At 34.0% G+C, this 72,089-nt stretch overlaps 1 non-coding gene across 1 annotated transcript; it reads left to right on the forward strand.

The window, feature by feature from the left end:
- Positions 1 to 26,159: 26,159 nt before the first annotated feature.
- LOC126961963 (U2 spliceosomal RNA) lies at positions 26,160 to 26,350 on the forward strand. The gene has a single exon (XR_007728537.1). It is a non-coding gene; the product is annotated as a U2 spliceosomal RNA (small nuclear RNA).
- Positions 26,351 to 72,089: the final 45,739 nt, after the last annotated feature.

Here is a 72,089-nt window from a genome sequence, read left to right on the forward strand (position 1 = left end):
TCAAATTAATACGTTGGGCCAGGTGTGGTGGCGCATGCCTGTAATCCCAGCATTTTTGGGGGCCAAGGCAGGCAGATCACTTGGGGTCAGGAGTTTGAGAGCAGCCTGGCAAACATAGTGAAACTTGGTCTCTACTAAAAATACAAAAAAAATTAGGCAGGCATGGTGGCACACGCCCGTAATCCCAGATACTTGGGAGGCTTAAGCACGAGAATCATTTGAAACCAGGAGGTGGAGGTTGCAGTGAGCAGAGATGGTACCATGACACTCCAGCCTGGATGACAGAGTGAGAGTATGCTTCAAAATAATAATAATAACGACAACAATAATAATAATAATAAATACATGATAGGTGTGCACTGAGATTTAATCAAAGGTGTTTATTGATCTGCTTAAGGCACAATCACTTTTGGAAGCAAAGTGTTGTAATGGGTGAACCATAGAAAATATGGAGCAAGCTTTATTGTAGCTCTGCCATATACTGCTAGGTATTATCATGAACAGTACTTACACTCTCTGAGTATCAGTTTCCTGATGATCCAATTAAATGATACCAGCCATGCAATCAGAGAAAATTGGACAGTAACTACACTTCATATTATTTATTGAGTACTGTGTTATATTATTGACATGAAGTACCCTATTATTTTTTCAAAAAAAATCTTTGAGGGAAAGATATAATTCCATTTTTCCAAATAAGAAAAATGAGATTTGGTGGCAAAGCGAATTGGGGATGGTGGTTTAACCTGTAAGTTTGTCAGACTCCAAAACTTTTAAATTTGTATGTGTACTTCCAAGTGTTGCCAGCAAACCCCAAAGTTGGGACTCAGCTTGGGAGGGTACTTGGCTTTGCCAAGAAAGACTTCATGAGTGAGCTAGCAAAGCAAAGTGAAAGTGAGTTTATTAGAGCAACAGAATACAGGAAAATGGATGCTCCAGAAACAGAGTAATAGCAGCAGCAGCCTTCATGGATTGCTGGCTAGCTACATATATATATATATATGAATGACTATTCCTTGCTTATATGCTAAATAAGGGATGGGTTATACATGAATTTTCTGGAAGAGGGACAGGGAGTTTCTGGAACCTAAGGTTCCTCCCCCTTGAAACCATATAAGGTAACTTCTGGGGGTTGTCATGGCATTTGTAAACTGTCATGGCCCTGTAGGAGTTTCTCTTAGCACGCAAATACACTAAAATTAGCATATAATGAGTAGGGAGGGCAACCTGAGGTTGCTTTTGTCACCATCTTGGTTTTAATGAGTTTTGGCCAGTTTCTTTGCTGCATCCTGTTTTAGTCAGCCCCTCTTGTTCAGCAGTGTCTTGTGACCAGAGCTTGGAAAACAAGTCCTCCTGATCTACCTCACAAGGTCTGTGTTCTTAAATACTATGGTAGTCTAACTACTCAATGATGTTAACTAGAATGCACATACTTTTACTATACACCCAAATGCACCATTTTGACAGTGATATTAGATTCATATTTGACTTCTTAACATCTGGGTCCTCTCTTACACCTACCCATCTTAGCGAATTATACTCCATTCATTTGGAGTTTTTTAGTCCCAAACCATAAAGCCAGTCTTTACTCTTCTTCCCTAGCAATCTAACTCCAACTCCAGAGTAAATTCTGCCAATGTACCTATAAAATAACTGGTTAATCTTTTCTCTTATATATTAATGATTTCTCTTATATTAAAAGTATATTAAGTACTTTCCATTATTGTTTTTAGTTTGCATTTAGACTCTGATATAATGCTTTATATTTTGTGATATGAGTCAAATGAGTTAGGTTACTTATAAAAATTCCTTTATTGGCTGGGCGTGGTGGCTCACACCTGTAATCCCAGAACTTTGGGAAGCCAAGGGAGGTGGATCACCTGAGGTCAGGAATTTCAGATCAGCCTCACCAACATGGTGAAACCTCGTCTCTACTAAAAATACAAAAATTAGCAGGGCGTGGTGGTGTGCGTCTGTAGTCCCATCTACTCAGGAGGCTGAGATAAGAGAATTGCTTGAATCCAATAGGTGGGTTGCAGTGAGCCAAGATCACACCACTGCACTCCAGCCTGGGCAACAGAGTGAGACTCTGTCTCAAGAAAAAACAAACAAACAAAAAAACATTCCTTTATCAAGAGTCATTTGTAAAATGATATATTAGGCATGTATGGAAATCAAACTCCTAAATCATAAATAAAATGGTGTATGCACATGGTTTTTATATTGTGAGTGTTTCTATTGCAAAAGCGGCCTTTCTCAAATAGTTTTGTTCTTTTTTTTTGAGACGGAGTCGCACTCAGTTGCCCAGGCTGGAGTGCAGTGGCGCGATCTCGGCTCACTGCAAGCTCCGCCTCCCGGGTTCACGTCATTCTTCTGCCTCAGCCTCTCCAGTGGCTGGGACTACAGGTGCCCGCCACTAAGCCCGGCTAATTTTTTTGTAACTCAGATAGGTTTTTTTTTTTCGTACCACAAAAGTAATTACATTTCTTATAATGCATTCTACCAAGCTCCTAATATAGTAGGAAAATAGTGTTGTTATAGAAAAGTAATGAAATATTTTTGCAAGCTATTTCTCACCTTGTACTCCATGCATATTGATGCTTTTACTTAAAAGTGTGGAAATACATATTTTGAGATTCTATAAGTGTGACAGAGCTAGGAGAGTATACATTTATAATTGTGTGTCAACTGTAACCAAGTAGTAACAGCTGCTTGAAGTATTGTGTTGAAAATTCCTGCCTATATTCAAAGTCAGAATGAAGATTACTCTGACTGCTTAGTGCATCTGCCAGAGGTATAGGAGGGGAAACTGGCAGCAAGGCACAGATTCATTATCTGTGAACACGGAAGAACAAAGTTCTGACTTTTCTTTAAAACTCCTGAGTAGCAACTTCCATGAAAGAAGGGGTATATCTTACTCACCTTTGCTTCTAAGGAATTTAGCATACGGCATTGTACATAATATACTCATAATACTACTGAATAACCAAATAAAAGCATATAATAGTAAAAATAATTTACCCATTTAAAAATATGAATTTTAAACAATGTCACAAATGTTTAAAAAATTCATTATAAGATAAAGCAAAATGTGTCAACTAACTTGATTAAGAAATGACAAGCTACTTGTTTCTCCCAATTTGTCCCCATCCCCAAGGGTAACATTATTGTTTATTATCCTTTTATATTTGTTTATATTTGTACCTCTTTTGTTTTTGTTCATAATTGTGTTGCATTTATATGCAAGTTTTGTGTCCTATTTTATAAGTATTTGAAATGCATGTGACTGTTATAATGTGTATCTCTGTATGTTATACTGTTATTCTGGGCCATATGTGGTGGCTCACCACTATAATCTCAACACTTTGGGAGGCCAAAGCAAGACTGCTTGAGGCTAGGAGTTCAAGACCAGCCTGGCAAACATAAAGAGACCCCGCCTCTCTTAAAAAAAAAAAAAAAAAGAAAGAAAAACAAGCAAACAAAAAAATAAACTAACTTTGATGTCTTAAATACATATTCTCTTCCAGAATGTTCCAAATTTTGTTTCCTTTTTAACACTTAAATCTTTAATTTTCTCTGTCCAGCTTTTTATGTGTGAAGTGAATTTAGAATCTGCAATAGCCCAAGTAAACTCACTGCTGCAATTAAAACACACACATACACACACAACTTCAGTGGCTTTGCAAAATAAATGTTTATTTATTCTTCATGGAACAATTTAATGTAGATCAGCAGGGGCTCTACTCCATACACTGATTCAGATATTCAGGGTCCTTTTATTTTGTGGCTATATTATCCTCTGAAGTCCTCAGTATTTTATCCATTCAACTGACAAACAGATGAAGAGAATGAAAAATCACACATGGGAGGGTTTTATGGACCAGGCCTGAAAATGATGTAGGTCACATCTACTCATATTACAGCGGCCAGAATTCAGGCACATGGCTATGCCTAGCTTCAAGAATACTAAGAAATGTAGTCTTCATGTGTGCCTAGTAGGAAACAAACAAACAAACCAAACTTGATAAAAAGTTAGGCATTTTCTGTTATAGAATCAAATTTAAATTTTTTTCTATTAGATATAAGCACAAATTAAAACAGGAAAAACCTCACTCAGTTTAAGAATGCAATCATGTAATTCATTCTAAGGGATGTGTTTCAATAAACAGTGGAATTCCTCATTCTCTTACAATGATATAGGGAAACCTTACAACTGAATTAAAAAATTATGAAGCTATTACACATTGAAGATAGTACTAGAGTAAGAATTCATCCCTATATAATTATTATACAATTAATGTGGTGTTTTAAAACATTGAAAAAGCTAAATATAGCAGGCCTTTTTAACATAAAATTTAAAGATAAAACATTTCTGATATTGAATGAAACACTAGTGTTTCAATTTCATTCCTAATACCTCTACAAAAGTAAAAATCATATTGTATCTATTCCATGCATAGCATAATGTTTTAAATACAAAACGTTATTCTATATAAGATATTTTCCAATATAGCTACATTATTACTATTTAATTATTACAAAATGTTTAAGTTATCAAGAAGTATAACTGTGCTTTACAAATGTCCTTCAAAGTGAAATCATCTAGACTTTATTCTGAAATAAAAAATAAATTCAGAACCAATATAACATTAATATTTTATACATATTTTGCTTTAATATTGCATTAGAAGCAAATTGGAATCCAAGCCCAGATTACATGTTTTGAATATTAACTGTTGAAGCTTCATGGAAATTTTCAAGAGTTTGTTAAATCTTAAGTAATCATTATTATATTATAAAAGATAAAAAAGTCTGTTAAAAACTAGTATTCTATTAGGTCAATATAAGAAGTTACAAAAGCCTCAGAATTAAGATAAATAAAAAATTATTGATAAGCTTACAGGAAAAAAGGACTTTTCGGTTTTAGCATGAACCTTAGAATCATACTTTTCTGTTGAATATTTTTGCTTTAATATAAATACTTTTGTTAGTAGGCAAGGGAGCTACATATTTATATAATCAATAAGCTCCATTGTTTTAAAAGAATGTTTAAGACATGCATTAGGGTGGCTGGCAAGATGGCCAAATACGATGAGCTCTGGTCTGCAGTTCCCAGTGAGATCAACGCAGAAGGTGGGTGATTTCTCCATTTCCAACTGAGGTACCTGGCTCATCTCATTGGGACTGGTTAGAGAGTGGGTGCAGCTGAAAGAGGGTGAGCAAAAGCAGGGTGGGGCATCACCTCACCTGGGAAGCCCAAGGGGTTGGGGAACTCCCTCCCCTAGCCAAGGGAAGCCATGTGGGAATGTGCCATGAGGAAAGGTGCACTCTGGCCCAATTACTATGCTTTTCCCATCCCATGGTCCTCACAACCCACAGACCAAGAGATTTCCTCTGGTGCCTACACCACCAAGGCCCTGGGTTTCAAGCACAAAACTGGGCAGCCCTATGGGCAGACACCGAGCTAGCTGCAGGAGTTTTTTTTTTTTTTTTCATACTTTAGTATGAACACCAGTGAGACAGAACTGTCCACTCCTCTGGAAAGGGGGTTGAAGCCAGGGAGACAAGTAGTCTAGCTCAGTGGATCCCACTGCCATGGAGCCCAGCAAGCTAAGATCCACTGGCTTGAAATTCTCTCTGCCAGCACAGCAATCCGAAGTTGACCCGGGATACTCAAGCTTGGTGGGGGAATATCCACCATTACTGTGGCTTGAGTAGGTGGTTTTCCCCTCACAGTATACAAAGAAGGGCATTATATAATGATAAAGGAATTGATGCAACAAGAAGAGCTAACTATCCTAAATATATATGCACCCAATACAGGAGCACCCAGATTCATCAAGCAAGTTCCTAGAGACCTACAGAGGGACTTAGGCTCCTACACAATAGTAGTGGGAGACTTTAACACCTCACTGTCAATATTATACAGATCAATGAGACAGAAACTTAAAAAGGATATTAAGGACTTGAACTCAGCTCTGGACCAAGCAGACCTAATAGACATCAACAGAACTCTCCACCCAAAATCAATATAATATACATTACTTTTAGCACCACATCACACTTATTCAAAAATTAATCACACAATTGGAAGTAAAAAACTTTTCAGCAAATGTAGAACAACGGAAATCATAACAAACAGTCTCTCAGACCACAGTGCAATGAAATTGAATGCAGGATTAAGAAACTCACTCAAAACTGCAAAACTACATGGAAACTGAACAGCCTGCTCCGGAATGACTACTGGGTAGTCATACTGGGTACATAACGAAATTAAGGCAGAAATAAATAAATTCTTTGAAACCAATATGAACAATGATACAACATATCAGAATCTCTGGGACACAGCTAAAGCAGTGTTTAGCGGGAAATTTATAGCACTAAATGCCCACAAGAGAAAACAGGAAAGAACTAAAATCGGCAACCTAACGTGACAATTAAAGAACTAGAGAAGCAAGAGCAAACAAATTCAAAAGTTAGCAGAAGACAAGAAATAATGAAGATCAGAGCAGAAGTGAATGAGATAGAGACACAAAAAACCCTTCAAAAAATCAATTAATTCAGGAGATGGTTTTTTGAAAAGATCAACAAAATAGATAGACTGCTAGCCTGAATAATACAGAAGAAAAGTGAGAAGAATCAAATAGACACAATAAAAAAATAATAAAGGGGATATCACCACTGATCCCACAGAAATACAAACTACCATCAGAGAATACTATAAAGAGCTCTATGGAAATAATCTAGAAAATATAGAATAAATGTATACATTCCTAGACACATATCACCCTCCCAAGACTAAACCAGAAGAAATCGAATCCCTGAATAGACCAGTAACAAGTTCTGAAATTGAGGCAGTGATGAATAGCCTACCAACCAAAAAAAGTCCAGGACCAGAAAGATTCACAGTCAAATTCTACCAGAGGTACAAAGAGGAGCTGGTACCATTCCTTCTGAAACTATTTCAAACAATAGAAGAAAAAGGACTCCTCCTTAACTCATTTTAAGAGGGCAACACCATCCTGATGCCAAAACCTGGCAAGACACAACAAAAAAAGGAAAATTTTAGGCCAATATCCCTGATGAACATCAATACGAAAATCTTCAAAAAAAAAAAAAAAATACTGGCAAACCGAATCCAGCAGCACATCAAAAAGATTATCCACCATGATTAAGTCGGTTTCATCTCTGGGATTGAAGGCTGGTTCAACATACACAAATCAATCAACTTAATCCATCACATAAACAGAACCAATGACAATAACCACATGATTATCTCAATAGATGCAGAATAGGCCTTTGAAAAAATTCAATACCTCTTTATGATAAAAACTCTCAATAAAATCGGTGTTGATGGAATGTATCTCAAAATAATAGGAGTTATTTATGACAAACACACAGTCAGTATCATACTGAATGGGCAAAAGCTAAAAGCATTCCCTTTGAAAACCAGCACAAGACAAGGATGCCCTCTCTCACCACTCCTATTTAACATAGTATTGGAAGTTCTGGCCAGGGCAATCAGGCAAGAGAAAGCAATAAATGTATTCCAACAGGAAGAGAGGAAGTCCAATTGTTTGCAGATGACATGATTGTATATTTAGAAAACCCTATCATCTCTGCCCAAAATCTCCTTAAGCTGATAAGCAACTTCAGCAAAGTCTCAAGATACAAAATCAATGTGCAAAAATCACAAACATTCCTATACACCAATCATAGACAGAGAACCAAATCATGAGTGAACTCCCATTCACAATTGCTACTAAGAGAATAAAATATCTAGGAATACAACTTACAAGGTATGTGAAGGACTTCCTCAAGGAGAGCTACAAACCACTGCTTAAGAAAATTACAGAGGACACAAACAAATGGAAAAACATTCCATGCTCATGGATAGGAAGAATCAATATCATGAAAATGGCCATACTGCCCAAAATGTATTGATTGAATGCTATCTCCATCAAGCTACCATTGACTTTCTTCACAGAATTAGAAAAAACTACTTTGGATTTCATATGGAACCAAAAAAGAGCCCATATAGCCAAGACAATCCTAAGCAAAAAGATCAAAGGTGGAGGCATCACGCTACCTGACTTCAAACTATACTACAAGGGCTACAGTAACCAAAACAACATAGTACTGATACCAAAACAGATATATAGACCAACGGAACAGAACAGAGGCCTCAGAAATAATACCACACATCTACAACCATCTCATCTTTGACAAAACTGACACAAACAAGCAATGGGGAAAGGATTCCCTATTTAATAAATGGTGTTGGGAAAACCGGCTAGCCATATGCAGAAAACTGGAACTGGACCCCTTTCCTACACCTTGTACAAAAATTACCTCAAGGTGGATTAAAGACTTAAATGTAAGAGCTAAAACCATAAAAACCCTAGAAGAAAACCTAGGCAATAACACAGGACATAGGCATGGTCAAAGACTTCATGACTAAAACACCAAAAGCATTGTCAACAGAAGCCAAAATTGATAAATGGGATCTAATTAAACTAAAGAGCTTTTGCACAGCAAAAAAAACTATCATCAGCATGAACAGGCAACCTACAGAATAGGAGAAAATTTTTGCAATCAATCCATCTGACAAAGGGCTAATATCCAGAATCTACAAGGAACTTAAATACATTTACAAGAAAAAAACAAACCCATCAAAAAGTGGGCTAAGGATATGAACAAACACTTCTCAAAAGAAGACTTCTATGCAGACAACAAGTATATGAAAAAAAGCTCATCATCACTGGTCATTAGAGAAATGCCAATCAAAACCACAATGAGATACCGTCTCACACCAATGAGAATGGCAATCAATAAAAAGTCAGGAAATAGCAGATGCTACAGAGGATGTGGAAAAATAGGAATGCTTTCACATTGTTAATGGGAGTGTACATTAGTTCAAACATTGTGGAAGACAGTGTGGTGATTCCTCAAGGATCTAGAACCAGAAATACAATTTGACCCAGCAAACCAATTACTGAGAATATACCCAAAAGATTATAAGTCATTCTACTATAAAGACACATGCTCATGTATGTTTATTACAGGACTGTTCACAATAGCAGAGACTTAGAAGCAATCCAAATGCCCATCGATGATAGACTGGATAAAGAAAATGTGGCATATATACCCCATAGAATACTATACAGCCATAAAAAAGGATGAGTTCATGTCTTTTGCAGGAACATAGATGAAGCTGAAAACCATCATTCTGAGCCAACTAACACGGGAAGAGAAAACCAACCACTGCATGTTCTCACTCATAAGTGGGAGTTGAACAATGAGAACACATAGATACAGGGAGGGAATTAATATCATTACTTTAGCAGATATAACGGCATGAATAAGTATCTTGATTTAGTCTGTGAGATTGTCAGAAATACAATTCTAATAATCAAACAGAGAGACTTAAATGACTATTCTTTAAAATGAAGGTCCCTAGTGTAAAGTTAGCACCAATTTTGATAAGGATATGCTTAATGTAATTAGAGTATCATGTAATGGTAGAATACTTTGTTTTTCAACTAATAAAATATTACTGTATGTGCAACTAATTACTGATACATAATTTTTATCTTCAAATATTGATATATTTTATAATAGAAATTAAAATTATAAAACAATACTAAAAATATGATGCTTTATTAGAACAGATACAGCTAAATTTATAGCAAATGTTCAGTTCCTGATTTGATGACCAAGATACATTTCACAGGTGATACACTGTATAGTAAATACAATACAAGGGTAAATATTTTGAATAGAGATAGACCTGGATTAAATCTAGAGTTCATCTTGTATTTACTGTATGACTGTGGCCTAGTTGCAAATTTTTGTCAAAGCAAAAATTCTTCACCTGTAAAATGAAGATAGATTATAACACCTATCCAGCATAGGGTCACTGTAAAGAATAAATAAATTATGTAATATGCTTGGTTCAGGCTTGGACATCACAAGTACCAAGTCTGTGTACATTTACATAATACTTGAACATTATTTCAACAAACGTTGCTACATCTAGTAACAAGTATGTGGTATATTGATATGAAGGTATATATAGATTATATATGCTATATATATCATGACGGCAGGGAATTCATTAAAATAATAAATTTGTTAGAATTTATCTGTAGTAATAATTATTTTCTTAACAGTGATTACCTGAAGAGTCCATCACTGCTAAAAAATATGACTGTAGTGATTCTATGATACTTCTGCACACATGGAAATCCTCAAAGCTAACAAATCTGCATTATTTTAAAAGATTTTCTAAAACTGATAAAATTATTGTTCCATATCAATAAAAAAATGGAAATTTTGTTTATGTGTTTCTAATAATGGCTTCTAGTTTTGAAGGTAAATCTAGGCAGGAAGACGTGAGAAAGGAAAGTTGTCACTGAATTGTGGTATTATTTCCTGACATTGGTGTACTGTGGAATAGGTATCTATCTATATGGGTTTCTTTCTCTTGTAAATGGTGTTGTTTCTTAACACCACAACTAACATGTCTATTTTACATATCCATATTCATGCTTAATCACACAAATACCTGAAAATTCTATAGATTTGCTATTTACTTCCCTCAGGACAAATTAAATGTCATTTAAAGTTTTCTTCTACATTTCAATGTACAATTTGAACTAAAATTCCAATAGGAACCATTATTTCATATTCCACAGGTTCCATATGCTTTTTTTTTTTTTCACATATTTGATGTTGGTCATCACTTTGCTACTCAATCTTATCTTCTCTATGTTCAATGTATGCACAGTCTTTAATTTTGGTTAGTTTTGTGTCAAGTCACTTCACAATTACAGTACCTTTACCATTTTTTACTTCCCATGTGAGATATGAATATAGCATAATAGAGTGGATAAAAGCATTCTCAGGCTATTTTCCTTCTGACGTTTACTGACTGGGCAACCCCAGACCAGCTAAATTCTTTGTCTCAGTTTTTCCATCTCTGCCATAAGTATACAAAAATCTCACAAGATTATTGTGAAGTTCACGTGAGATATAAATCAAATTAAATATTTTTTGTTGTGAGATGCTCAGTTCTATATTTATTCAATATTAATTATGGTATTATAAAAAATAACTTAAAGGGGTAAAAAAGGTGGAAGGCATCAAGGTTAGGGTTACGAAATGAGTACATGAGAAAGCACACAGGAAAAAGCGGGAGAGAAGACAGAAACAAATAAGAGACTATCTCCCGTAAACATTACATCTTAGCTTTATGGGGAAGAAAAGAGAGAAAAAAATTACTGTTTTTTACGTAAAGGGAATCCTTGGGAAATTTGTGACTGACCTCAGGATGAGAATTGCTGGAAGTTTGATCCCTTAGTACAGTTTAGAGGTCCATTCTTCAGTGCTTAGCTATCTTGCCTTTTCTCACCATAGAACTTATTATTCTATGTAGTAACTTCTTGTTCATTTGTTGGAATTCCCAAAGATCATATGCACTATGTAGATAGGAGATAGAAAATGCTGGATAAAATTTTCTGAATGAATTTTAAGTATAAACACACTCATATATAGGGTTGAAGTTATATTGTTTCTCTGGGCTATGGGCTATCTATGCAATGATGAAAACTCCTCACTCAATCTCAACTTTGCCAAATATTACAAAATTTTACTGTTTATCAGAGTAAAAATAATACAGTTTGAAAGATTTAAGAAAACACTTCAAAAATAAGAAATTTGAGCAGAAAACAAAATTTAGGTGCAGAAATCAACACTTTGCAAGAGAAAGGTAAATATGTAAAGGAAATACCTACTAGTAAATGGGATTAATTCATTTTCTTACATCTGGATGGCTCAAGACAAATTATTGTCTACTTAATGCTGGTCTATGCTTTATGTATATAACAATGGTTACACAAGGAGACTTATTAGAGAAAGAAAAGAGAGTTATGCTAATTAGTAATTTTTTCATCTCTGAGATTTTTCCTATTCACATTTATGAATACTGATGTGAGCCTTTTAACAAAATAGTTAGAAATTGTAATTGCTTGAGTATTTCACTCTTTTTCTGGCCCCTTTCATCTTCCAAATTAATGGACTGTGTTTATCCTTTCCCAACTATCTAACTGCCTATCAAACAAAACAACAACAAAACAGATGGGCGAATAATATAATTCTCAGGAGATTTGTTAATACAGTGAGTTCTCCATATCCGCAGGTTCCACATATGGAGGATCAATCAACCGTGAATCAAAAATTTTCAAGGAAAAAAAAATAACAAAGAACTATAAAAAATAATTTAAATTTTGAAAACCAATATAGTATAACAATTATTTGCATAGCATTTGCATTGTATTAGATATTATAAGTAATCTAGAGATTATAGTATATGAAAGAATGTGTGTAGGTTATATGCAAATATTATGCCATTATATATCATTGACTTGAGCATTTAAGGATTTTGATATTTGAGAAGTGTCCTGAAACCAATCCCCTATGGATACTGAGAGACAGCTGATAGGAATGGGATGGTAATATCAAATCATGTGAAATTCCAAAATTTAATAGTGACAGCCTGGAAGAGAATATACGGATGCAAATAATTTAGGTAGAATAAAAGTTACATTTTTATATGAGTACGATCTAAATGAATATTTCCCAAACATGGTTTATTTTCACACTCATCTGGGCAGTTATTTAAAATGTCATTCATAGCCTTGGCTTCAATCTCCTGCATTTAAATGTTTGAAATTAGGTTCTAGAATTGATAGATTTAACCAGCTTTAGGTCTTAGACAATTATAAAACTGCCAGCAGATGGACATGTGGGAGCTTTTACTATAAATACTTGGCCAGATATAGATCATAAAACTGAGCTGCAAAGAGTCAACGATACCATGGGGACATTCAAATATCAGTAAAGTACTGTGGTAAAACAAGAAATATATTTGGTCTTTTTTCAGGCTTCCTGGCACAGAGCACCAAAAATCCTTGGAATTTCCTGAGTGATAGAAGTATCTTTTGTTATTTATAATGAGCCTGTTTTGATCATACCTGAGTTTATGCTAATGAGGTGACTTGTGGTGGAATTCTAGGTAGCCTCAGGCTAGGTTCAGTCCCCCAGAAAGATCAAGTGATTAGAAGATTGGAACTTTAAGCCCCACCCAACAACCTCCAGGAAAGCAGGGTGGGGCTGAAGATTAAGCTCTATAAAATCTCCTGAGCAATGAGATTTGATGAGCTTCCAGGTTGGTAAATACATCAGGGTGCTGGGAGGGTGTCTTGCCCTGAGAGAGCATAGAAATTCTATATCCCACTTCCTTCATACCTTGCCCTATGCATCTCTTTTATTCAACTGTTCCTGAGTTGTACACTTCATTATAAACCAGTAAACATAAGAAATGTTTCCCTGAATTCCATGAACTATTCTAGCAAAGTATGGAAAATAAGGAGAGGATCATGGGAACTGTGAATTCATAGCCAGTCAAAATTGTGATAAGTATCTTCAGCAGGGGAAGACTTATGAGACTAAGCCCTTAACTTCTGAGATCTGACAGTAACTCCAGGTAGGTAGTGTCAGGATCGAATTGAATTGTAGGACACCCATCTAGTGTCAGAGAACTGGTCAGTATCAAAAAAGCCCAAACTTCTGGTGCCTGAAGTGTTCTGTGTTAGAGTGCAGAGAAACAGTGACTATATGTTCTAACCTTTCTGTAAACTTGGGACACTTTCAGGTACTGAGAGAAAATAGTGATTTTTTTTCCCCCTTTGCAAGCCACTTTATATCTCAGAATATTAAAAAAAAGAAACAATGAGAACTGCTAATATAGATTTAAATTAACCAATATAGAGAATCTATTTTGTGAAATGGCAAAGATGTCACTTATGGATAAATTAATTATATCATATGTGGTTATGTGTGCTGTTTGAAGTGCTATTCTCAACACTTATTTTAAGTGAATAAATGAAGTAGTAAAATGTTAATATTCATGTCATTAATATCAGACTTTGGCAAGAATAATTCAATATATTCATAGAAACCATGCTTTAACTCTACATGGGGAAATGTTTTATAGGAAACTTTCAAAAGGTGTTTTGACCATGGAATTCTGAATGACCTTGGTAAAAAAGAACAGAGAGAGTTATCTAGGAAGATCAAAGTGCTTTCTATAAGGTTCTCTGGTAAGCACAGATTAAAAATAAAAATATACGAGAAAAAAGCAAAGAAAGAGAATTAAAGAATACGGCAAGACATTAGCAGGTCTATTTCAGAACAGCAATAGGAACGCTAAATCTCAAAGTGCACTAATATTTTCAAAACCTCTAAAAAAACAAAGTTTGTACTTATGTTGTGAACCAGATTGTGAAAGTTCTCTCCTCAGGTCAAATACTATGATAATAAATAGGTAAAGAGGAAAAGATGATCTTTTTAACCTCAATTTTGTTTTCATTTTTTCTTTCAAATGTAATAATCTTCATATTGGATGGATGAAATCAAAATGATGAAGAGAAACTAAAATTCCAAATAGTTGAAGAAATATGAACAGAGAAAAGTATAACAAATTCTCCAAATGACTTACTTTTCTGGCTTAGGAAGTATCTAATTTAGGGTGCTGAGTAATTTTGAAGATAAGATCGATGTCAGTAATCTTTGAGGAGCTATTGATAATTGGGGAGCTGCCAGGAGAGTAAAGAAAGGAAAATGTCCCAAGTTTACGAAAAGGTTAGGCAGAGTCTTAAAACTATAGACCGGGGATCTTGACATTTATACTCAGTAAAATATTTGAAGGAAATGGATGGATGATTTTTGAGTACTGGGAAAGGTCATAATTAGCAGCAGTGAGCACGTGTTCACTAAGAATAAGATATGGTAGGCTGTCTTTATTCCTTATTTTTGACATAATGACTAAGTTGGTATTCCAGAGGACTGATACAGACATAGCAAATTTGAATTAGACATAGCATTTTTAATCTTTTGTACAAGATAGAAACGTGTGAACTGTATGATAATAGCAATAAGCAGGCTCGCCACTTGTTTAGTATATTACCTAATGAATATTAATTACTAAAGTAACATCATCTTAGAAAGAAATAGATCTATCCTCTTTTTAAAAAAATTTTTTTTAGCTTTTTTTTAATAACATGAAGAAATGTCAGGTGTTGCAGTATTGTTTTTAACTGCATGTCACTAGTCCAAGCAGCAAAGATTTTATATATTTACAAATATAGAAGTGAATTAGCAGTAGACCAAGAACATGTGACATTTATAAGTTTGAAAGACAACTACTTATGAAGTAGACAGCTGCAACTGAGAAAAACAAAGGATCTCTTTATGGTCTAGGAAAGAACTTTAAATCTGGAAACCTTCAGATGTCACAGCTGGTACATCAATGAAAAAGATGCAAAGTGGTCACTACAGTTCAAGTCCAGAGATTAAGCAGAGAATTAGCATCATAGGCGACAACACTTTAGCTTGAAACACTCTTGAGACAGTCGGAAATAAGAACCAGGGCAGCACTGTAACCAAAAACATCCAAATGGAATTAGAAGATCTTTGTACTTCTCTGTAACTTTGTACAGAGCCAAAATAAAATTGCAAAAATCTCAAAGCCCAAATTCAGAATATGCTTAGAAAAAACTTTACCATATCTGAGCTTCTTTTGAAATATGGAATTTCAGGCTTTGGTGAGCTAGAAATTTACATATATTTTATCTATCTACTATCTACCTATCTATCATCTCTATATCTATCTATCTATCTATCTATCTATCTATCTATCTAATTTTTGTATCTATCATGGTAAAAAAAAAACACATAAAATTTGCCATCTGAACCATTTTATACATACAATTAAATAGTGTTAAGTATATTCACATTGTTGTAAAACAGACCTCTAGAACTTTTTCATCTTGCAAATTTGAAACTTTATACCCGTTGAACAACAACTTCCCTTTTTCCTTTCTTTCCAGCCTCTGGTAACAACTATTCTACTTTCTGTTTCTATGCTATATTAAATATATCTCACTTGTAGTATCATACAGTATTTGTCTTCTTGCAACTGGCCTATTTCATTTAGCATAATGTCCCCAATTTTCATCAATGTTGTAGCATATGACAGGATTTCTTATGTTTTAAAACTTAGTAATATTCCATTGTATGTGTATACTGTTTGTACATTCCTCTATTGATGGGCATTTGGGTCACTTCTACCTCTTTGCTATTGTGAATATTGTGACTATGAACATGGGAGTGCAAATATCTCTTTGAGATCCTGCTATCAATTTTCCTGGTTATAACCCAGAAGTGGAACTGTTGGATAATATGGTACTTCATTTTTAATTTTTTGAGGAAGCTCCATACTGTTTTTCGTAACAGTTGTGTTACCAGAAAGGGATCCTGATCCAGACCCCAAGAAAGGGTTCTCAGACCTCACACAAGAAAAAAATGGGGGCAAGATCATAGAGTAAAGTGAAAGCAAGTTTATTAGAGAAGTAAAGAAAAGAAAGAATGATTGGCTACTCCATAGTGGGAGCAGCAGCATTGGCTGCTCTCCTGAGTATACTTACATTTATTTCTTGATTATATGTTGAACAAGGGGTGGATTGCTAATGAGTTTTGGGGGAAAGGGGTGGGAAATTCCTGGAGTGGAGAGTTTGTCCCCTTTTTAGACCATATAGGGTAACTTCCTGATATTGCTATGACATTTGTAAGCTGTCTTAGCTCTCATGGGAGTGTCTATTATTAACATGCTAATGCATTATAATTAGCATGTAAAGAGCAGTGAGGACAACCAGAGGTCACTTTTGTCACCATCTTGGATTTGGTGGGTTTTGGCCAGTTTCCTTGCTGCAACCTGTTTTATGATCTTTATGGTCCTACGGTCAGCAAGGTCTCCTATCTCATCTCATCCTCTAAGAATGCCTGACCTCCTGGGAACGCAGCTCTGTATGTCTAAGCCTTATTTTACCCAGCCCCTATTCAAGATAAAGTCACTCAGGTTCCAACACCTCTGACAGCTGTACCATTTTACAATCCCACAAGCAGTGCACAAGGATTCTAATTTCTTCATATCCTTGTCAACACTTTTTATTTTCTGTTTTTTTGATAGTAGATATTCTAAAGGGTGTCAGTATTTTACTGTGGTTTTGCCTTGCATTTCTCTGATGATTAGTGATGTTGAGCATCATTTCAAATGCTTGTTGACAATTTGTATATAATCTTTGGAGAATTGTCTGTTCAAGCCATTTGATCATTTTTAAATTGGTTTATTTTAATTTTGTTAACTTGTAGGAGTTCTTTATCAGATATATGATTTGCAGATATTTCTATCATCCATAGGTTGCATTTTCCCTTTATTAATTGTATCATTTGACTGTTTTAACGTTTGAGGTAATCTCATGTATTTTTGCTTTCATTCCCTATGCTTTTGGGTGTCATATTTAAGAAATCATTGCCATATTGAATGTCATTAAGTTTTTCCCCTATGTTTTCTTCTAGAAGTTTTATAGTTTCAGATCTTTAATAAAGTTTGAATTAATTTCCATATATGTATGATATAAGATTCCAACTTTATATTTTTGCATATGGGTGTCCAGTTTTTGCTACACAAGTTTTGAAGAGACAGTTTTTTTTCCCGTACAGTAGTCGTGGCACTCCTGTTAATGATCATTTGATTATACATGCTTGAGTTCATTTTTGGACTCTCTATTCTATTCCATCGGTCTATATGTCTGTCTTGACATAAGTACAACACTATTTTGTTTACTAAATCCATATTAGTCAGAGTTCTCAAGAGAAACAGAACCAATAAGCAATGTAAGTGTATATAATTATTGTAAGAAATCGTCTCAAGTGATTATGAAGGCTGAGAAGTCTTGCATAGTTCCAGCCTGTGGCTAAAAGTCTGAGAATCAGGAAGGCCAATGGTATAAGTTCCATTCTTAAACCTGGCAGGTTGGAGACCCAAGAAGCGCCAATATTTCAATCTGAATTCCAAGATCACAAAAGATCAATGTCTCAGCTCCAAAGTCGAGCAGGAGGAATTTCCTCTTATCATTTTTGTTCTATTCAAGTCTGCAATTGATTGGAAGAGGCCCATCCACATTAGGGAGGGCAATCTGCTTTCATCAGTGTACGGATTCAAATGTTAATCTTATCCAGAAACACCCTCACAGACATAACAAGAATAATGTTTGACCAAATAACCTGAGCACACAATGACACAGTCAAATTGACATATAGAATGAACTATCATAGTACCTTTGTAATATGTCTGAACTCAGGAAATATGAGCCTTCTTTGTTATTTTTCAAAAATGTTTTTGGCTATTCTGTGTCTCTTGAGATTAGATATAAATTTTAGGGTAATATTTTTTCTATTCCTGAAAGGAAAAGGCCATTGACAAAATAGTAGAAATTGTATTGAATCTGTAGATTACTTTGGGTGCTATTGCCACCTAAACAAAATTAAGTCTTCCACTCCATGAAAATGGGAGAGTTTCCATTTGTTTGTGTCTTACTAAAGTTTTTATAGCAATTTGTGTGGTTTTCGTTGTATAAATATTTCACTTTAGTTAATTCGTGTTTTATTATTTTTAATGCTATTATGGATAGAATTATTTTTAAAATTTTATTTCGGTATTTTTTATTGTTTGATATGGAAATACAACTAATTTTTGACTGTCAATTTGTTTTCTGCAGTATTGCTAAATTCATGTATTAGTTCTAGCAACTTTGTGTATATGAGTGTATGTGTGTAACCTTTACAATTTTCTATATATAAGATCACACCATCTATAAACGGAGAGAATTTTACTTCTTCCTTTGCAATTTGAATGACTATATATTTTTCCTTTCTAATTGCTCTGGCTAGGACTTCCAATACTATTGAACAGAAGTGCTGAGAATAGGCATCTTTGTCTCATTTCTGATCTTAGAGAAAAAGCTCTCATTGAGCATGATGGTAGCTGTGTGCTTTTTATAAATGGCCTTCATTGGGTTAAAGTAATTTTCTTCTATGTCTATAAAGTAAGTGTTTTTATAATGAAAGGGTTCTTAATTCTGTTATATGCTCTTTCTGCATTAATTGAAATGATCATGTAGGTTTTCACCTTCATTTTATTAATGTGGTATATTACCTTGATTTATTTTTTTGTATTTTGGACAACATCCTTGAATTCAAGGCATAAATCCCCTTTGGCTGTGGTGTATATTCTTTTTTTTTGTTTTTTGTTTGTTTGTTTGTTCATTTTTTGAGACAGAGTCTTGCTCTGTTGCCAGGCTGGAGTGCAGTGGTGGCATCTTGGCTCACTGCAAGCTCTGCCTCCAGGGTTCAAGTAATTCCCCTGTGTCAGCCTTCTGAGTAGCTGGGACTACAGGCACATACAACTACACCAGGCGAATTTTTTGTATTTTAGTAGAGACAGGGTTTCACCATGTTGGCCAGGATGGTCTCAATCTCCTGACCTCGTGATCCACCCGCCTTGGCCTTCCAAAGTGCTGGGATTACAGACATGAACCACCGTGCCCAGCCGGTGTATAATCTTTTTAATGTACTGTTGAATTTGATTTGCTAGTGTCTTGTTGAGAATTTTTGCATCAATATTTATCCAAGATATTGATCTTTTTAGTTTTCTTTTTTTTTGTTGTGTCTTTCTATGGCTTTGGTATTAAGGTAATGCTGATCTCATAGAATGAGCTTGCAAGTATTCTTTATTGTTCAATTTATTGGAAGAGTTTTCAGAGGATTGGTGTTAATTCTTCTTTAATAGTTTAGTAGAATTTTTTCAGTGAAAATATCTCATTCTGATTTTTTTTTTATTCGGAGGTTTCTGATTACTGTTCCAATCTCCCTTATGTATTACTGGTCTATTCAGACTTCCTATTTCTTCATAATTTAGTTTTGACAAGTGTGTGTTTCTAGGAATTTGTCCATTTCTTCTAGGTTATCCAGTTTGTTGGCATATAATTTTTCACTGCATTCTGTTATAATTCTTTTTAATTTTTGTGATATCTGTAGTAATACCCACTCTTTAATTTCTGATTGTGAGTATTTGAGTCTTCACTCTTTTTCCTTAATCTGAGAATTTTTCAGTTTTGTCCATCTTTAAAAAAATTATTAGTTTTTTTATTATTTTTATAGTCTATTCTGTTTATCTTTGCTGTAATCTGTTTTTTATTTCTTCCACTGGATTTTAGGTTTAGTTTGTTGTTCTTTTCCTAGTTTCTTGATTCCTAAAACTAGTTCTTTGATTTGAGGTTTTTCTTATTTTTCATGTATGTAATTATGAGGCAGAAATTTAAAAATAAATATGCATTCATTCACTCCAAGAAAAGTAACAGGCAAGGCAAGGGTTAAAATTAAAAGAACAAGTTTTCCTCTGCCTAGCAAGCTCACTTCAAGGACAGTTACAAGATAATACTCTCCGCTGTCTGGAAAGCCAAGGCCAAAGGAATGGGCTCCAAACACCACCCCATTCCAGAGCAAGGTTGAAGGGAAAAAAGAAGAGAAAGACAAATTATTTTACTGTTACTCCTTTCCCTGGCTTCTTAAACATAACTATGTTTTACAAATATCTGTATTAAGGCAGTTCTTGTTTTTCTTTTGAGGCAGCTACAAGGTCCCTAGCTATGCAAGGCCACAAGTTATGCCAAGTCCACAGTTATGCTGTTGATTACATGACCTGTCACTATATGATTAACTGCTTTTTTGCTTCTGTAAGTTTGCTTATAAAAACCCCGCTCATTCTTTGTTCAATGCTCAGCTTTTTGGATGTGAATCCACTGAGCTGGTGAGTACCTAAAATAAACAATCCTCCTATTCTCCATATTGGTCTCTCCAGTCCTCAGTTTCCCACAATAATTATAGCTATAAGCTTCCTATATCTCATAAGTTTTAGTATGTTGTGCTTTTATTTTAATTTTCAATTTTCTCAAGGTATTTTCTAGTTTCTGTTGTAATTTCTTTGACTCATTGATGTTTAAGAGGGTGTTAATTTTTACATACTTGTGAATTTTTCTGTTTTCTTCTTGCTGTTTTCCTTGTACTCCTGTTTTCTTGTGCTTTGATGTTTAGTTTCATGTCACTGTGATCAGATAAGATACTTCACATAATTTCAATCTTCTAGAATTGGTAAGGGTTGTTTTTTGTCCTACCGTGTGGTTTATCCTATAGAATGCTTCATGTGCATTTGAGAAGAAAGTATATTCTGTTGTTCTTGGGGAGTGGTCTTTATATATCTGTTAGGTTCAATTGTCTATAATATTATTCAAGTCCTTTATTTCATTATTGATCTTTTGTTTAGTTTTTATTTGATTATTTAATGTAAGGTTTTGAAGTCTCCTACCATTATTGTGCTGTTTTCTATTTCTCTGTTGAATTCTATCAAAGTATGCTTTATATATTTAGGAGTTCTAAGGTTTTGTGCATAAATGTTTACAAATGCTGTGTCTTTTTAGAGAATTGACCCCTTTAACATTATATAATATAATTGTTTCTTGTGACAGCTTTTACTTAAAGTCTATTTTTAAATATTAAGATAGCATCCCCCACTCTGTTTTAATTGTCATTTGCATGGGATATATTTTTTTATACTTTTATTTTCACCCTCCATTGTCCTTAGAGTGTCTTGCAGACAATATATAGTTGGATCCTTCTTTTTAATCCTTTCAGCAAATCTCTGTCTTTTGATCAAGAAATGTAATCTAGTTACATTTAAAGTCATTACAAATAGGGAAGAACTTACTATTGCCTGTTAGTTCGTTGTTTATGTCTTACAGTTTTTCTGTCTCTTCTTTCCTCCCTTGCTGCCTTCCTTTACTTTTAAATGATATTTTGTAGTGACATGCTTTGATTCCTTTCTCATTTCCTTTCTAGTATATTTTATAAATATATTATTTGTGACTATCATGACAATTATATAAAATATCTTAAAATTATTGTATCCTATTTTAAACTGATAACAACTTAGTTTCAGTTGCATACAAAAACTCTATTCCCGTATAGCCTCACCCCCAACTTTGTTATGAATTTTACAAATTGCATCTTTATGTATTATATGCCCATTAACATAGATTTATAATTTTAAAAAATATTTTTGATCATTTTAATTATATGTTTCAAAATTGTAATAATACATCTCATAAGTGCCTATGTATTTACCTTTATCAAATAATCTTATACTTTTGTAGGGCTTTGTGTTGCTGTCTACTGTACTTTCATTTTATTTGGAAAAAAATCCCTTTAGTATTCCTGCAGAACAGGTCTAGGGATAACAAGCTGCCTTTGCTTTTATTTATTCGGAATTCTTAATTTCTCCATTTTTGAAGAATGGTTTTGCCAGATACAATATTCTTGGTTGATAGTATATTTTTTCTTTTAGCACTTTGTATATGTCATTCTATTTCATTCTAGCATTCAAAGTTTCCGCTGCAAAATACACTGATAATTTCATGAAAACTTCCTATGTGATGGAAGTTTTTTTTTATCATTATTTCTTCATATAACCTCTTCTTTCCTCTTTCTCTTCTCCTTCTGGGATTCTCACAATGCATATGTTACTCTATGTGATAATGTCTCTTAAGTCTCTTGTCTTTTCTTCATTTTTTTTTCTTTTGTTCCTCTGACATAATGATTTCAAAAGAACAGTTTGCAGTTTTGCTATGTTTTTCTTCTGCCTGAACAAGTCTGCTGTTAACCCTCTCTATGAATTTTTTTAGTTCACTTACTGTATTTTCTTCAGCTCCAGAGTTTGTTTGGTTCTATCTCACAATTTCTCTCTTTGTTGATATTCTTATTTTGTTCATGCATCATTTTTCTAATTTTATACAGTTGCCTGTCTGTGTTCTCTTTTAGCTCGTTGAACATCTCTTTGAACAATTATTTTAAATTGTTTGTCAAGCAGCTCATAGATCTACCTTTCTTTATGATTCATTTATGGCATTTTGTTTTTTTCCTCTGATTGGGTCACATTTTTCTATTTCTTTTATGCTTTGTAATCTTTTGCTAGGATTTTGGAATTTAGAAAAAGAAATATGTTCCATTATTTGCATATCAGTTTCTTGTATTAGTCAGGGTTCTCTAGAGAGACAGAACTAATGGAATATATATATTATATATATAAATATATACACACACACACATCACATCACATACATATAGGAATTTATTAAGTATTAACTCACATGATCACAAGGTCCCTCAATAGGCCACCTACAGGCTGAGGAACAAGTAGAGCCAGTCCGAGTTCCAAAACTGAAGAATTTGGAGTCCAATGTTCGAGGGCAGGAGGCATCCGGCACAGGAGAAAGATGTAGGCTGGGAGGCTAGGCCAGTTTCTCTTTTCACATTTCTTTGCCTGCTTATATTCTAGCCACTCTAGCAGCTGATTAGATTGTGCCCACCCAGATTAAGGGTGGGTCTGCCTTTCCCAGCCCACTAACTCAAATGTTAATCTCTTTTGGCAACATCCTCACTGACACATCCAGGATCAATACTTTGTATCTTTCAATCCAATCATATTGACACTCAGTATTAACCATCACATTTCCTAAAGAGGAAGAATTTTACCAATGAGCAGAGCAAGTTTCTAGGACTTCTCAAACCCTTTTTATTATCTTGCTTCCCCTAGCCTGTGCCTTTGGAGCTATAGGTCTAATGTTCTTTGTTCTTACCTCTGTTTTTAGTGGCTTTCAGAATCTGATGCTGGATCCATGAACACTCCAAATTAGATAAGATAGAAATCAGTTGTTTTGGCAGTTCCCAGATGGTCTGGAATGTTGGAACTGGGCCACTCTTTTGTTTCAATTCCAAGAGAGAAGCCTAAATATGAGGGTTTTCTTGCCATTGCTCCACTCTATCTTCATAGAGGGAGGGTCATAAATACATGTGCCAAAGGCTAATATATATACACACAACACACACACACACACACACACACACATATACATATGTATATATGTATTTTACCCTTTTACTTGAATTCCTTATTTATTTTACAATGACCTGGGTGATTCTCAACTGCTCTCTAGAGTTCTCATAGAGATATTTTGGTCCGTATATTATTGCTAACTCTGCATCCCTGTGGCAGAAGGAGGTCCTGTAGCTTGCTAGTCTTCTATCTTGCTGACATCTCTTCAGAACTCGAATTTTGAACATCATTCACCAAGAACAAAGCAGGTAGTTATCTGGTCCCGTTTAGGCTACTCTAGTGAAATTTTATCTAGAGCATTACATTTATTTCGAGACAGTACATATTAAGACCTACAGAGAATAACTAGACCATGTTTAAATTAGAGAATGCAGAATTATAAAAGGGCTAAAAATTATGTGATGTAAAAGCAGAGAAAAAGAGCTTGGAACATCAATAGAAATCAGAAAGTAATGGCTTATGTGATAAGATTTGATTATCTGCATCTTTGAACCTTAGTAACTAGTGCATACCAGGTCTCAACAAGTATTACTCTAAAAAATCATAATATTATGGATTAGTAATATATAATATTACCTTCAACCAGTTGAAATAATGTGTCTGTTCCATTGTCACAAATTAGCATTTGCGTATGTGTGTGTAGGACAATGTAACTACCTGATTTTATATCTAAGGATACTAAGAAAGCAGAGAGGCTGAGCAGGTTGCCTGTATCACTTAGCAAATAAAAAAAATTTAGAATTTGAATTTTGAAACTAATTCCATCCTGCTAAATAGAACTAAGCACATCCTCCTAATCTCTTTCATTTATTAAAAAAAATATATATAAAATTTGTTCCACATGTGGTATTGAGAAGCTGAGAAACTAGGATGTAATAAAGGCTATTTATATCACAGAATACGACAAAAACTACAAATCAGTGCTTTTTCATTTTAAAGATCCTGAGCTAGCACACCAGTAAATATGTGCCTTAGAAATGATAGAGACATGGAACATGTTTGATTACATTTAAAACTGCTAGTATCCCAATCAGATATTTGAAGGAAAAACTCTATTAAATGCTTTCTATTGACTTGTTCAATTTTTCTATTGAGAATCTAGATAAATCATATTGAAGAGTGGTCCTAGTGGTTAATAAGATCTAATTTTTATATTATAAATTGCAATGGCAACTATGTTTGCCACTAATTGAGGTCCCATTAGATTTTAGGTACTCAATTTACATGTGCTATTATTTTCTTGCATATTTATTTTCATGTATTTATTTATTTTATTTGCTCAACAAATATTTTTCAAGGCCAAATAGCTGAGAAAGATTTTATGTGCACAAAGTGCTCACCACTGGTGAAGAAAATATTAAAAAGTTACAAGAAATCTTTTCAGTACCCCAAGTAACCAGGTGCTAGTGTACCCATCTTAACAAATGAGAAAAATAAAGCCAAGTAATTTGAACAAGAATTTAGTATTAATTAGTGGTATAATTTAGATTCAAATTCAAATATATATGACTTTCAAGTTACACCTTTCTAATTTACAAACTATTTTTGAAAATGTTTATTATGGCCTTCCAAAAGCTACCAATTTTTCTAATAAATGGAAGCTATTTAGAGTAATTTGAAGTGCCTGATTAAAATATTTCAGAGTAATTCACCAATGTAAAGACAATGATGATTTTAAAATAAAATATGAATAAAATTTGGATTTAAAAATTAAATACTGTAGCTCTTTCTATAGAGAATATTTGAACATTTTGAAATATTCATCTGAATTTCACATATTAACCCCATGAATATCATTGATTTGCCCTTATTTTTGTCAACTTACATACTTTGTTTTTATTCTGAAAAATTTAGTCTTCTTCCATAAAATGCAAAAAAGTCATCCACATAAAGGTGGATGACTGCTTGTGGTTAGGAAGAAGCAGGATTTGAACTATATCTTTCTCAAGTCGAGGATAGCAATATGGGAAATGCTTCTCTTTAATGAACATAAGTATGCACCAGATTAGCATTACACTATTTGTAGTTACACACTTGGTCATAAGAAAATGAGTAACCTTGGACTAGTTATTTGCACACTAGGCTTTTCATATTTTATTTGCAGAAAGAGAGAATTGGATTAGATCATTTGTTTTCAACTGATTTCTTAGAAGTATTTATTATGATGCCTAATGTATTAACTCAGTATTTTAAAACATTTTTTATTTACTATCTATGAAGAGGTAATACATTTATTAGGAGATGATTTATGATTGTTTCTCAGCCTTTTGGCTAAGATCAAGTGTAGTATCTATTCTATCCAGTTTAATACTTGATATGTCCTCTATTTGAGGATGCAATATTAAATGAATTTTTGGAACTCAGAGATGGAATAGGAGCTTGTTCAATCCACTTCACATATTGACCTGGCCTATCAATAGTCTCAGAAATGGTACCTCCAAGAGGAATTTTAAAAAATACATTATTTACTTACTTTTAAACGTAACAAAGTACTTCATAGTATTAAATGAGAACTTTTGATCTGAAATGTAGCTATTAGTTACTACAGTCTAGCTAAATGGAAAGAATCAGCATTTTATTTGGCTTACTGTGGGTAAGTCTCCTTTCTTTGGTCATTTGTTCTACTAAGGTATTTCAAAAATGAGCTGAGATCTCTTGGAGACCATTAAATCCCAGGCAGGAATCCATCACAAATAATGACTGTGAAACTTCTTTTGAATTTTTGAAATCCCGTGAGCCTTCTTCCTTTCTCATTTGAGCACTGAAATAAGAATTTCACATTGTTTTCCTGACTATGAAAGAAATACAGTCCTAGGATTCTTCTGGTAGCAGTTAAATTAAGCCAACATTATTTATTTTGTGTTTTTTTTGTGTGCATTACAGAAAGCCAAGTAAACAATAAATTTTTTTTGAGGTCTTTTTCTTTCAGTTGATATCTTAATCAGAAATTTTCATTTTCTCTATCACTATTATAGTGAATAGTGAACATTTTAATATTGCTCAAGAGTCCTTTTCTATGAATATACAGTAATTATTGTCTCATTGATTGTGAGCTCTGGAGTAGGTAAAAAAATGTTTGTTTTAGTGTCAAAAAGAAGATTAAAATGCAGAATGGTTACTTTGTATAAGGCAAAATAATGAAAAGCATACCAATGGCTACCAGAAAGTTATTTTTTAAAATAAATTGTTTAATATTAATGAATTTTTTATAGCAATTTATTATTTTTGCTCTTGTGGAAAAGTCATGACTTCTGAATTTATGATGAATTTTTATTATTAGTCTTTTACAAATTCCTCACATTTCATGAATTCCAGATAATACAATACTATTAATTACAGATAATAGAATAGAAACACATACTATTTTATACACAGAGACACATACTCACACATATAGTTATATTTCACCTAATTTCAATAATAATAATTTGCCTCAATAAATGCTTTACAATGTCCAATGATCTAATTTAATGATCATGGCAATTTTATTCATGTTCGTAGTGGAAAGTCTGGAAGCTCAAGTGACTTCAACAAGGTAAACTTAATTAATAGAAGATTTGCTTTTGTAACTTAAATATTCTATTTACAAATTCAATCTTGACTCATCAGTTTTCTGATTAATCTATTCTATGACTATTTAATGAGATATGTGTAGCAATAAGGACCCACAGAGTTTCTCCTTCATGAGAATATACATTGTAGGGTAGGAACAAGACAATAGCCAGTGAACAAACAAACCAGGAGTTTTCAAAGTGGTATGAAGTAGTATAAAAGAAAAGAGTAGAGTAACAAGATAGAGACTGATAGATTTAAGTGGGAAGGTTGACATCTTTATAGACACACTTGTCAAGGATGATGCCTTTACAGAAATAATATTTTAATTTAGAAATAAAGAATGAGAAGGGGAAAGTAATCTCTAGTGCTAAGTGAAGCTATTCTTTGCAGAATAAATATGAAGGTCAAAATTTCTGAGGTAGGAAACAGTTGAACCAGTGTAATTTACAGGAAGAGTTTGGTTCTATAAGAAAGAGATATAAAGAAAGCTTTATTCTAATAAATAATGTATAGGGCAGAGAGAAAAACGGTTGGAAAGACATTTAGGAGGCAGATCATGCAGTCTTGTGAGTAGTTGGATATAGGGGAAGAGTTTAATGGAATCTACAATCATGCTGGGATGGACCCTTCAGTTTTAATCAGTGTATTGGAATGGACTCAGATCCCTTATGACTAGGAATGAAAAATCTAATGATCTATCTTCTAACTATGTAAAATTGTAGGTGTTTCTCTCATTTTTATTACAATCAGATCCAATTAGATTATAACAAAAAATAGTACAAGAGACAAACTGAATGGATTTGCATGAACATGTGAGTGTGTGTGTGTTTAAATCCTTATTATCTTATCCCTCTAGGAGAAGGCAAATTACTTTAATCAATTTTTAATAAAATTTATGGAAAAAATATGTTATATCTCTACATAGCAGCAAGTGTCATGGTTCTTATTTTAAAAAAACACAGTTCTTATATTTAAGTATTTTTTCTTTCCTAAATTTAGGGATTAAAATCAGAAACAGTACACTAAGACAACTCAAGCATTTTATGAACTAAATATATATTCCTTATATATTTTGCCTATAGAAGATCATGAAAGATGATACACAGTGCTCAGTAAAGCTGATGAATTTCACCATGAGAGTAGTCCTCAGACTACTTGAATTCAGAACTCATTGACTCTTCAAAAAAAAAATACTCCAAATATTTTGTGTATGTCAGTCATATCTATAAATACTCATATTATATATTAAAACTCTGAATTTTAAAAATATCTCGGTTAATTTATTTGGGGAGTAACAATAATAAGCCCATAATACATTAACATAAATAACATTTTTATTGAAAAAATCTATGTTTTCCAAGCCAAAACAACATTTCAGAGAAGAATAGCATTGTTTATATATTTTCAAATCTTTTAAATATCTTTTTAAATAGAATTTGCACATCTATTTCTACATTCAATCTATTGTCATATATTGTGTGGTTGCCATATGTGAAAGAAATCACACAGATAAGTAGTTGGAAAAGAGAGTAATATTTTAATAGTCTTTTAGATAATTGTGGATATTCTTTTTTGGCATGACACCAAAACCAAGTTGTAGTTTCTTAAAGGTTAGCTGCAGTGTGAAATCTGAAAGTATCCTAATAAACTTTTCTTATTCTGTCTCATTAAAATCCACTGGTTTATCTTAAACTTTAAATGCGTCTTTACCCATGAATTATGCTATACTATTATGCGCTGGTTATTTGGAAAATAATGGTTGACTGAGTTTTGCAGATCCCTCAAATGTTGACACATTTCTTTATATGATATTTTAAAAACAGCATTAATGGTATCTCCTGGCTTATCAGAAAAGTCATTACAAATTAGGAAACTGTCAGGCACTGAGTTTTACACACCATTACTTTTGCTCTGTCAGTGAAAATAAGAACAAGTAAAAAAGGCAAATAACATCTTAGTATTATTAATAAAATAGTTTTGACATTGCAGATCCCCTGAAAGTGTCTCGAAGATCCCCATGGGTCTGCAGAGCACATTTTGATAAGTGCTGCTTTATGACACAGGCCAAGATAAGCTTAGATTTTATTTTTAGAGCATTTTGAAGCTTTTGAAAAATTTTAAGCAGAGGAGTAATATGATCTTGTTTAAGATTTAAAAATAAGAATTTTGGCTACTAAGTGGAAAAGGATTTTTTGGGGGAGTAAGAAGGAAAATAGGAGAGATATAAATTAGAAGGAATCATATGTAATATAAGAAAAGAGTTAATGGTGACTTCGAGTAGAATGGTAACAGTGGAAATGGAGGGAAAATGACAGAAAATTTTGAAGATAGAACCATGGACTTGCCAATAGATTAAATCTGAGATACTTTAAGCTATGGTGACAGTTACTTATAGAAGAGGCTTAGGAGAGGAATAAAATGTTTTGAAGAACAACAAAAGTTCTTTTTTTATATAATATTAATTATAAAAATATTTCATTAACTGTGCTGAGGGGAAAATAGTATATATTAATTATAAAAATATTTAATTCACTGTGTTGAGGGGAAAATGGTATCTTCTAAATATTGCTCTTGTGTCCTGCAACTTTACTAAACACTGCATTAGTGTTAGTAGCTTTTTAATGGATTTTTAGGAATTTCTATATTCCAAATAATGTTTGAAGATACAGTTATATTTCATCTTTTTTACTATGAATATCTTTTTTACTTCTTGCCTTATCTCATTTGCAAGGGGAAGCCATCTCTCTGTATTTTTTGCTTTTTTACTGATGCATAATATTTGTACATACTTATGGGGTACATGTGACATTGTTTATTTATAGACTGTGTAACAATGAAGTCATGGTGTTTGGGTTGTCCATCACCTTGACTATTTATTATTTCTATATTTGGGAACATTTCAAGTCCTCTCTCATAGCTATTTTGAATATACACAATTTATTGTTGTTGACTATACTCACTCTGCTATCAAACATTAGAATTTATTTTCTATGTAATGTATGTTTGTACTCATTAACCCTTTACCACCCACTCTTCATAGATACTCTCCTCACTAATCCACATACCTTTCCTAGCTTCTGGTATGTATCAGTCTACTTTCTACCTCCATGAGAACAACTATTTACGCTTCCACACATGAGTGAGACCATATAGTATTAGTCTTTCTGTGCCTGGATTATTTCACTTAACACAATGACCATCAGTTCCATCCCTGTTGCTGCAAATGACATAATGTCATTCCTTTTATGGCCGAATAATATTCCACTATGTGTATACATACCACATTTTCTTTATCTGTTTGTCTAATCAACTTGGGTTGATTCCATCTCTTCTCTATTGTGAATAGTCCTGCAATAAAGAGAGGTATGTAGGCATTTCTTTGATATACTAATTCCTTTTCCTTTGGATAAATACCCAGTAGTAGGATTGCTAGAACATATGGTAATTCTAGTTTTATGTTTTGAGAATTATCCATACTGTTTTCCATAGTGGCAGAGCTAATTTACATGCCCACCAATAGTGTATGACAGACCCTTTTCCCTGTATCCTCACCAGCCATCTGATATTTTGCCTTTTTAATAATAGCTGTTGTAACTGGAGTCAGATGATATTTCATTATGGTTTTGATTTGGATTTCTCTGATGATTAGTTATATTGAACATTTTTTATATACCTGTTGGCCCCTTATATGTCTTCTTTTGAGGAATGTATGTTTATGCTTTTTCACCATTTTTAATGGGATTATTATTATTATTACTATTGAGATGTCTGAGTTACTTGTATATTCTGGATATTAGTTCCTTGTCAGATGAATAGTTTGCAATTATTTCCTTGCATTAAAGAGGTTGTCTCTTCACCTTGTTGATTGTCATTTTTGCTGTTCAACTTTCTAGCTTAATACAATCCCATTTCTCTATTTTTATTTTTGCTCCCTGTACTTTTGAGGTGTCTTAACCATAAAATCTTTGCCTAGACCAATGTGTTGGAGTGTTTATACTGTTTTCTTCTTTTATAGTTTCTGGTCTTACATTTAAGTCTTTGATCCATCTTCAGGTGATTGTTGTATATGGTAAGATATAGGGGTCTGGTTTCATTCTTCTGCATATGGATATCCAGTTTTCCCAGCATTATTTATTGAGGAAGGTATTATTTCCCCAAAGTATGTTCTTGACACGTTTGTCAAAAATAAGTTGGCAGCAAATATGTGGATTTATTTCTGGGTTCTCTTTTCTGTTCCATTTGTCTATATGATTGATTTCATACCAATACCATGATGTTTTGTTTACTATAGTCTTGTACTATATTTTGAAGACAGGGAGTCTGATGCATCCAACTTTGTTCTTTTTGCTCAGGATTGCTTGGGCTGTTTGGACTCTTTTTTGATTCCATACAAATTTTAGGATTGTTTATTCTACTTCTGTGAAAAGAGGTGTTGGCATTTTGATAATATTTGCATTGAGTCTGTAGATCACTTTGAGCAGTATAGTCAATTTAATATTAATTCTTTCAGTCTGTGATTATGGGATGTCTTTTTATTTGTTTGTTTCCTCTTTAATTTTTTTATCAATGTTTTATAGTTGTTTTGTAGAGTTCTTTCACCTGGCTGGCTAAATTTATTCCTAGCAATAAATATTTTTTAATCTATTATAAATGAGTTAGCCTTCTCATTTCTTTCTCAGCTAGTTCATTACGGGTGTGCATAAATAAATACTACTAATTTTCATGTTTACTTTTATCCTGCATCTTTACTGAATTTATTTATCAGATCTAAGAGCATTTTGGTGGAGTCTTTATGTTCTCCTAGATATAAGATCATATCATCTGCAAAGAGAGATAACTTTACTTCCTCTTTTTGAATTTAGATGCCTTTTATTTCCTTCTCTTGGCTGATTGTTCTAGGTAAGACCTCCAGAGGATTCCTATGTTGAATAAGATTGATGAAAGTAGAAATCCTTTTCCTATTTCAGTTATTAGAGGGAAGGATTTCAGCTTTTCCCCATTCAGTATTATGTTAACTGTGGGTTTGTCATATATGGCCTTTATTACACTGAGATATGTTCCTTCATTGCCTAGTTTGTTGAGAGTTTTTAATCTTAAAGAAATTTTGAATTTTATAAAATGCTTTCTCTACATTTATTGAAATGATCATGTAGTTTTTGTCTTTCATACCGTTGATATGATGTGTCACATTTATTGATGTGTATATGTTGAACCACCCTTGCATTCCAAGGAGGAATCCAACCTGATCATGATGTATCAACTTTTTTATATGCTGTTGTATTAAAGTTTGTTAGTATATTGTTGAGAATTATTGCATCTGTGTTCATCAGGTGTTTTGGCCTGTTTTCTTTCTTTCCTGTGTTTTTAGCTAGTATTACTGTCAAAGTATGTTGGTCTCATAGAATGAACTAGTGAGAATGGTGTCCTGTTGAGTTTTTTGGACTATTTTGAGGAGAATTTGTTCTTAGTTATTTGAAAGTCATCCAGTCCTGAACTTTTCTTTGTGGATAATGTTTTATTACTGATTCAATATAATTACTAGTTATTGGTCTGTTTAGGTTTTCTATTTCTTCCTGATTCAATCTTGGTAGGTGGTATTTGTCTAGGAATTTATTTCCAGTAGGTCTTCCAGTTTGTTACTGTATAGTTGTTTAGAGTGATCTCTGACGGCATTTTTTTTTTGTTTTTTTTTTTAGACAGAGTCTTGTTCTGTCATCCAGGGTGAGTACAGTGGCACGATCTCGGCTCACTGCAACCTCTGCCTCCTGGGTTCAAGCGATTCTCCTGCCTCAGCCTCCCAAGTAGCTGCGACTACAGGAGCATGCCACCACGCCTGGTTAATTTTTTTGTATTTTTAGTAGAGATGGGTTTTCACCATGTTAGCCAGGATGGTCTCTATTTCCTCACCTCGTGATCCGCTCGCCTCAGCCTCACAAAGTCCTGGGATTACGGGCGTGAGCCACCACGCCTGGCCGGCCTTTTGTGTTTCTCTGCTACCTTTGAAATGTTTCCTTTTTCATTTCTGATTATGTTTATTTGTGTCTACTCTCTTTTTTCTTCGTTATTCTAGCTAGAAGTTTATTGAATTTATTTTCCAAAAAAAGCTACTTTTTATTTTGTTGAGATATATATATATTTTTTTTCTATTTCATTTAGTTCTCTGATATTTGTTATTTCTTACTTTCTACTAATTTTTGGATTGATCTGTTCTTGCTTCTCTGGTTTCTTGAGGTGCATCGTTATATTGCTATTTGAAATATTTCTACTTTTTTGATGTAAGCATTTGTTGCTTTTCTTTTAGCAATGACTCTGTTGTATCCCATAGGTTTTACGTTTTGTTTAGATTTTCAGTTTTTTCCAGACATTTTTTTATTTCTAGCTTAATTTCTGTCTTGACCCAGTGGTTATTTGGGACTATGCTATTTAATATCCATGATTGTGTACAGTTTCCCAAGTTCCTCTTGTTATTGGTTTTTAGTTTTATTCTATTGTGGTCTGAGAAAATACTTGATATGATTTTGGTTTCTTTTCAATTTGTTGATAATTGTTTTGTATCCTAACCTATGGTCTATCCTGGAGAATTCTTACGTACTAATTAGAAAAATTGGTATTCTGTAGCTGTTAAATGAAATATTCTGTAAATATCTCTTTGGTCCACTTGGTCCAATGTCCAATTTAAATCCAATATTTCTTTGTCAATTTTAGATGATCTGTCTAATGCTGAGACTGAAGTGTTGACATCTACAACTATCACAGTATTGAAGTCTATCTCTCCTTTAACATTTAATATTGTTAGCTTTATATATTTGGGTGTGCTCCAGTGTTGGGAGCACACATGTTTAGAATGGTTACATCCTCTTGCTGAATTAATCCATTTATTATTAAATGAAGGCCTTCTTTGCCTCTTTTTGTAGTTTTTGACTTACAGTTTGTTTTATCTAAGAAAAGTGTAGCTACTTTGACTCGCTTTTGGTTTTTGTTTGTATGGAATATATTTTTATGTCCCTTTACTTTCAGTCTGTATGTGTCTTTACAGGTGAGGTGAGCTTCTTGTAGGCATCATATAATTAGGTCAAGTTTTCTTATCCATTCAGCCGCTCTGTATCTTTCAAGTGGAAAGATTAATCTGTTACTTTTAAGATTATCATTGATATGTGAGAGCTTATTCCTATTATTTTAATTGGAATTGATTTCTGATATTAAAATAATTAATATCATTATTTTAATTGACTTCTGGTTGTTCTGTATATTTTCTGTTCCTTTTTCTCTCCCTTATTATTTATCATTGTGGTTCAGTGGTTTCCAGTACTCGTAACATTTGATTCCTTTCTCTCCCTTATCTGTGTGTTTGCTTTACTAGTGGACTTTATACATTGATGTATTTTCATAATTGTAGCTATCATCCTTTTGCTTCCAGGTGTAGGACTCCCTTAAGGACTTTTAGTAGGGCTGGCCTACTGGTGATAATTTTTTTCCACTTTTGCTTGTCTGGTAAAAACTTCATTTCTTGTTCATTTATAAAATATTACATTATTTGGTATATTATTCTTTATGGCAGTTTGTTTCTTTCAGCACTTTGAATATATGATCCTATTTTTCTACTAGAGTACAAGGCTTTTGCTGAGAAGTCCACTCTTGGTATCACGGGGGTTCTCTTATAAGTGACTAGTTACTTTTATTTTGCTATTTATAGAATGCTGTATTTGTCTTTGACTTTTGATCATTCGACTATAATGTGCCATGTAGAAGACCTTTCTGAATTGCTTAGAAATCTCTAAGTTTCCTGTATGTGGATGCCTAAATCTTTTGTTAGACTTTGGAAGTTTCTAGCTATTATTTTATTAAATAGGAGCTTTTAAATCTTTTTTTTTTTTTTGTCTTCACACTCTGGGACACCAAAAAATTTGAAAATTTGGTAATTTTATGATGTTCCATATGTTGTGTAGACTTTGTTTATTTTTTAAATTCTTTTTTCTTTATGTTTGTTTGGCTGGATTATTTCAAAAGACCTGTCTTCAATTCCTGAATTAATTTTTTCTGCTTGATCTAGTCTATTGTTGGAACTTTTAAATGTATTTTGTATTTCATTTAATAAATTCTTTGGTCACAAAATTTTGGGGGGGTTTCTATCTCTTTGGTAAATGTCTCATTTATATCCCAAATTGTTCTGATTTATTTATATTCTTTTTTCTGTATTCTCTTGTATCTCATCAAGCTTCTTTAATATCATTATTTTAAGTTCCTTTCCTGGAACCTTATAAATCTCTTTTTCATTAGAATCTGTTGCTGGAGCATTATTGTGTTCCTTTAGAGGTGTCATATCGTCTTGTTTTTTTACATTTCTTATGTCATGTTGATATGTGTGCATCTGGTGTAACAGTTGCTTCTTCCATTTTTTTTTTTTTATTTGTTATAGTGGAGGAGAACTTTTTTCCTGAAGATATATCTATGCTATAGATATATCTAATTGATATCTATAGCATAGATATAGATTATATATCTATGCTATAGATATATCTAATTGATATCTATAGCATAGATATAGATTTGCAAGAGTGCTTTGGCTTTGATTCAGGGTATATGAAGTAATTTAATCTCTGCATTATTTCTTCAGCCCTAAACAGTGTCAGTGTTGTCTTTGGTTTTCTTGGTGGTGTAGAGTGTTGTAGTGAAGGCTGTGGTAAAGTTTCGATGGAGACAGGAACTAGATCTACATAGACTGTATCTTTGGGTCCCAGTGGTGGCAGTGGTAGGCTAAGCATGCCTGTCCCCAGGGTGGCGTGTGCTGGCGCCAGTGTTATTGGTTCTAGGTGGGCTGATTCTTGGTCTTCCAGGCAGCTTGCTCAGGTGCCAGTACTAGCAGTGGTGTACCTGCTGGGTGGGCACATTTTCAGGCCAATGGGAAGCAAGCATAGCATGAGCGATGGCAGCAGCAATGGCAGGAAAAGCCTCTGGCTCTCAAGTGGTCCATTCTGGTCTTTGCAGTAGCTGTAATAGGTTGAGTAGGCCAGTATCCAGGCCCACCAGTAACACATGAGGGTGTGTACCAGATGTGGTGGTAGTGGCAAGTTGGGAAGGCCCAAATTCAGTCCCCCAGGAGCAGTGCCAAGGTAAATTTGTGGTAGACTCAATTGGGCAGTTCCCAAGCCCCCAGACGCCATGCTTGGGCCCTGACTAGGGGCAATGCTGGGCTGGGTAGACCTTTCCTTTGGCCTTCTGATGGTAGATACAGGCGCTGGCTGTGGCAGGCAGGGAGAGGATGATCTCCCAGGCCTCCAGTGGAATGTTCTGGTAGAGGCAGCAACAGCTGTATTGCAGCCCTGCTACTGAGGAGGGTCGGGCTGCTTTTAGCAGCAACAGTCATACGTAAGTGGCCGGGTAGCGTGCAATTCACTCATGTTTTGGCCCGGTGGTGGCAGCCCACGGCAGTTGTGTCTGTAGGCAGGGGAGTTTGTCCTTGGGGCATGTGAAAATGCATGACTGCTTCACTGTAGGCAGTGGAGTAATTGCCAGTGATCTGTACTTCAGCCCTGGCAGCAACAGCTACCTTTGGTGGTGACTGGACATGGGGAGTATCAGTGGGACTGCATGGATATGAAGATGCAGGAGCTGCTGGGCCACTAAGCAGGATGCAGTATGGTGGGGGCTGGGACCTCAATATGACACCTGCTGTGGCTGCTTAGGATTAGGGGTGTGTGGGGCCTGTCTGGAACAATGCTGTCTTTTAGTCTCCAGGCAGCTTCCTTTGTTAGTCTTGGGCTGTGATAGTCTAGGGGCTCTCCTATGGCTAGGGTTGAAGAAATCTGCAGTAGTCATGTAGGCTTCTGGGATACTCTTACTTACCATTTTCCTTCATTGAGTCTCCAAACTCCCAGCTGATCCTGGCAGAGCAGGGTGCCTCACTTACATCTCCTTCCCTGCCTTAGGTGTTCTCTGTCACTTCTCTGTTGGATTCCAATTTTCTCTCTTAGATGATCTATTTGAAATGTGATTATTTCCTTGCTATTTTGGCTCTTCTCTGTGGAGAAAGCAAGTACCAGGTGCCTGCAATCAGCCACTCGAAGCTCTTCTCTAGGTAAAGCCCTGTTACCTGGAATTTTTTATGTTAAAATGTTTTTAACTCAATTCACTTTTTAAAATAGTTATAATGAAAAAAATAGTTACAATGCAGTTTCCATCTTTCAAGAAGTTTACGCATTTTATCTAAGATGTTGGATTTACGGGCCTAGCACTGTTCGTACTATTCCTTGATTATCTATTAAATGCCCATAGGATCTATAGTGATGCCTACTCCCTTATTTGTTATATCTGTAATATATTTTCATTCAGTTTTTCCTTTGTCAGGCTGGTTAAGAATGTATCATGTTTTCTGATCTTTACAATGAACCAGGTTTTGGTTTCACTAATTTTTAAATTGTTTTTCTGTTGTTAATTATAGCAATTTCTACTTTTTTCTTTATTTCCTTCCTTCTCCTTGCTTTGGATTTAACTTGCTCTTTTTTTTTTTTTTTTTTTTCCCCTGGCTTCTTAATATTGGAGTTTCTGTTATTCATGTGACATATTTCATCTTTTCTTTATAAACTATATATTTCCCTTAGCTACATCCTCCTAATTTTTTTATACTGTGCTTTCATTTTTATTTAATATAAATATTTTCTAATTTCCCTTAATATATTCTTTTAGACTGATGGACTATTTAGAAATTTGTTGCCTAATTTACAAATATTATTAGTTTGCAAGGGCTTTCATAACAGATCGGGTGACTTAAAAAACAGAAGTTTATTTCTTATAGTTCTGGAGGTTTCAAGTCAAGATAAAGGTGTCAGCAGGTTTAGTTTCTTCTGTGGCTTCTCCCCGTTGTCTGCAGATGACTGGCTTCTTTCTGTGTTCTTGCATGATCTTTTCTGCATACGCATGCCTGGTGTCTCTGTCTGTCTTAATCTTCTCTTCTCATAAGGACATCAATCAGATTGAATTAGGACCCAACCTAATGACTTCATTTTAACTTCATTCCCTCCATAAAGACTCTATCTCCAAATATAGTCACATTTTGAAGTATTGGTGGTTGAGGCTTCAACACATGAATTTTTAGAAGATACAATTCAACTCATAACGCAAATATTTGGTGATTTTAAATGTATACATATTTCTGTTATTGATTTTTTTATATAAATTCTGCAGTGTGATTTGTATGTTTGTATGATTTTAATTATTTTAATTTTGTTAAAGTTTACTTTATCCCCAGAATATTCTCTTTCTTAGTGAATGTTCCATGTGCACTTGAAATAAATGTCTATCCTGTTATTGTTAGGTGGAGTGCTCTATAATTTTTTTTTTTTTTTTTTTTTTTGGAGTCTTGCGCTGTTGTCCAAGCTGGAATGCAGTGGCATGATCTTGGCTCACTGCAACCTCTGCCTCCTGGGTTCAAGTGATTCTCTTGCCTCAGCCACCTGAGTAGCTGGGATTACAGGCGCACGCCACCACGCCCAGCTAATTTTTGAATTTTTAGCAGAGACAGGGTTTCACCATGTTGGCCAGACTGGTTTCGAATTCCTAACTTCAGATGATCTGCCTGCCTTGGCATCCCAAAGTGCTGGGATTACAGGCATGAGCACTGCACCTGGCCAAATGTTAATTAGGTCAATTTGGTTGATAGTGGTATTCAGCTTTTCTATAGCCTTGGTGATTTTCTGACCAGTTGTACTATCATTTACTGAGTGAAAAGTATACAAGTGTCTGACTATAATTGTAGTGTTGTCTATTTCTTTTAACAGTTCTATCAGATTTTGCATCTTGTATTTAGAAGCTCTCTTGATAGGTGCATATACATTTAAGATTGTTATATCTTCTTGGAAAGTTAACCTTTTGCGATTACATAATGTTTTCCTTTATCCCTGATGATATCCCTTGTTTTAAAGTCTCTGATATTGATATAGCTATTCCTGTTGGGTATGTTTTTTTTGCTGTTGTTGTTGCCATGGTTACATTCAGTGCATCACAAGTGTTCAATTTCTCTGTCTTATTTTATGTTTAGAATGGGGGCTAGTTTGCCAGAGGATTATTTTTAATAACTACTCCACTTTCAGCTCTAGGTCTTCCTTTTGTGGACATGCCTCAGAGAGTGTCTCTCCCTGCTCTCAGATAGCCTGCTGTTACATGCCGTTCAGTGCTTGCTTGCCTGGTGGTGAGAGTGGGAAGAGAATGTTCTCTGCTCTTCTATTTTCAGTTTGTGGCAGTCTGAGGCATCCATTGTTTCCCTGGGTGTCGGGTATAGGGCATTCTCATTTGTGCTATCCTGTTCACTATAGTAGTAGACTTCTAATGGTCTGGTTTCAGGGTAAATGTATGCTCTACTGCAAGGGTAAAAAATATATACATATATATTTATATATATATTTTTTTCCTTTCCTTTTTCCTTCCCTTAGCTTCAGTTGGTCTTCATAGTGTCCAAAGGGCAACAAAGTTTTCTGCTCTTTCCAGGTGGTTGAAGGCTTTTGCTTTTTTAGAGAGATAGAGAAGATGGATTTGGGCAGAGCTTTTTGCATTTGTTGTAGTGATTGATGCTCCCTTCCCCAATCCTGCATTACAAGGAACATTTTCTCAGAACTCTTGTCCTGTCCTTGTTCTTTCTTGTGAGTATCTAGTGATGTATGTAGAGAAGAGCTGTGAGTGAGTGTGAATATTTCTTGTGTCTGCAGCTACTAGGGCTTCTATATTTTTATGCTAGCCACTTTAGCAATGTGTTAAAAAAATTAGGTAAAATGTTACCCAATTTTATGGTGTCCAGCATCATCTGTCACTGGTGAACAAGTGGTCACATTATGTCTCTCCTTTGATACATCTGTATTTCTTTAGGTTAGTTAACTTTTAACCTCAGCTCTCTGAGGAGCTTAAGAAAAGCTCTGAACTTACTTTCTTGCCATTAGTTTTGTTGTATGGAAGGGAGTGATAATCTTTCCAGTTTTCATCTTAAGCAGATGCCAAACATCTCAAGATCTACTCTTAAAAATTCAAAATGGGCCGGGCGCAGTAGCTCACGCCTGTAATTCCAGCACTTTAGGAGGTCAAGGTGGGCGGATCATGTAAGGTCAGGAATTCAAGACCAGCCTGGCCAACATAGTGAAATCCCGACTCTACTAAAAATGCAACAATTAGCCGGGTGTGGTGGCAGGTGCCTGTAATCCCAGCTACTCGGGAGACTGAGGCAGGAGAATCGCTTGAACCTGGGAGGTGGAGGTTGCAGGGAGCTGAGATCGCGCCATTACACTCCAGCCTGGGGGACAAGAGCGAGACTTCGTCTCAAAAAAAAAAAAAAAAAAAAAAAAAAATTCAAAATGGAAAGTGATATTGAATTTACTTTAGATTTGAAACTATCCTATCCTACTTTGAGTCTAAAAATATGCCTGAACTATTAAATATAGCTTTGGATTTTAATAGGGTCTTTATGACATCAAGCTGCTTTAAGATGTTTCTTTGATGTAAAACTTTTAGGAAAATAGTCAAACACACTTTTTATTAAACTCCAATGTTTAGTGTTGTTTTCAAAGATAGCCATCACAGAAATTTGTTACAAGTATTCTATTTTTAATTTTTAGAATGCCAAGATAAATTAGCCTATTTTTATGTACATACTTTCTTCCTTAAAATAGTTCCAGAAAATATTGACTTCCTTTGACATAAACTTCATAACATACCAATAGGTTGAGTTGTTTATGCACTGAAGAACCCTATTGTTGAATATAATCCTAGGAAATTTGCCAACTATGAAATAGAGATGATTTGGCTTACAGGTCATCTTTTAAAGTCTCTACAGGGAGTTAGTCAATCAGCCAATACTTCAAAAGAAAGACCACTTATAATAACATATAATATACTTTAGTCATTTCCATTATTTCGTCTTTAAGTTCTTTCAAGGATCAGTCCAATTTCAATTACTCATTGATCATTTTTCCCATTTGACTTACAATGTTTATATACATGAGTCTTGAACAATGTGGGGGTTAGGAATGCCAACACCCCATGCTGTCAAAAATCCATGTATAACTTTGACTCTCCAAAAATTTTCAACTCTTCAAAAACTTAATTATTAACAGTTTAATGTTGATCAGAAGCCTTACTTGCAACTGAAACAGTAAACACATTTTGTATGTTATATGTATTTTATAGTATATTCTTATAATAAAGGAAGCTAGAGAAAAGAAAATGTTATTAATAAAATCAGAAGGAAGATAAAATGTATTTACTGTACATTAAGTGGAAGCAGATCTTCATAAAGGTCTTCATCTTTGCCGTCTTAATGTTGAGTAGGCTGAGAAAAAGGAGGAAGAGGAAGGGTTAGTCTTGTTCTTTTGGGGTGGCAGAAGCAGAGGAAAATCTACATGTAAATGGACCAACATAGTTCAAATTCATATGGTTTAAGGGTCAAGTATATGTTTACCATCAGTTAATTTAATTACATTGGTTGCTTATCTCAAAAGAAAATTTGAGCTTGACTCACTTTATAAAATCTTTGTGGAATAATGGAAATTAAAATTTTTTTCTTGTAGTAGTATTTTTTAAAAACATAATTATTGACAGACCCTGGCTTTAATTATATTCTAAAAATCATTTATTATCAGTGTTAATATCCCTTCTAGAAAAATCCTTATTAAGTAGCAACAATGATTTATTGAATAGCTAAAAAATATTATGCACTTTAATGAACAGTGGATTTGCAATGATTTTTACTTCTATTTTTAGCTTTCATTTTTATTGCACCTGACCTGTTATTTATCATTTTATTTATTTGTTAATTAGCCTAGTTAAAAATGTCCTTTGGGAGGAACCACTTCTAGTAATAGTGCAGTAGGAAATTCAGAACAATACTGACATTGAAAACACCTAGAACAGCTAGAAAAATAAAGCTTTTGAAGACACTGGAAAGTTAAGAAGCTAATAAGGAAATATGGGGTCAAGATATAAAAGAGTTGGAGAGAAAAGAAACCTAGAGAGGTGAGCCCATCATTTTAGAAGGCTCTTACTTAGGAGATTTTTTACTTAGGGGATTTTTCTGATTACTGCAGAGGTGGCTGAAGGGTTGAGAAGCTGAACAAAGCTTTGACAGCCTTATGGAGCCTGAGGACAGAAACTGGAATCCAAGGCCCTCAGGCTTTATGTTAGGTCATAAAGGTCTACAAGATAGGAGTAAGGGTTAATCAGAAATAGTTTAGTCATTTCAGGGACTAAAGCACAGTTTCTGCTCATCTCCTTGGAATTGGATTATGTGATATGAAATTCCAAGTGCCTGTAGCCATCCGCAAGTACAAAAGTATATTCTCTCTGAAGGAAAGTATAATCATTCCAAGCCTCAAATTATTTCTACGATATTATAAACCTTGGCACTCTGTCAAAGTAACAAGGTATATAATAAGACTACATGATGTAGAACCAAGGAAAACAATAGAAATAGAAATACAGTCTAAGCTATCACAGTAAATGAAATAATGAGACAGAATTTGAAATGGCTGAGCTTGATATAATTAAGGATTTCAAGACAAGGTTGAGAATTTTGACTGACAACTAAAATGTACAGAAATAAGACAGATGAAAATTCAGGAATTAAAATAATCAGTAAACAAATTTACAATTATGAATGTGTTTAACATTACATTAGACACAGATGCAGACAGAATCACATAATGTATAGAGCAGAAAAAAGTATCTGGAAGAAGCATGGAAAAAGAAAAGGATGAAAAATGCTTTTAAAAAGAGCAGGAAATATATAAATAGTATGTTCAGAAGACCATGCACAGATGTAACAGGAGTTTCAGAAGGAAAGAGTAAAGCAAATAGGCAGAATCAATGTTTGAAAAGATAATGCTGTTGAGAATTTTCTGACACTGATGAAATACATCAAGCTTCAGATTTAAGAATCACTGTGGATCCCATGCAAAATAAATACAAAGAAAATAAGAGCAAAATTGCAAAAAAGCAATTATAGAGAGAACATTTTAAAACCATTTACTGACAAAAAATATATTACTTTAAAAAGAGCAAAAATAAGCTTGAGTTCTGTTTTCTCAACAACAAAATTAAAAATCAGAATATACAGAAATCATATCCTTAAAGTATTAAAATACATTGGAAACTCTTTAATATGTTAAAGTTGTACATGGATGTATATACCTATAGGAAGAGTCATGAGACAAAAAGAGATCATGGCAAATCAATGTCATAGGGGGCAGGCATAGAGGGAAGCCGAGATGCCATAAGGGAGATTTCATGTGGCCTGTGAGACAGAAAAGGAATAGCAGGTTCCTAGATTCTAGGAGGTTCTACTATGCGCTCTATTTTTTCTTTAAACATATTTATAGACTATTTGTTCGAAACAAAAGAGCTACACTGGAAGAAAGTTAAAACAGGAGTCAAAACTGTCAAAAATTAAAATTGAAATTAGTTGCCTAAAGATTATGAGAAACACTTGGGATGCTGCTCTGTAATGATTATTTCTTCCCATAAGGTTAAATGGTAATAATATACTGTGGTTATGGTTTTTAAGCAAATTTTAAGATGTCTGTGCTCCTTCCATAAGAAAGGCTAAGCATCTCAGAGAAGAAAGAAAAACACAGTGTGTCTGCAGATGTTTTACCTGAAAATGTTTTTCTTTTGGTTTTGAAAGCATGCTTCCTTGATATTTGTTCTCCTATAACAGAATACGAAACTATTGCTCCTCAAAGTCTTAAAAGTTTTGCTGAATCTCACCATTGTTGCAGTATCTACTAAAAAAAAAAAAAAAAAAAAAAAAAAAAAAACCCTGCAAGTGTTCAGTGTTCAGTGCCCCTTGAAATGGTGTCCCACTTTGGCCTTCAGAGGTGGAGTGGCAGGGAGTGGGTAACACTAGGATTCCTACTCCTTTCATTAGTAGTGACAGCTGTATGGCTCAAAAACTTTTGGAAAATTAAATGATCACATTTACATGTAGTTGGCTAGAAGCACTGCAGTAACTATTTGGGCTTTGTTACATCATCTGAATGAAAAAAAGAAAGGCAGGATAAAACCTGCCTTTAGTTTTTCACCCTTCAATTAAAAAACATATTAATGTATGGTCTGGTTCAGAGACAGAGGCAGTCCCTAATTTGGTAAATATGACTAGCTGTTTTTGGCATTTGCTGAAAGGATTTACAATCAAACGGGAAAGAGAAGTTGCAGGCAGTGGTTCTCAAAGTGTGGTCTAGTAAATTTCATTTTCTCAGCATAATTATATTTTTATTAGAAATGAATTTTAATATTAAAATGTAGGAAGTTTTCTAGGACCTTGACTTTTTTTTATTATGAATTGACATAATAACTGCACATATTCATGAGGTACAGTGTGCTATTTTCATACATGTACACAATGCATAATGATCAAATCAGATTAATTACCATATCCCTCATCTCAAACATTTATAATTTCTTTCTGTCGGGAACAGTCAGAATTCTTTCTTCCAGCTATTTAAAAATATCCAATAAATTGTTGTTAACTATATTCACTCTATGGGGCTATAGAACCCTAGAAATTATTTCTACTGTCTAGCTCTAATTTTATATTCATTAAGCAACTTTTCTTTATTTTTCTCCCCTTTCTACCCTTCTCGCCTTCTAGTAACCACCATTTTACTCTCTACTTCTATGAGACCAGCGTTTTTAGCTTTCATGTGTATGTGAGAATATGTGGTATTCGTCTTTCTGGTCCTGGCTTATTTCACTTAATATAATGTCCTCCAGATTCATCTGTGTTTCCATTAATAAAATCATTTCATTCTTTGTTATGAATGAATAATATTTCATTGCATATATATATATACTGCATTTTATTTTGTTTGTTTTTATTCCAGTACCATACTGTTTTGGTTTCTACAGCCTTGCAGTATATTTTGAAGTCAAATAGTGTGATGTCCCAGCTCTGTTATTTTTGTTCAAAATTACTTTGGCTAATCAGGGTCTTATATGGTTTCACACAAATTCTATATATTTTTTTTCTATTTCTGTAAAGAAGGTCACTTATATTTAATTGCAAGATTGCTTTGGGTCATTTTAACAATACTATTTTTTCCAATCTCTAAATATAGTATGTCTTTCTATATTTTGGTATCCTCTTCAATTTCTCTTGTCAGTGTTTTATAGCTTTTCTTGTAGAGATCTATCATGCTGCTGATTAATTCTCAGGTATATTGTTTATTTACTTATTTATTGTTGCTATTGTAAATGAGATTGTTTTCTTGTTTTTTTTTTCCACCTATAAGAAATTTTCATAATAACACTAGAGATGATTTACCTTTTCTTCACTAGTTTTCCAGCAAATACACAGTGAGTTTGTCAGGTCCTGTGCAATGTGTGATGATATCACAGCAGATTGAGTGCTGAACAGATATGAGAATCCAGGTGTCTTCTATTAAGCCAGGTATTAAATTTAAAAATCTAAAAAATAAACATGTAATTAAAATTTAAAAAATGAGAATATAGCTACTTTTTAAAACAAAGTATATCATTTATAATAATATAAACTGAGCTTATTATGGTTATTTTAAAATAAATTAAGAAATAAATACCTTTAAATGCATGCTTTTATTTTTAATAGAGTGTTCATCAGTAAATATAACTCACAAAAACAAAAATTCATTGCAGTGCTCCATAATTTTTTACAGTGTGCAGAGGGTTTGAGACCAAAACATTTTAAAACCTCCATATTAAATACTCCTCAATATAATAACCAGTCCTTTTGTTTTTCATACATTTTTATTAAAAAATATGTAGGCTTCATATTTACTTTAACAATCTTTTCAGGTTTCTTTAAGCAATTAAGGGTATTTAATGCTAGCTAATATTTTCAAATTAAACACATGATTTTGGTTGTTTCTAATCTTAAACCCATTTTGCTCATTATTATTGCAAAAAAAAAAAATGCTCACTATATGTCATACTTCCTGCCAGTACTTACAGTCACCAAACACAGGTCATGGTACACCATTTTCTAATAATTAGGATGTAGTAATTTTTATTGGCCAAAGTCTTTTTTAGATTTATTTAAGGACAATGTAATGAATATTTGCTTTATATGTTTTGTAGGCACTGTAGATAATAAAATAAATAATATAATGATGGAGGACATAATGTTTCGTTTGGTAGGAAATGATGTGTAAAATTGCCAAAAAAATAAGCAATTTCTAAAGAAAAATATTGTGCCTTGAGTTTAAGACTTTTAAAAAATATATAAAGTAAGATTGGTGTTTAGTATAATCAATAAAGTTCTCAAAGGAATGATTGGGGCCTTGAAGGAAGTGTAAGATTTGAACAAGTTAAATAAAGCTATGAATGCTTATCATTTAAGAAAATAGTAAGATCGAAAGCACAAACAGCATAAAGAATGGAAATAGCAGGGTAAGGACAACCAACATCATCCAAACTTGGGAAAAAAATCAAAGAAAAATTCCAATTTGTGAGTTCGTAAAAAGAGAGGTAAATACACAAGTGAGGAATATAAAAAAATTTTTTAAAAAAATGTCACGTTTGAAAACATTGTAATGCATAGAAAATAAAATGTAATAATTTATTTATTTCACAAATATCTGTTGAGTGTCTAACATGGTTAGACCCAATGTTAGGTGCTTAGGATCCAGTGAAGAGTAAGGTACAATATCTTTCCTGAGCAAGCTCATTTGGTAATGGGTCCGTATCATGAACAGGAATTAGGCAATAAAACATGGAATAATTGAAGCTATCAAGGGAAAATTCTTGGCTAAATGTAGACATTCTTTATTTTTAATTTTGTTATAATATTATAGCTTTCCCTATTTTTAAAATTATTAGACCATTATGGGTTTTATCATTTTATTAGATATGAAATTTTGCCAACAAAGATTACATAGTATAGCTAATACTTGTTATAGGTTTTATGCCACATTTTATCATTTTCTCAATGCAGTGAACACCTCCATTATTAATAACTCACTAGTGTATAGTTTGTAGTCTGAGTCATTTTTTGTGTAGTTTTATTCTTTCATATAAACAATTAACAATTATTTGCTGACTGAGTGCTATGTTTAGGCAAAATTTTAAGCTGGGCTTTAGGCCGGGCGCTGTGGCTCAAGCCTGTAATCCCAGCACTTTGGGAGGCCGAGACGGGCGGATCACGAGGTCAGGAGATAGAGACCATCCTGGCTAACCCGGTGAAACCCCGTCTCTACTAAAAAATACAAAAACCTAGCCAGGCGAGGTGACAGGCGCCTGTAGTCCCAGCTACTCGGGAGGCTGAGGCAGGAGAGTGGCGTAAACCCGGGAGGCGGAGCTTGCAGTGAGCTGAGATCCGGCCACTGCACTCCAGCCTGAGTGACTTCGTCTCAAAAAACAGAAAAACAAAACAAACAAACAAAAAAGCTGGGCTTTGAAGAGCAAAGAGCATATGGAGAGACATAAGTGGCAGGAAAAGAGAGAATAAAGGTTTTATAAGTGGAAGAAAAGTGAAAAATTCCAAGAAATAAACAAGGTGATAAACCTGTTTAACACAAAGGGAAAATAATATCATGAATTATGAGGAAATATATGGATAGAGTTGGGCATACTCTGGGAAGCCTTAAACATTATAAGAAAAATTTGAACCTGAGCCAGTGTGTAATAGAAAACTATCAGAACATTTTGTACTAGTAGAAATGACATGATTATATTGGCATTTTGGGAAAACTTGTAAGATGTCTCACCCATTGTATTTCTTAACTAACTATTCTCTAAGAAAAATAAAACAACAGAAATTAAAATGGTAACAATACAATCATTATTTTATGTATTCTGCTGAAGACTTACTGTCCCACAATGCCATCAAAAGTATTAACTGGGAAGCTCCATTTGTTTTTGAATCTCCAGGTTGGTTACTATTATAAATTTCATAGTATATATGGTAATAATATATACTGTAATATACATGTTATGTTTTATAACATAATATATAAATATATATTACAATATATATAGTAGACAACAATTTTCTACCATATATATAATATACATAATGTTTAGTAGACATTTTTGAAGATAATAGTAACCAACCTGGAGATTCAAAAACATAATCTATATATATAGAAGACAAATGTATGTATTATAAATATATATGTAATATATAATATATATAATTTCGACATATATAGTAAAATTATAACTGGAAAATCTATGTATACACACATATATATTCCAACTATACATATGTATTTTCCATGATCTTACAATCTATATCTTTCTAACACTTACGACAGTTTTGTTCGTCTGATGAGTTTCAATACCAAGAACTATGGGGAACTGGGATAGACATTTACCTCAAAGTATGTTTTAGTTTGTAGGCATTGTAGATATGTAAATAACTAACAAATTACAAGGCGATATATAAATACAAAATAATGTGTCTTGAATTTAAATATTTTTAATGCAAGGGCAATGTTGATGTTTAGTGTAATTTTTCTTTCTTTTTTTTTTTTTTTCCTGAGATGGAGTCTGGCTCTGTTGCCCAGGCTGGAGTGCAGTGGCCGGATCTCAGCTCACTGCAAGCTCCGCCTCCCGGGTTTACGCCATTCTCCTGCCGAGTAGCTGGGACTACAGGCGCCCGCCACCTCGCCTGGCTAGTTTTTTGTATTTTTTAGTGGAGGCGGGGTTTCACCATGTTAGCCAGGATGGTCTCTATCTCCTGACCTCGTGATCCGCCCGTCTCGGCCTCCCAAAGTGCTGGGATTACAGGCTTGAGCCACCGTGCCCGGCCAGTGTAATTACTCATTAAAGTTACTAGAAAAGTGAGTTGGGCCTAAAGCTATGTTAGCAATAGAAGGACCTATTCTAAGGTCTTAGAATTTATAAAATACGTTTCTTCTCATCTTTTAATGTAGAGTTATTTTCTGCATAAATGAAAGTATTTGCTTATTTTGAAATGCTTCTATTTGGATAAGAATTCAACATATATAGATTATTTAGGAAAAGTATAAAATGGTTTTTAATGATTAATTACTTTAGAATAGATTTGCTCAGTTCTGCCAAATATCTTAAACAAGTACTATTACCTGACCTTACCCAAGCTGCCAAACCTTGTCCACACGAGACATCCTAATCATTTCCATCTGATGCTGGATTCAGCTTCAAAATTTATACAATATGAAGATCTACCTTGTCTCTTGCAATCCATGATAATTGGCATCTTCTTTCTAAATTAGAGAATATATTGATAATACGTAAAGTCCTAACATTCTTTCATGCAAGTTGAAAATTATGGTTGGAAAATCTATGTACTTAGATATACTGATGCTGTATGTGTTTATTCCAGTTTACTGGCCTATATTAATTCGAGAAATAGAAAAGAAACAGCTTGAATACTTTTTTAAACTTTTAGTACCTTTCATTTCTTTAAGTTGTAAACCAATAAAGATGATCTGTTTTAAAAAGCATTGCCTAAGTAAACTCAACTCAATGTTTAATGGTACTGTGAAAGAAATTGAAATCATTCCTCTAACTGATATGGTAAAATGTATAATTTATGAGCTTTTCATATCGATCTTTTAAAATACTTTTCTAGATAGTTTCAAAGTACATATTTGCATTTTTATTACTGACTTTAAATATGTGGTATTAAAACATAAAACAATAAATGACAAACATAGAGACAAAAACTCATGATATTCCCTGAAATTATAAAATTTCATATATATTCCATACATCTTAAATTTATATATTAGTCAGCATTCTTCAGGAAAGCATGCACACACACACACACACCACACCACACCACACCACAAACACACACAATGGTCCTTCAGAAGATCATGGAAAATGTGTATTATCAAAAAGCTATCATGAATTTCAACTTTTTTTACACAAATATAGACTCATACTAATTTATTATAACATGTCTGTACAGAAGAGAATCTAGTTGGAGGCGTTAAGAAAGATAAGATTAATTTGAAAAGAGCCCCCATCAGAGTAACCTAAATTCTGTTAAAATTGACACAAGAATGTGGTAAACATTCAAATTTGTGCTGAAGTTGAGGTGGAAAAATGATGAAATCATTGATCCTTTACGAAAAGTTTATGGGGACAATGCACCAAAGAAATCAACAGTTTACAAACAGGTAACTTGCTTTCAGAAGAAACAGAAGGAACGAGGCAATATTGAAGATGAAGCCTGTCATGGCAGACCATCCACATCAATTTGTGAGAAAAACATTCATCTTGTTCACGACCTAATTAAAGAGGACCAACAATTAACAGCAACACAATAGTCAACGCCAAAGACATCACAGTTACTTCAGCTAACAAAACTTTGACTGAAAAATTAAAGTAAACTTTCCACTCAATAAATGCATGCCAAACTGTTGGGCCCAGATCAGCTGCAGATAAGATCAGAAATTTCACTGGAAATTTTACACAATTGGGATCAAAATGCTGAAGTGTTTTATCAAATAAATTGTAACCACAGATGAAGCATGTCTTAATCAGTATGATCCGGAAGACAAAACACAATCAAAGCAGTGGCTACCATGATGTGGAAGTGATCCAGTCAAAGCAAAAGCAGACCTGGGAAGAGCAGAGGTCATGGCAACATTTTGTGGGGATGCTCAAGACATTTTGGTGGTTGACTTTCTGGAGAGCCAAAGAATGATAATATCTACTTATTATGAGAGTGTTTTAAGAAAGTTAGCCAAGCTTTGGCATGAAAGAGAGACCTTCTTCACCTCGGCAATACTCCTACTCATTTCCCTCATCAAGTAGGGGCAATTTTGTGAGAGTTTTTATGAGGAATCATTAGCATGCACCTTACAGTCTTTATTTTTCTCTAACTTCTTTTTGTCTCCTAATCTTAAAAAATATTTAAGATATTAAAGAGAACCCATTTTTCTCTAGTTAATAATTTTAAAAAGACTACATTGACATGGTTAAATTCCCAAGTCCCTTAGTACTTTATGGATAGACTAAATGGCTGGTACCATTGCGTATAAAAACGTCTTGAACTCCTGACTCAGGTGATCCACCCACCTCAGCTTCCCGAAGTGCTGAGAGTACAGGCATGAGCCACCACACCCGGCCAGTCTGACCAACATGCTGAAACCCCATCTCTACTAAAAATAGAAAAATTAGCTGGGAGTGGTAGAGGGCACCTGTAATCCCAGCTACTTGGGAAGCTGAGGACAATCACTTGAAGCTGAGAGGCGAACGTTGCACTGAGCCGAGATGGCACCTTTGCATTATTGCACTCCAGCCTGGGTGACAGAACAGGCCTTCGTTTAAAAAAAAATAAAATATAAAAGTCTTGACCTTGATTCTGAGAAATAAATTTTGTGTTTCAAATTTTATCTTTTAATTCTATTTTTTCTATGAACTTTTCAAAGTCTTCCTTGTATATTTATAGATTTATCTTAAAAAGTCAACTCATGATATTGTGGAAACTGCCAAGGCTGAGATCTGTAGAAAATTCAGAGGGCAGGAGCTAATGCTGCACTGTTGAGGCAAAATTTCTTCTTCTCTGGAAAACCCAAATATTTGTTCTTAAGGATTGGATGAGGTCCCACTCAACTTATCAAGGACAATCTCCTTTACTTAAAGTCAACTGATTGTAAATTACAACCACGCATACAAAATATCTTCACAGCAAAACCTAGATTAGTGTTTGATTAAGTAACTGCATACTATAGCCTAGCCAAATTGGTGAAACTAACCATCACAATAAATGCATGTTCCTCTGTATGAATAAGTGAGAAAATAGGAAAAGAACAAAACATAAATAAAGCATAAGGAACAGAAAACCAAATACTGCATGTTCTCACTTATAAGTGGGAGTTAAGCATTGAGTATACATGAACATAAAGATGAAAGCAATAGATACTGGGCATGAGGCTACTAGAAGGGAGAAAGTAGGAGTGGGGTGAGAGTTGAAAAACTACCTATGAGGTACTATACCCGCCACCTGGGTGATGGAATCATTCATACACCAAACATCAGCAACACACAATTTACCCACGTAACAAAATTGTATATGTATCTTCTGCACCTAAAATACAATTTGAGAAAAAAATCTTAAATATGAAATGCATAAAGCACACATAATTATTCTTAATGAAATGCTTGATATTCATTATAATTAATAGAATAGGTATTTAGTATAATTAATGCAAAATTCAAGTTCACATTAGACACAAGATCAAAATACAGATTGAACATTTACATTTTACTGGTCATAGAGTCTCTGGGATTTGTCCATAATATTATCTCAAAGACTTTATAATCTATAAGAAGACAGGTGTGTAGATTACCTTCTGCATCAAGTGGCAAATTTGGAAGGGCACAGAAACAACAACATTTCAAATAATATGTACGGTATCTGTGATTTTAAGATTAATACGCAATACGGTCAAGATATACTATGGATGAAAAAGATTTTCCAAGACTTTCATTTTTTAAAGAATACCTTAACAATTCCCATGACATAAATTTAGCTCTTTCACAATTTATTATACTTATTTCCTTATCAAAACAGAAAAACAATATTTTTTTAACCAAAGAAAAACATATTCTAAATATATTGTCAGCTTGTGAAAGGCTCATCAGGAAAGACAGTTTTGCTCAGAGAGGATGGAGCAGAAAACGCTGCCAACAGCCGAATCACATTTCTTTTCTCCCTTTTTTGGTCTTCATTCTATTGACAGAATCTGTGACAAGAGCCTGAACAGTTTTGTTGTTTCCAGATTGAAGGGCTTGTATTTGTAGCAGTCGCATCTTTTGTTAGAGGTAAGCACTAGCACAAAGTTGACGGAGGACACCATTATCCACTGATATTCTTAAGATCATATTACCTAGATAATCTTCTTGTCTTTCTTCTCCCAAACTCTTGCGTTGGATCCAGGAAAAGAAAGAGGTGCTGAATTACTCTATTTGTTTTGTACGGAGCTGTAATTCAACCCTCATTCTCCTTCATTATTTTTTCAAACCATCAGGGCTAATTGACAGCAAGCCTTTATATCTAGATTTGTTCCCATTAGAAGTCCTTGTGTCCTTGACTACACAGGTAAGGTAAGAACTTTAATTACTGCCATAATTAGATGTATTTTAGGCAGCTGTGCTTTGGCTTAACCAAAGGGAAATCTCAGAAATGAGCTCTCTCCAACATTGATAGGGATGCTGTCCTTCGTGTTATTTTCTTAACAATAAAAAACTTGGCAAATAGGGAAAATAATAGTTACAGTTTGAGGGAATTGTAATCCTTTCCCAATTCTAACCACCGTACTCACTTCATCCCTAGTTGATTTTGTAAAATAAAATTTCATTTATTATCATTACAGAACACTGAGATCTGTAAGGAAAATACTATAAAACACACCAGGAAGCTCTGAAAAATTCATAACCTGTTGTACTAATAAAACACCAAAAAGAAAGCAATAAATTTTTAATGAAGCAAAATGAGAACTTAATTGATTATATATCATGTATTATAACCACTTAGTTTCTGTTGAGAACACATACATATACATCATATGTATATCTGTATGTGTATATGTATGTATATATATGCATATGTATGTGTATGTGTATATATATGCAGATATATATATTACACACATACACTCCTGTATATATACTTTTAAAAAAGAATTATCTTCTCGATTCAAAATTCTTCCTTCAGAATTCAAAAGGCATTGCTCTAATTTGTTCTATCATCTGCTGAAGAAAAGTCTAATGTCAATTTGATCTTATTTCTCTGTAAATTTCTTGACTTTTCACTTTCTTATTACATGTAAGTATATATAAACATAAGATATATTTTAGTGTTTTATTCTGAAGTTTCACAAGTGTATTTTGTACCTATTATTATTGCATAACAAATTATAGTACCAAATTACCGCATAACAAATTATAGTACCAAATATTTTGTTCTGGTTACTTACTGATGCATAAAACATCATGCTAAAATTTAGTGACTTAAAAAACAGCTATCATTTGTTTGTGTACAAATCTGCAATTTGGCAGGGTTTAGCATGGATGGTTAACTTCTGATGTACACAGCATCACTTGAAGTGGCTTAACTGGGGCTGAGGATCCACTTCTAAAGTGGCCTCCTTCATAGCTGGCAATTTGTATTAGTTGTCACCTGTGAACCCAGTGGGGGCTGTTGGCCACAGACTTCTGATTGTCTCCACATGGGCCTGTCCATGGGATTGCTTTGATTTCCCACAGAGTGGCAGCTGCCTCCTCCAAGCATGTGATCCAAGAAGCATAAAGTAGAAACTGCAAGCCTTTCAGGTCAAGGCCTGGAAACTGGCAAAGCTTCAGTTCTAACATATTCTATAGGTCAAGTAGTCACAGAGCTTTCCCAGATTAAAGGCAAGGAAACACAGGCCTTTTTTTAATTAGAGATGATCCAAAAGAGCAAAAGACTTGCAATGAACTTTAATGTACTATAGTCCAAACTCTGACCACAAATTATTTACACGCTTTTCATGTACAAAATCCTGCCCGCTCCCAAGATCCTAAATACATTAGCACGGTATGATACTGACCTGAGGTTTAGTTTACCATCACCTAAACCAGGTCTAGATACAGATGGTGCTCCTAGAGTGTGATTTTTCTCTCTGTTGACCTGTGAAGTAAATAGACAAGTTTCCTGCCCCCGATATTTCCAACACATTATGGTGAAACAGGCGTCAAATAATCACAATGGGCACTTTTCTTTAAAAGGAGAAAGAACAGGAGACATGTAGAATTCAGTTGCCAATAGAAACTGAAATTCAGGGAGAGACATATCATATTCTTGATTAAAACCCAAATCTGCTTCCTGAGAAGGAATATACTTAGCTTCTGGCTGTGTTTTCTGAAGACTTGATTCAGCTCTCTGAGTCCTACCTTTCCCATAATAAATGGATTGTTTTAGCTGAGAAGTGTTCTCAGTCTTGTTCCTGCCCAAAGAAGTTTGGGAATACAACACCTTTTTTAAAAATTTGGACTGTCTCTTTCTCTTTCAAATGAAGCTGATACAGTATCTTTAAACTTTTTCATTTTTTTTTACTTCTATTTTATGTTTTGTTCTTTTTGAATTCCTATACATTAAATATTAGACACCCATTCTTGAGAATTTATGTGTTTAATATTTTCTGGGTTTTTTTAAACAGTTCTGCTATTTTTACCCACATTTGGCCATATATTATTAATTTTATAGTTAACCCATTATTTTGAAATTTCAGGTATTTGTTTTTCATAAATTTCAAAAACACACTTAGTGTCTTCTAATTTTTCTATTTGAAGCATCTTATTCTTGCTTTTGTAGGTGTGCTATATTCTTCAATCTCTTTGAGACTATACCAGGTTTTTAATAAGTTCTCTTCTTTTCCTGAATTATCTCTGTTTCTCTGGGGTAAGCTGCTCTTTTTTACATTTTCTTTTATCAAGGGAAATTATTATCCTTCACTGACCATTCATATTTACAGAATTCAAGTTTTAATTGATTTCTCTGGGCAACTAGTGTGGGTTTCCTTTATTACGGTGTATGTAGGATGGCTATTCGCTGTAAGTATCTCCTCTGAAATGGAAATGGAAGGCTTCCTGGAAAGTCTGCATATAATAGAAGCATATTGATGAGCAGGAATGAAAATAGTTTTCCTCTGTGACACTAACTCACATACTAGCAGACTTAGTTTTTTCTAGACAATACATTCAGATGCGTGTTAGTGAGATTTTAATGAATTATCTTCCAGTAACTGCAGAGGGAACTCACAGGCAGTTTCTAGACCCCTGGTTCTCAAACTTTAGTTTGAATTAGAATTATCTGGAAGGTTATCTGGCATGGCCAATACAAAGTAGCCATATGTACTTGAGAGTGTTTGACTCAGTATGTCTGGGCACGGTCTAGGAATTTGTCTTTTAATAAGTTCTCAGCCGGTTGCATGCTATGGATCCATACTTCGATAACCATTGCTCCAGAGAGACTTTCAATTAATTTCTCCCTACTTCAATCTATTCTTCCATCCCATCTTCCTGTATTTGCTGTGCTGCCTTCCCTTATTCTTGTTCTATTATTAGTGTGTGTAACAAACCACCCAGTGGCTTAAAGCAACAATAATTATTAATATTCTGCTTGCTAAACTCCTATTTCGGTGGGGCTCGGTAGTGATAACTCATCCTTAATTCTCTTAGTATTAGCTGCAGCAGTTTGAAGGCTGGGGGCTGAAATAATCTGAAATTTCATTTTCTCACATTTCTGGTATTTAAGACCCTTTATGAGGCTATTGGCAAAAAATACCACATCTTCTCCATATGGCCTGACACATTCCTCAGTACGTGGTGGCTGGATTTCAAGGGTAATTATCCAAGAGAGCCAGATGGAGGTCATATTACCTTTTATGATTCTGCCTTAGAGGTCATGCACAGTCACTTCTGCTGCATTCTATTTATGCAAGTAGCTACAAAGTCCTTCACAGATTCAAAAGAAGGAGGAAAAACCTTCTTTTCTTTTTTATTTTGTAAACTTTTTTAGTGGAGTAATGGCAAGACTCTAGAAGAGTGTGTAGGAAAAGAAATGTTGCAGTAATTACTGCTATAAATTTCCATCTATTATTATCCTTACTCCAAGCACAATTCACTTCATCATCACATGCAAAATATTGATACAATCACACCTTTTCCCCCAATGAAATCCAATATCTCATCCATTATAGCATCAGTTTTATGCTCGAGGACCAGGATTTTATCCAGGTCTAGGTGTGAATAAATTTTCTCATGTGTGTTTCCCTTGGTAAAATTTGTTAAGTATAGTTCTCAATCTATAGGCCAGTGAATTAAAAGGCATATTTTCTTTGACTTTGATATAGTCAACAAACAGTGATGGGTGGGCCATAAGATAACCGCTGTACATACTGCTATTCAAAAAAGGAGAAAGTGGGAGGCACACAATATTCAAAGTTTCATAATTATTCTGGGATCCATTCAGGCACATATTTGAGCTCATTGATTAAGTCTCAGCACCACTGCCTGGGAATGATTCTGCATAGTTTCACTGTCACTTTTAGGCTCTGGGCAGTACTCTCAGAGTCATCCTTTCTTTTCCATAAACAATGACTATTGTTTTGCTGTTGAATAGTTTTATCAACTTGCTTTATGTTAACAGTGATTCAAGGATCTAAAAATTAGTTTTCATTTTGTAATGTCACTGTCTCTCTTTGTCTAAGCTGGTGATGTTTCCAACCACACAATTCCTATTAAAAACTCAGTGGGTTTTCCATGAATCTTGTTGTTTATCTAGCCAAGTTATACCCAACAATCTTTTTGAGGTAAACCATCCTCATTTGGCTTCTTATAAGCCTTCTCATATACAACACCCTTAAAATTTTTAGCCCTACTGTTTAATAGAGAAGATCTGTTAGACTTTAAGAAGGCTTTAGCTGATTAAGTGAATTGCTCAGGCAATCCTTAAGTCTTCTGAAGTATTAAGAATAATGCTATTTCCCACCTTGGATTTGAAATTTACTCAGAAGTTCTTTGTCATTTGAGAACCTCAGATAAACTAAGAATATGAAGCATTTTTATTTTTGAACTCAGTAAGACCTGGCTGCTTTATAACTCCTTTCAATCTCACTTAAATGAAAACATTTTAGCTAACCTGTTTCTTTCCCCCTCTCATTTTATCAAAGTCAGTAGGAAGAAACAAGGTGACAATATAAGTATTCTACCTAGAACTCTCCTTAGCTATGTCATCCAGTTCATTAGGTATATTTTCTATCTTCCACATTACCACAGACAAGGTGTGGTTACATTTTTTGCCACTATGTAACAAGTGTCTCCTTTTCTCCAGGTTTCAGTAATCTTTTCCTCACTATCTTTAAGCCATCACCAACAGCCTTCTAGAGGGCCATCAACAATTCGCTAATAATCTTCTTCATGGTCACATAGTTTTTGCTAATACCTTCCTCAAAGCTCTGACAGCTTCCACCTGCTAGCTGACCCCAAAACCACGTTTTACATTTGTTATAATAGCACACTACCCAATTAACAAAATTAGTTACCTATTGCTACCTAAAAACGACCCCAACAGTTGGTGACTTAAAAGAAAAGTAACGTTAATTTTGATCATGATATCACAACTTGCTGAAGGTTTTACAGGGATAGCTCACCTCTGCTCCATTTGGCATCAGCTGGGCAACAGTTAAGAATAGAATCATATGAAGACGTTTGCATTTATATATCCCCCAGTTGATACTGGCTGTCAGTTGAGACTTTAATGGGGTTGGTGACTGGAATATCTACTCCACGGGATGTCTCCAGGTGGCTTGGGTTTCCTCACAACATTAGGTCTGGATTCTGTGGACAAGCATCCCAAGAAGAGAGCCAGGCAAAGTCCATGTCACCCTTCACAACATATCTCAGGAGTCACATATCATCTTTTCAGCCATATTATACACATCCATACAGTAAAACAGGTCCACCCAATTTCCAGGGAAGAAAAAGAGATTCTGCTGTTTCGTGAGGGAATAGCAAGGTTCTTCAGTAGCATGTGGAGTTGGAAATATTGCTGTGGTCACTTTTGGAAAATACAATTTTCCACACCTCTCTTTCATCTATTGATATGCTTTCACCTATTTTCCATGTTTCAGAATTTTGTGTAATTTCTTATTTTCTCATTTATATCTAATTTTTATTTGCTTTTCTGGGTTTATATATTTAACCATTTCTTTGCTGACATTACAGTTGAGTTTCATGAGAAAAGGTAAGCAAATACATGACTGAGACCATTTTTTAAAACTGGAATCATTGGCTAGGCGTGGTGGCTCACGTCTGTAATCCCAGCTCTTGGGGAGGCTGAGGCAGGAGGATCATGAGGTCAAGACATTGAGACCATCCTAGCCAGCATGGTGAAACTCCATCTCTGCTAAAAATACAATTAGCTGAGCATGGTGCTGTGTGCCTGTAGTCCCAACTACTCGGGAGACTAAGGCAGGAGGATCTCTTGAACCCGGGAGTCAGAGGTTGCAGTGAACCGAGATCACACCACTGCACTCCAGCCTGGCAACAGAGTGAGACTCTGTCTCAAAAAAAAAAAAATAAAATAAAATAAAAAATAATAAAACGGAAATCATCATCTTAATTTTTTTTTTTTTTGTAAATAGCTATATTAATGTTTTTGAGTAAGAATCCCTTGAACTGAATTGCCTTTAATCATTACAATTGTATATTGAGGTTGAAAATTACATTACAGTAATGTGTCAATTAAATACTGCTAGTTGTGCCCTAGGTAACATTAGCAGCAAACAAGACTTAAATAATATGAATTAACAAGTCATATATGGACAATAAATTGATATTATCTAAAATAAAAGAATTCTTACTAATTTTTTAACCAATAACAATAAATCATTTAAAGTCATACAGTAACAACGGGGGCCATAATTATAAACAAATGTGAAAGATCCTAATGAGAGACATTTTAATCATGTCCTGAACCATCCTCTCTTGAATTTCGATAGTATTTCTTAAATATTCTGATTCAAATTAACTTCTTTTGATATGTTTAAATTTGTTCCTCAGTCCCTGGGGGCACTTCAGTGTATGCTAGGGTAAAGTAAATACATTCGATTCAGATTAAAATCTTTCATTTTTAGAATTATAGGATTACTTGGAATTTACCACAGAAAACTTGAACACCATACTTCCAGCATAATCTTGAACCCTACATAAATTTAGGAAATAAAGACAGAGGACCAATTTGATCTATCTCCTACACTAGAACTCTAACCCTTTGCAGGCTATCTGGCGATTACACTTTTTAAAAGGTAATTTTTACACCATCATGCAAAACCACATATCAATTTTTAATTTCTAACCAAATTAACACTTATTACACAATAAAAGTGTCTTTATTTTAAAATATACAGTAAAATAAACTAAATAAATTTAAATTACTTACGATTTTACTTAAAAAACATGGTAATATTTTATTAATTTCCTTCTATCTCATTGCTTTTCTGTTCTTCGTCTACCTTCCCCTTCCCTGCTTTTTGCATTTCTTTCAGCTTTCCTCTATCATTATCATACACAGCATTTATTTTTTGTCTTCTTAACAGGCACTGAGCTAGAATGCCATTATTTAAAAATTTATTATATAGAGTTAGATATGAAAGTATGCTACATCTATGTTTACATAATTTTATATGTTTAAACATAAAATTCATGTGTTCATCTTGTATTTCAAATATTTATTATCACAGTTACACATCTCTTAGGGGAAGCATATTTTTTGGACTCAATTAGCATAGCCTTTTAGCTGGAGATTTTGGTGTTGGAAATTATAGTCTGGGGTGCTGGTAATGTGAGCTCACGTGAGCTCTCTGAATATTACTAAGCCCCTCCAAGTCTAAAGGGAAAAGAGTAAATCATGATGTCTATTCGAAGACATTTCATAAGCGAATATCTTTCTGATTAAGAAGTCCATTCAATTTAAACACATTTAAAGTGTCACTTATGACTTATGAAAGAGCAGACACAATTCTACAGGGATATGGGTTCCACCAGTGATTTTTATATTAAAGGAATGTTTGCTTCAAAATATGATCTATATTATTTAAAAGTTCTCCTTCAACTGCATTTCAGCCCTGACTTCAAATAATCATACACACTGTTTTCTGACTTCTTAACAGCACCAAGACACCATCAAAAACCAGTGTACTTGAACAAGTTTAGCTGCTTAGTAAAAACATTATCTCCAGAAAAAAAAAGAACTGGGACAGGGACAACCATATACAAGACTTTTATTGTTGTAGGATGATTTTTTTCACACTTCAGCTATTAAAGGAGAATCTCAAATCGCAAAAGGTGTATATTTCAAAGCTTCTTTCAAAGAGAGAGATTCCTTTCTACTACAGTTACCTGAATGAGAAATAAATTGTAAAGGCTAACTGACCAATAAATGGATTTTAAAGGTGCAATTTAGTTGGACGTTCCACCTTTTTCATTTGAATCCTGTTTTGATGACCATTTTTCAGAAGCTTTCAAATGTTTACAATTTATCATAAGGGTCTTCTGTTACACAGCACAGTATCTCCTTCCAGCGGGCACATCCCAGCACGACTCCAGCATTTATAAAGAGGGGATGACTCCTAATAGCCTAGTTTTTCAACTGCGAGTGGAATCAAGGCTAATTGCAACAAACCACCTCAGTTTAGCAAAACTAGAAGTCTCCTGGCCAGACAAATCCATTAGGATTTTATTGGGTCCTAAAAAGAGTTATGTGATTCCCTAGGATCCAATCCTTGTCAATCAGGCATGTTAAATTGGATTCTTGAATAGGGAAATCCCTTAGGGAGAGTAGATGTTATCTAGATCAGATGCAGTGATTTTTTCGACTCTGCGCTCACTAGGTTCTGTTCTCTCTTTAGTGAACCAATAAAACCATAATAAGTATTGATTAACCCATTACTGAGCATTATCCACTGGCTTCTGCCTGGCTGTATTTAAACACTACATTGTACTTTCACAGTGCCACTGTACAGACACTTGCCTTGCTGTGGCTCTCTTGCCAAAATGGTGCCAAGCGTATTTATTTTTAGTGCAAACCAAATATTCCAATTACACTACCTCTGTCAGCTTCCAAGGTGTTCTGCTAGTTTTCTAAAGAAAGAAAATTATGCAGTTGCTTTTGGTACAGTTGACTATACAATAATTCAAGTGTTTGAATATTTTGAAATCTGAGATACTGTTTTCTACTACGAAAAAACATAAAAACCTTATCACAAGACCTAAGTCAGTTAGCCTGTTGATTAAAAAAAACAAAAACAAAACAAAACTGCTTTTTAAATTAGTCTTGCATGTGTAATCTTTGAACAAATTATGTAATCTTCTAATCATTTATGATGTCAGTAGAGGGAGTTTTCATTAGCCCACAGCTGATTTCATTAACTACTGGAAATGTCATAACATTCAGGAGGCAGCAAAATCATAGTCTGTCTCACGTTGTGAAGTTTTAGTGGACGTGTTTAAGATTCCCCTGTAAATTGACTGTTCATGAGTGAAGGTAAAATTTCTGGCAAGGCTGGTCTATAATATTTTCAGAATTTCCTTGTAAGCAATAGCTTATTCATGGCTCTCGGCTTTTCTTTCTGCAGACTGCTTAATACTTAGAAATGCAAAGATCAACCAGACAAATTAAGTGTGATTAGAGGGGACAAGGTCATGTGCTGAATGGAGATAGGTCAATCTCAGGCATCAGAGCAAAAAAAAAATAAAAAAATAAATAAAAAGTAAAAATTCACATTCACGTTAATTATTATGCTTTTAGTACCTATTTTGTTTCATATTTATTCTGACCACATATGCAGTTTTTACAAAAAAATGTGCTTTGATAAATTGATATATATTTATGTTATTTTGGAGTTTATAGTTTGCAAGTCTATATTACCTTTTGTGTTCATTACAGAATAGTCATTTGATCAAGTGATTTTCAATACATTGTCAAAATAAATTACATTCACTTCATTAGATGTACAGGAAGTGTAGCCAAAGCAGGGACAAGTATTAATTTAGGACTCTGCAGAAACTGACACTCCATCTTATGACCCTGAGGCTGTATTATTCAAGATACCTAGTGATGGAAGGAAGTCTGTCTCCATAGCAATTACCTAAATCTTTTATCAGTCATTTCTGGAAAGAAAATTAGAGCAATTGTGTCAGGATGGTCATATGGGCAGAAATTGCACACTCATTCAAACCACTTATGTCTCTGACTTTGTCCTTGCTTGATGGCTGCTTTTGTTTACTACTCTGTGTTTGAAAGCTTGATTGGGCATGAGCAGATGTGCCAAACTGGAACCACAAAAGGTCGGCCTTTTGTTTTCTTCTCATTTCTTTTTTTCTTCCTTCATTACTTCATTTCTCTTTCTCTCCTTCTCTTTCCTTTCCTTCTTCTCTTTTTCTTTCTTAGCAAAACTATTAAATCTTACTACTTTTGTCTCTTCAGCAAATTAGATGTCGTTAATAATGTGAAGAAACTCAATTAGAAATAGTTGAAATACATTGCAGCGGTCCTTCCTCCTTATCATTTATTTATTAAATTTGGTTATTGTTAAACTTAGTAATATTTAGTTATTATTAAACTAAACTTGGTAATATTTAACAGTTAGGTGATTGCCAACTTGGGAAAAGTGCAAAAAATATATCCTTTTTCTTATATTTTATGACACATGAATATTAATTGATTAGATAATTGATATCACACCAATATAATTGTTAGTGTGAAGGTCCATTGCCTAGATATGATTTAATTGGTCTAGAAGTTTTAAAAATATTCAAGCCACTTAATAACCATAGAAGAATTTTAGTTGCGCTGTGGAAAAAGCTTCAAAAATCCCTCTGAACGTTTAGGTTTTTGCACCATTGGAGTTTGAAATAAAAATAAAAAGCTTAACTCTTGATCAATAAGAGTTGTAGTTTTCTTTGAGTGGTATGAACAACGCAGTTTAAGCTTTCCCTTCAAGTTCCTTGTTCAGGAAAATTTACAATTAATGGCTTTCTACAACAGCAAAGATATCCCCTTCTTCATGGCTCAGCTAGGGACCTGCCAGACTAATCTATTCCCAGTGGGCTGGCCATGGTCCTTTACTCTATCTGTCTTAGCATATTGATTTCTGAGCTGTCTTATTGGTTCCTAACATAATTATAGCAGGAGTGGGTCTCTTAGTACAGCTAATACATTTACACTATGGCATCTAGGGGAGCTTATTATAACGGCATCCGGTAGTGCTGCTATAGTTAAGGGTCAGTTTCTATTTCCATTATAAACTCCATTTTTCAGGGAGTATATATCTTAGCAGTTTTAATTTATTTAAAGGAAAAAAAAGAAAAAAAAAAAAGAAAAAGAAAAACCCTGGCTTTGTGTCATCCAAGTTCCACATATTTCTGCTCTTAAAAGTTAATAAAACTGAAGTCTCTATCCTTGCCATACTTTTGACATTTTCAGGAAAATACATGATATTTTCTATTCTTATGGGATCTTTGACTTAGTAACTAATTCGACACATAGTTCAATTGCGGTATCCACAGAAGTGGTTTTAATACCCTAAACACTTTATGAATAGCATATATTATTATGTTTTTATCTATGAAAAAGTGTGATGACTTTCAGCTTCCAAAGACTAAGGAAATATGTTTATCCACCTAACAGATAGAGATTTGAGAGAAATAATATTTCTTGAAATAGAAAAACTACTATCTAGATGATCTTTTATTGAAATGTTCATAATAGAAAATTCTTTCTAAATATGATAGTATAATATGTAAAGAAATACATGTACCTCATGTAGGACAATTTTGTTCACTTAGCAAAATTTAAGATATAAAAAAGGATTTTAAACAATTGACTAATAAAAATATGGTTTGTATTTTTGTACATTTAAAAAATATAAAGTTGTCTTGTCTCTAAACCAGCAACAGTAAATTTAGAGTTACTTAGGCTTCCTAGCCATAGATGACTCACTCAATTCATAGATGTATATTTGAGACTTCAAACAGTAATAACCTATAACTAAATATTTCACTGTGGTTTTGTGTCCTAGCATCTTAGAATTCAATATGAATTCTAGAACATATGAAAATTTATATGCTTGATTATGTGTATTTTTTTTCTTACCATTCCTAGAAAGTGATAGAAGATGGTGCTAAAGGCTCCAAGTGAAATTTGTGGAAAAGTTAACTCACAGTATTTCAATTGTCCATGTCTAGACGTATGCTATACAAGCTCTAGTTCAGTTATGGAAAAATGAAATTCATATAATAGCCACACTGGTATTATAATTATTCCTATTTTTAATATTTAATAATAGTATAATAAATTGATTGTATCGCATTAAATATGCATTTAAATTTATATATAATTACCATATATAATAAATTTTATATAATATATGTAGGTAGATGAGCTTTTATGGTAAATCAAAATTTACTTCTCTAAGGAAAACAAACTTGCAATCTGAAAATTCATTTCTAAATTGGATTGCATTTTTTCATTATAAACAAAATGTAATAAGCAAGTTTTAACACTTTCAGTACAATATCTTGAATATCAACACTTGTATGTTTTCCTGCTGTAATACTGGATTTCATCTGATATTTTTGGAATGTGGTTTGATTCATCCATTTTACATATTTTTATGGAATGCATTATGCTAAGCACAGATTGGAGAAAGATTAAAAAATAAAATTAAAAAAATTATCCCCAGTCTATAAAAACTTTAAAGGAAAAAAATGTTGTAAATGTCATAGTCAAGGTAAGTAAAAAATATTGAGGGATCTAAAGCTGAGAAGAGATAGTGATAATTCTAACAAAGAATCAAGGGAGGCTTTACAGAGAACATTATACTGGAAATATGTTTTCAAAGATGGGTAGAAGATTTCACCATATGCTAAGTAGCTTAGAATTATTCTGATGGATTGACTATGTCTTTATTTACCTGTCTTATAACCTTACTTGTATAGGAGGCTATTTTCAGTGTAAGACTATGGCAACATCTATTCTTTTTCTCATTCTCATTTGTTTCTTTTAATTTATGGTAGACTCAGAAATCAAGTAACATATGTCAAGACTAAGCAAGAAGCAAAAATTAATTAGTAACTCTCTAATTAATGTCTCTATAATCCATGATATTCAGGTACTTTAATTACTGTACTTTACAGTATCTATATTAGATGCTCTGAGCACCTCTTTGCTTAATGACTGCTGCATTCCAGTTACAGAAGGTTGCTAAATATTTAGTTCAAGTAGGTAAAGTTGACATTTAAATGAGGATTATTACACATTATATAAGTGCAGCAGATCAAATCTATGTTCACCTCTTTCTAGAAGATATCACAGCTAGACTGTGGTTAGTTGTACCGATGTGACTGCCAGCTAGTCAATAAAATGTGAGAGAGGGGAATAGGTGCCACTTCCAGGTGATGGCTTTTAAGGTGTGAGAATACTTCCATGCTCTCTTTGATCTCCAGGTTAGAAAACATGGCCTTGGTGGGTGGTGGAGTCACAGAATGGAAGGTACTTGAAGGTTCTGAATCATCAAGTTGAGAAGAGCCATGCTTCCCAAGCTTACAACTTCACCAACCAGGATACCCATATGGACTGTTATATGAAGGAAAAATAAACTTTTTAAATCCACTTAATTGGAGGGAGGTTACTGTAATCCAGACCATCTAAAAGAGTACAATATGTTGCATGCATGTTTGACTATATATGGAACTCTATATACATATTAATTACTGGTTCTAATTTTACAGATTGTGTATATTACATTCCAATTTCCAATACTTCAACTTTTAGTTTTTTAAAATGTATTTTTGACAGCTGCTTTTTGTTTTATTTTACTTTCATTTTATTTTTTTCAGAGAAATCCTGGGTAAGTTGACTAATGTAATGACTGTATGGGATGCGAGGCTGCTAATGAGTTTTTCACTGATTTGACAAACTCAGTTCAAATAATCAATAGCAGCTTTCGACAGGACTTGGTCAAATTTCTGACCAAATGGACTGGTAGTTTTGTATCTGGCTGATGAAATATCACTATTTCCTGTTATCAATTATACTCTTTAGATCAGTATAAACATACAGATTCATACCATTTGAAAATCAAAGAAATTAACTAAAGATTAAGCTCTCAACATGTGAATTTGAAGTTTATAAACTACATCAAATTAGAATAAACTTTAAAGACTTAGAATTTAAGCCAGCCCTCTTGAGTCACTTAGATTCTGCCCGAATATTTCACAAAATATTATGGTTGGATACTTCATATTAAAAATAAACTTTAACTTGACATTTAAGTTTTTTTTTTTAAACCATTTTGTGGGTTCTATAGGAAGCATGGAATTGCAGTGGCACAGGAATTTTACAAATAATGAGGTGAAAACAGCTTAACCAAACTTTTTAAATCTTCAAAAGGATTCTACTCTGGTTTATAATAGACGTGCCTACAGATTCTCAATCACAGCAAGATGGCTGGGCACTGCATTTCATATTCACAAAATAGGCTTTTTCTTGGTAAAGATGGTTTTACATGCCCTGTCATAACAAAGAAGGATTGCCAACTATTTATTTCAGTGTTCCTAATTGTTGTCAGAATGTGACCTAAAATCTGACACAGAATTTTTCAAAGTCAGGCTCCCACCCGGCATGTACATTTATCAATGTTTATTCCACACTCACCTATGCAGCAGCACTTGTGAAGGTCTGTTTTTATTTAATTCTCAAGATTTTATTGTTAATGGGAAAACTGTCTCATAAATTAGGGAAGTGCTCAATTACAAGCCTGACAGAGATTGATTTTGGTTCTGCTGTTGGTCACTACCAGCAAGTGAAGGCCGCAGAAACCACAACTCCAGCTAATGCTGGAGTCACCTCCGAGGTGCTCACTGAACAAGTGTTCATTAAGATGTGAGAACTATTGGCAGCATATCTGGGTGTTGTTTGTGTTTATAGCAATAATCTATATGAGTATCTCCTCACTATTTAGTTACATACACTCATGTGACAGAATAATGTAACTTTCAATTTTTTGCATATATTAATAGGTTTTTAAAAAGCCAACAGAACAACTTAAAGGCTTTAGCTATCACATATTTAAAAAGACAATATATTCCAAAGGTCTGAAATTGTAGCTGTCACATTGGAAATCCACAAAATAAAATGACTCACAAACTGAAAGACAATATGCACAAATTGCAAACTTAAAAAAATATCCAACTTGGACAGCTAAATGTCAAGAATTCTTTTCTGAAACTCATTAAAAAATAAGATTCAATCAAGTAGAATTATAAGAGAATTCTAATATGAAATATTCTAATAAAGGAATGCTTTGGTTCTAATCCTTTGAGATAAAAATTATGGTAGAGTTTTAGAAAATAGTTTTTCCTTGGCTTTAGGATAGATAATCCATTTGAATAAAGTTTCTATTGCTTTTTTTGTTTAAATTTTCAGAATTGCTACATGATAATAAAGGACTGATTTGATGTGCTTGGAAAAATAAAAGTATATTTCCTGCCTCAAGAAATGGATAAGGAAAGTGGCATTTTAAAGTGAGCATAAAATATACCAAAACTATGATTTTTAGAGAAACTATGTTTACTTTAATTGCTAGGAAGACCCATTCCTATTATTCCAGCATGGTGTAGCTAGTCTAACAGCCTCTTTCCTTTACAGTCTTAATGTTACATTTTGATTATTAAACAAGGTTTTTTTTTTCTTAGTTTTTGACCGCAGATTACTTGTTTTCATAATTAAGTAAGGCAGAATAAGTATAAAAGTTAAGTGTCTTAATTGTGAGGCTTATTCAAGATATTATTGGGAAGGTACACAAAACACTCCCTAAGTCTGATGTTTTGCTTTTCAGGATAAAAAAGGATACATAAACATTTGTATGTATTATATCATTTTAGTATTCTGATCTCTACTTAGCTATCATCAGAAAGCTTCATATTTGAGTATACATACAATTAAAGAAATGGCATATACAAGATATTCTCTTTCTCCTTACCAATTTACTACTAAGTCAGTTAAACATTTATTTATTCTCAACAATTTTATTGCAGAATCTGAAATAGAAATGTAAATACTTCAAACTTTTTTCCCAAAATTGTATTTTGGTTATTTTTCTGCTTTACATTGTTTTCAAAGTCACCTAATGGCTAGCCTGGAATATACACTGACTCCAACAGTGTTTTACAAACATGCCTCATGAAATAGCACATTTGTTAGAAGCCGCGGATGAATATCACTATAGTTATTAAATTACTGTTCTTTAAAAAACATTAGACAAATAACAGGAAATCACGCTGTGCAGCAGGATAATATAATAAGGATTCAATTATAAGAGTTATGAACAATAAGTGAGCCTCTAAATGGCAAAGTTGAAAATGGCCTTTGATTGTAACTTAACATTTTCATGGTTTTGAACTTAAATCACTGTGTTTTCAGTGGAAAAAAAAATAGTGTGTTTATCTATATGGAATATATAATTTTCTATAAACCTATAGAGTAATAGCATTTGAAGAAAATTACTTTGCAGTTTAATTTAATGAACGCTATTTACACTTCCATTTCAGTCTCTAGTAACCAAACGAATGCTTTAACAGCTTTACTGGTTTCAAAGGACCTATGACTCATGCCCCACTCAGCCTTAGGTTACATGAAGGAAACTGAAAATGCAGATGTCACATAGGCATCGGTGAGTGATAAGATGATAAATACTACACTTCATGAGCAGGAGTATAGGACATGGAGAAATTCCTAAAAATCTTGGAAATTCATAAGTCTTATTACTTTAAAAATGTTATCATTCTTATGTATGTAATCTAATAATAATTAATTCTTAAACTGCCCTTTAATAATTTCACTGACCAGCAAAATCCTTCAAACATCGTCTCAAATATCATTATCTCTTTGAAGGCATTCTCACTCTCATCACAAGAGTAATTTATTACCTCTGTACACCAGTCCTCTATATTCTGAGACTGATTCTGTGGAAATAATTATAACTATCATTCTTGATCATTGACTCTATACCAGCCATGTGCCTGTTATTTTATTTAATTCAAGATCCCCATAGAGGTAAAAAGAAGTAAGCACTACTGATATTCTTATTCAACAATGAGGAAGACAAACTTACGAAGGCCAAGCGGCACAGTTGACAGTTTAAACATCCTGGAGCTGGGACTGTAATCCAGGTCTTTCTAATTGTAAAGCTTATTCTCTTTCATCATTCTGCTATATTGTTTCTCACTTTAGTTCCAGGTATGAAAATAAATAAGCTTAGCTCAAGGGTAGTCTGGAACATAAATACTACTCTGTGTTAGAGAAGCCCTTTATGCTCCAGATGATCCTTATGCTTGAAAAAAAAAGAAAAAAGAAAAAAAAAATGACGACAATAAAACAAGTCTCTGCACTTTGGTTCTCTCTACGCAAAGAAAGAGTAACTTCTAGGAAGGATCCTGAGCCCTGAATGAGAAATTGGGAGAGGAGGGCAAGTACATTGCATGATTGGCCCCAGTTTTCATCTCTCCATTCATCAACTCTTTTGCCATGGCCTCATGATGGGTGTGGTATTATGTCCCTTTCCCTGAGCTTTGAGCTTAGATATGTGACTTGCTTTAGGAAATGATAAGCACAAGTGACAGTATGCCAGTTATGGCCTGCGCCATGAGAGGTCTCACAAGTTTCTGCTTGCTGTCTTGCACCACTGCCATTGCCATAAGAAGAATCTGCACTGGCTAGCCTGTCAGTCCGAGGAGGATGCAGAGCAAAGCTGCCCAGCTGGACACAATCCATAGTAGCTGAACCCCATAGCTGACCTGCAGACATGTGAATGATAGTAGATGATTGCTGCCTTAGGCCACTAGATTTGGAGATAGTTTGCTATGCAATGGGGTCTATGATTAATACACTGTGTGCAAAGAAAAAAAAATCACATTGAATTAGTATTGGTTCAGCATATACTATTTTTAGTAAATAAAATATGATGAAAATTGGACCTTGCCATCAGGATGTTTTGATTCTTAATATTTATAAAGTTTATCTTGATAAGCAAAATAAAACCATTGCATTCATAATCATTAAAAGCATACTTTTTAAAAATCACGCTTAATCCTCTACTTCTGACATAATCTTAAAGGAGTTGGATAAGAACTGTCTGGGCCCTGCTGGAGTAGAGTAGGTAGGAGAAAAGAGGCATTATAATAGATTAGTTGGTTAATGTGTAACATTCTTCCTTTAAAGATGATATATTAAGACTAAATAAAGCACACATTATTTACAAGGAACCAATGTCGTGAAATTAAAATGCCAAGTGGGACCCTAGCATCACTTTCACTACCATCTACATTATCTAGCTATAATCTGTACCTAACTCAGAAATTCCAGTAGTGACTCTCAAGAATTAGAATTGGGGCTGGTGCAGTGGCTCACTGTAATCCTAGAGTTTGGGGAGGCTGAGTAGGGAGGATTGGTTGAGTCCAGGAGTTCAAGGCTGCGGTGAACTCTGACTGTGCCACTGTACTCTGGCCACAGTGACAGAGGAAGACCCTGTCTCAAATAAAATAAAATAAAATAAAATATAACTAATATGATTCAGTCCCCCAAAGTTCTCAGGGTAGATTCTTATATGACCATAGCCTAAGTACAAGATGAGACAACAGGGAAAAGGAAAGTTATGGTCATGTTCTTGTGGCCAAAGAGCTACAAGAGTTTTCAAAGCTGAGCTATAATATTTTAACTTATGGCATGATGTTTGTCTTGCCCTACAATAAAACTCAGCAACCCAACCAAATGTCTCTGACCAGCTTCCACTTCACCATCCCAGCATGTAAAGCTTCATTACTATTCCAAGACTTCTTTCTTCTACCACCCCTCTCTTCTTATTCAGAACAACAGCCTTTATTGTTATTTAGCACAGAAAATAGAGATTATAAGGTATGAACTACCTGGATTTTCTGCTCTTCCATTTGTTCACCTATTAGCACTGGCATCAATCTCAGAAATTGTTCTATGAGAAGCAACTCCTCTCACACAGTGCTAATTTATTCACTTGAGCTCTCCATTCCTGAATCCTCAGTCTTTCATTTTCACTGACTCCTT

Source organism: Macaca thibetana, chromosome 8, assembly GCF_024542745.1.
Source record: "Macaca thibetana thibetana isolate TM-01 chromosome 8, ASM2454274v1, whole genome shotgun sequence".
Classification (NCBI taxonomy): Eukaryota; Metazoa; Chordata; class Mammalia; order Primates; family Cercopithecidae; genus Macaca; species Macaca thibetana.